The sequence below is a fragment of the Atractosteus spatula genome, chromosome 10 (assembly GCF_055471065.1).
Source record: "Atractosteus spatula isolate fAtrSpa1 chromosome 10, fAtrSpa1.hap1, whole genome shotgun sequence".
NCBI lineage: Eukaryota > Metazoa > Chordata > Actinopteri > Semionotiformes > Lepisosteidae > Atractosteus > Atractosteus spatula.
This window is the reverse complement of record NC_142715.1, coordinates 4,850,565-4,922,653: the sequence shown is the minus strand read 5'-3', so window position 1 is coordinate 4,922,653 and position 72,089 is coordinate 4,850,565.

Sequence of the window (72,089 nt, the reverse complement as noted above, 5' to 3'; positions counted from 1 at the left end):
TTCTGCCGAAAAACACGTTTTGACAATTTCAGCACACTGGGGTTAAGGGCTGACTCGGGGGGCTCTTCTGAGCCAGGCAGTTACACTGCGATTCTAAGGGCTGAGAAAACGCGCTTATTTCGGGCTGAAAAACACGTTTTGAAAACTGTGCTCTTCCTGCCCTATAACTTACATGGGGGTGACCAAAGTTGCCTAAACGTCTTTATTTCTGCTGAAAAACACGTTTTGACAATTTCAGCACACTGGGGTTAAGGGTTGACTCAGGGCGCTCTTCTTAGCCAGGCAGTTACACTGCGATTCTAAGGGCTGAGAAAACGCGTTTATTTCGGGCTGAAACACACGTTTTGAAAACTGTGCTGTTCCTGCCCTATAACTTACATGGGGGTGACCAAAGTTGCCTAAACGTCTTTATTTCTGCCGAAAAACACGTTTTGACAATTTCAGCACACTGGGGTTAAGGGCTGACTCGGGGCGCTCTTCTTAGCCAGGCAGTTACACTGCGATTCTAAGGGCTGAGAAAACGCGTTTTTTTCGGGCTGAAAAACACGTTTTGAAAACTGTGCTGTTCCTGCCCTATAACTTACATGGGGGTGACCAAAGTTGCCTAAACGTCTTTATTTCTGCCGAAAAACACGTTTTGACAATTTCAGCACACTGGGGTTAAGGGCTGACTCGGGGGGCTCTTCTGAGCCAGGCAGTTACACTGCGATTCTAAGGGCTGAGAAAACGCGTTTATTTCGGGCTGAAAAACACGTTTTGAAAACTGTGCTGTTCCTGCCCTATAACTTACATGGGGGTGACCAAAGTTGCCTAAACGTCTTTATTTCTGCCGAAAAACACGTTTTGACAATTTCAGCACACTGGGGTTAAGGGCTGACTCGGGGGGCTCTTCTGAGCCAGGCAGTTACACTGCGATTCTAAGGGCTGAGAAAACGCGTTTATTTCGGGCTGATAAACACGTTTTGAAAACTGTGCTTTTCCTGCCCTATAACTTACATGGGGGTGACCAAAGTTGCCTAAACGTCTTTATTTCTGCCGAAAAACACGTTTTGACAATTTCAGCACACTGGGGTTAAGGGCTGACTCAGGGGGCTCTTCTGAGCCAGGCAGTTACACTGCGATTCCAAGGGCTGAGAAAACGCGTTTATTTCGGGCTGAAAAACACGTTTTGAAAACTGTGCTGTTCCTGCCCTATAACTTACATGGGGGTGACCAAAGTTGCCTAAACGTCTTTATTTCTGCCGAAAAACACGTTTTGACAATTTCAGCACACTGGGGTTAAGGGCTGACTCGGGGGGCTCTTCTGAGCCAGGCAGTTACACTGCGATTCTAAGGGCTGAGAAAACGCGCTTATTTCGGGCTGAAAAACACGTTTTGAAAACTGTGCTGTTCCTGCCCTATAACTTACATGGGGGTGACCAAAGTTGCCTAAACGTCTTTATTTCTGCTGAAAAACACGTTTTGACAATTTCAGCACACTGGGGTTAAGGGTTGACTCAGGGCGCTCTTCTTAGCCAGGCAGTTACACTGCGATTCTAAGGGCTGAGAAAACGCGTTTATTTCGGGCTGAAAAACACGTTTTGAAAACTGTGCTGTTCCTGCCCTATAACTTACATGGGGGTGACCAAAGTTGCCTAAACGTCTTTATTTCTGCCGAAAAACACGTTTTGACAATTTCAGCACACTGGGGTTAAGGGCTGACTCGGGGGGCTCTTCTGAGCCAGGCAGTTACACTGCGATTCTAAGGGCTGAGAAAACGCGTTTATTTCGGGCTGAAAAACACGTTTTGAAAACTGTGCTGTTCCTGCCCTATAACTTACATGGGGGTGACCAAAGTTGCCTAAACGTCTTTATTTCTGCCGAAAAACACGTTTTGACAATTTCAGCACACTGGGGTTAAGGGCTGACTCAGGGGGCTCTTCTGAGCCAGGCAGTTACACTGCGATTCTAAGGGCTGAGAAAACGCGCTTATTTCGGGCTGAAAAACACGTTTTGAAAACTGTCTTGTTCCTGCCCTATAACTTACATGGGGGTGACCAAAGTTGCCTAAACGTGTTTATTTCTGCTGATAAACACGTTTTGACAATTTCAGCACACTGGGGTTAAGGGCCGACTCAGTGGGCACTTTTCAACCAAGCAGGTACACTGCGATTCTAAGGGCTGAGAAAACGCGTTTATTTCGGGCTGAAAAACACGTTTTGAAAACTGTGCTGTTCCTGCCCTATAACTTACATGGGGGTGACCAAAGTTGCCAAAACGTGTTTATTTCTGCTGATAAACACGTTTTGACAATTTCAGCACACTGGGGTTAAGGACCGACTCAGTGGGCACTTTTCAATCAAGCAGGTACACTGCGATTCTAAGGGCTGAGAAAACGCGTTTATTTCGGGCTGAAAAACACGTTTGAAAACTGTGCTGTTCCTGCCCTATAACTTACATGGGGGTGACCAAAGTTGCCAAAACGTGTTTATTTCTGCTGATAAACACGTTTTGACAATTTCAGCACACTGGGGTTAAGGGCCGACTCAGTGGGCACTTTTCAACCAAGCAGGTACACTGCGATTCTAAGGGCTGAGAAAACGCGTTTATTTCGGGCTGAAAAACACGTTTTGAAAACTGTGCTGTTCCTGCCCTATAACTTACATGGGGGTGACCAAAGTTGCCAAAACGTGTTTATTTCTGCTGATAAACACGTTTTGACAATTTCAGCACACTGGGGTTAAGGGCCGACTCAGTGGGCACTTTTCAACCAAGCAGGTACACTGCGATTCTAAGGGCTGAGAAAACGCGTTTATTTCGGGCTGAAAAACACGTTTTGAAAACTGTGCTGTTCCTGCCCTATAACTTACATGGGGGTGACCAAAGTTGCCAAAACGTGTTTATTTCTGCTGATAAACACGTTTTGACAATTTCAGCACACTGGGGTTAAGGGCCGACTCAGTGGGCACTTTTCAACCAAGCAGGTACACTGCGATTCTAAGGGCTGAGAAAACGCGTTTATTTCAGGCTGAAAAACACGTTTTGAAAACTGTGCTGTTCCTGCCCTATAACTTACATGGGGGTGACCAAAGTTGCCAAAACGTGTTTATTTCTGCTGATAAACACGTTTTGACAATTTCAGCACACTGGGGTTAAGGGCCGACTCAGTGGGCACTTTTCAACCAAGCAGGTACACTGCGATTCTAAGGGCTGAGAAAACGCGTTTATTTCGGGCTGAAAAACACGTTTTGAAAACTGAGCTGTTCCTGCCCTATAACTTACATGGGGGTGACCAAAGTTGCCTAAACGTCTTTATTTCTGCTGATAAACACGTTTTGACAATTTCAGCACACTGGGGTTAAGGGCTGACTCAGGGGGCTCTTCTGAGCCAGGCAGTTACACTGCGATTCTAAGGGCTGAGAAAACGCGCTTATTTCGGGCTGAAAAACACGTTTTGAAAACTGTCTTGTTCCTGCCCTATAACTTACATGGGGGTGACCAAAGTTGCCTAAACGTGTTTATTTCTGCTGATAAACACGTTTTGACAATTTCAGCACACTGGGGTTAAGGGCCGACTCAGTGGGCACTTTTCAACCAAGCAGGTACACTGCGATTCTAAGGGCTGAGAAAACGCGTTTATTTCGGGCTGAAAAACACGTTTTGAAAACTGTGCTGTTCCTGCCCTATAACTTACATGGGGGTGACCAAAGTTGCCAAAACGTGTTTATTTCTGCTGATAAACACGTTTTGACAATTTCAGCACACTGGGGTTAAGGGCTGACTCAGGGGGCTCTTCTGAGCCAGGCAGTTACACTACGATTCTAAGGGCTGAGAAAACGCGTTTATTTCGGACTGAAAAACACGTTTTGAAAACTGTCTTGTTCCTGCCCTATAACTTACATGGGGGTGACCAAAGTTGCCTAAACGTGTTTATTTCTGCTGATAAACACGTTTTGACAATTTCAGCACACTGGGGTTAAGGGCCGACTCAGTGGGCACTTTTCAACCAAGCAGGTACACTGCGATTCTAAGGGCTGAGAAAACGCGTTTATTTCGGGCTGAAAAACACGTTTTGAAAACTGTGCTGTTCCTGCCCTATAACTTACATGGGGGTGACCAAAGTTGCCTAAACGTCTTTATTTCTGCTGATAAACACGTTTTGACAATTTCAGCACACTGGGGTTAAGGGCTGACTCAGGGGGCTCTTCTGAGCCAGGCAGTTACACTGCGATTCTAAGGGCTGAGAAAACGCGCTTATTTCGGGCTGAAAAACACGTTTTGAAAACTGTCTTGTTCCTGCCCTATAACTTACATGGGGGTGACCAGTTGCCTAAACGTGTTTATTTCTGCTGATAAACACGTTTTGACAATTTCAGCACACTGGGGTTAAGGGCCGACTCAGTGGGCACTTTTCAACCAAGCAGGTACACTGCGATTCTAAGGGCTGAGAAAACGCGTTTATTTCGGGCTGAAAAACACGTTTTGAAAACTGTGCTGTTCCTGCCCTATAACTTACATGGGGGTGACCAAAGTTGCCAAAACGTGTTTATTTCTGCTGATAAACACGTTTTGACAATTTCAGCTCACTGGGGTTAAGGGCCGACTCAGTGGGCACTTTTCAATCAAGCAGGTACACTGCGATTCTAAGGGCTGAGAAAACGCGTTTATTTCGGGCTGAAAAACACGTTTTGAAAACTGTGCTGTTCCTGCCCTATAACTTACATGGGGGTGACCAAAGTTGCCTAAACGTCTTTATTTCTGCTGAAAAACACGTTTTGACAATTTCAGCACACTGGGGTTAAGGGCCGACTCAGTGGGCACTTTTCAACCAAGCAGGTACACTGCGATTCTAAGGGCTGAGAAAACGCGTTTATTTCGGGCTGAAAAACACGTTTTGAAAACTGTGCTGTTCCTGCCCTATAACTTACATGGGGGTGACCAAAGTTGCCAAAACGTGTTTATTTCTGCTGATAAACACGTTTTGACAATTTCAGCACACTGGGGTTAAGGGCCGACTCAGTGGGCACTTTTCAACCAAGCAGGTACACTGCGATTCTAAGGGCTGAGAAAACGCGTTTATTTCAGGCTGAAAAACACGTTTTGAAAACTGTGCTGTTCCTGCCCTATAACTTACATGGGGGTGACCAAAGTTGCCAAAACGTGTTTATTTCTGCTGATAAACACGTTTTGACAATTTCAGCACACTGGGGTTAAGGGCCGACTCAGTGGGCACTTTTCAACCAAGCAGGTACACTGCGATTCTAAGGGCTGAGAAAACGCGTTTATTTCGGGCTGAAAAATACGTTTTGAAAACTGAGCTGTTCCTGCCCTATAACTTACATGGGGGTGACCAAAGTTGCCTAAACGTCTTTATTTCTGCTGATAAACACGTTTTGACAATTTCAGCACACTGGGGTTAAGGGCTGACTCAGGGGGCTCTTCTGAGCCAGGCAGTTACACTGCGATTCTAAGGGCTGAGAAAACGCGCTTATTTCGGGCTGAAAAACACGTTTTGAAAACTGTCTTGTTCCTGCCCTATAACTTACATGGGGGTGACCAAAGTTGCCTAAACGTGTTTATTTCTGCTGATAAACACGTTTTGACAATTTCAGCACACTGGGGTTAAGGGCCGACTCAGTGGGCACTTTTCAACCAAGCAGGTACACTGCGATTCTAAGGGCTGAGAAAACGCGTTTATTTCGGGCTGAAAAACACGTTTTGAAAACTGTGCTGTTCCTGCCCTATAACTTACATGGGGGTGACCAAAGTTGCCAAAACGTGTTTATTTCTGCTGATAAACACGTTTTGACAATTTCAGCACACTGGGGTTAAGGGCTGACTCAGGGGGCTCTTCTGAGCCAGGCAGTTACACTACGATTCTAAGGGCTGAGAAAACGCGTTTATTTCGGGCTGAAAAACACGTTTTGAAAACTGTCTTGTTCCTGCCCTATAACTTACATGGGGGTGACCAAAGTTGCCTAAACGTGTTTATTTCTGCTGATAAACACGTTTTGACAATTTCAGCACACTGGGGTTAAGGGCCGACTCAGTGGGCACTTTTCAACCAAGCAGGTACACTGCGATTCTAAGGGCTGAGAAAACGCGTTTATTTCGGGCTGAAAAACACGTTTTGAAAACTGTGCTGTTCCTGCCCTATAACTTACATGGGGGTGACCAAAGTTGCCTAAACGTCTTTATTTCTGCTGATAAACACGTTTTGACAATTTCAGCACACTGGGGTTAAGGGCTGACTCAGGGGGCTCTTCTGAGCCAGGCAGTTACACTGCGATTCTAAGGGCTGAGAAAACGCGCTTATTTCGGGCTGAAAAACACGTTTTGAAAACTGTCTTGTTCCTGCCCTATAACTTACATGGGGGTGACCAAAGTTGCCTAAACGTGTTTATTTCTGCTGATAAACACGTTTTGACAATTTCAGCACACTGGGGTTAAGGGCCGACTCAGTGGGCACTTTTCAACCAAGCAGGTACACTGCGATTCTAAGGGCTGAGAAAACGCGTTTATTTCGGGCTGAAAAACACGTTTTGAAAACTGTGCTGTTCCTGCCCTATAACTTACATGGGGGTGACCAAAGTTGCCAAAACGTGTTTATTTCTGCTGATAAACACGTTTTGACAATTTCAGCTCACTGGGGTTAAGGGCCGACTCAGTGGGCACTTTTCAATCAAGCAGGTACACTGCGATTCTAAGGGCTGAGAAAACGCGTTTATTTCGGGCTGAAAAACACGTTTTGAAAACTGTGCTGTTCCTGCCCTGTAACTTACATGGGGGTGACCAAAGTTGCCTAAACGTCTTTATTTCTGCTGAAAAACACGTTTTGACAATTTCAGCACACTGGGGTTAAGGGCCGACTCAGTGGGCACTTTTCAACCAAGCAGGTACACTGCGATTCTAAGGGCTGAGAAAACGCGTTTATTTCGGGCTGAAAAACACGTTTTGAAAACTGTGCTGTTCCTGCCCTATAACTTACATGGGGGTGACCAAAGTTGCCAAAACGTGTTTATTTCTGCTGATAAACACGTTTTGACAATTTCAGCACACTGGGGTTAAGGGCCGACTCAGTGGGCACTTTTCAACCAAGCAGGTACACTGCGATTCTAAGGGCTGAGAAAACGCGTTTATTTCGGGCTGAAAAACACGTTTTGAAAACTGTGCTGTTCCTGCCCTATAACTTACATGGGGGTGACCAAAGTTGCCTAAACGTCTTTATTTCTGCTGAAAAACACGTTTTGACAATTTCAGCACACTGGGGTTAAGGGCTGACTCAGGGCGCTCTTCTGAGCCAGGCAGTTACACTGCGATTCTAAGGGCTGAGAAAACGCGTTTATTTCGGGCTGAAAAACACGTTTTGAAAACTGTGCTGTTCCTGCCCTATAACTTACATGGGGGTGACCAAAGTTGCCTAAACGTCTTTATTTCTGCTGAAAAACACGTTTTGACAATTTCAGCACACTGGGGTTAAGGGCTGACTCAGGGGGCTCTTCTGAGCCAGGCAGTTACACTGCGATTCTAAGGGCTGAGAAAACGCGCTTATTTCGGGCTGAAAAACAAGTTTTGAAAACTGTCTTGTTCCTGCCCTATAACTTACATGGGGGTGACCAAAGTTGCCTAAACGTGTTTATTTCTGCTGATAAACACGTTTTGACAATTTCAGCACACTGGGGTTAAGGGTCGACTCAGTGGGCACTTTTCAACCAAGCAGGTACACTGCGATTCTAAGGGCTGAGAAAACGCGTTTATTTCGGGCTAAAAAACACGTTTTGAAAACTGTGCTGTTCCTGCCCTATAACTTACATGGGGGTGACCAAAGTTGCCAAAACGTGTTTATTTCTGCTGATAAACACGTTTTGACAATTTCAGCACACTGGGGTTAAGGGCCGACTCAGTGGGCACTTTTCAACCAAGCAGGTACACTGCGATTCTAAGGGCTGAGAAAACGCGTTTATTTCGGGCTAAAAAACACCTTTTGAAAACTGTGCTGTTCCTGCCCTATAACTTACATGGGGGTGACCAAAGTTGCCAAAACGTGTTTATTTCTGCTGATAAACACGTTTTGACAATTTCAGCACACTGGGGTTAAGGGCCGACTCAGTGGGCACTTTTCAACCAAGCAGGTACACTGCGATTCTAAGGGCTGAGAAAACGCGTTTATTTCGGGCTGAAAAACACCTTTTGAAAACTGTGCTGTTCCTGCCCTATAACTTACATGGGGGTGACCAAAGTTGCCAAAACGTGTTTATTTCTGCTGATAAACACGTTTTGACAATTTCAGCACACTGGGGTTAAGGGCTGACTCAGGGGGCTCTTCTGAGCCAAGCAGTTACACTGCGATTCTAAGGGCTGAGAAAACGCGCTTATTTCGGGCTGAAAAACACGTTTTGAAAACTGTCTTGTTCCTGCCCTATAACTTACATGGGGGTGACCAAAGTTGCCTAAACGTGTTTATTTCTGCTGATAAACACGTTTTGACAATTTCAGCACACTGGGGTTAAGGGCCGACTCAGTGGGCACTTTTCAACCAAGCAGGTACACTGCGATTCTAAGGGCTGAGAAAACGCGTTTATTTCGGGCTGAAAAACACGTTTTGAAAACTGTGCTGTTCCTGCCCTATAACTTACATGGGGGTGACCAAAGTTGCCTAAACGTCTTTATTTCTGCTGATAAACACGTTTTGACAATTTCAGCACACTGGGGTTAAGGGCTGACTCAGGGGGCTCTTCTGAGCCAGGCAGTTACACTGCGATTCTAAGGGCTGAGAAAACGCGTTTATTTCGGGCTGAAAAACACGTTTTGAAAACTGTCTTGTTCCTGCCCTATAACTTACATGGGGGTGACCAAAGTTGCCTAAACGTCTTTATTTCTGCTGATAAACACGTTTTGACAATTTCAGCACACTGGGGTTAAGGGCCGACTCAGTGGGCACTTTTCAACCAAGCAGGTACACTGCGATTCTAAGGGCTGAGAAAACGCGTTTATTTCGGGCTGAAAAACACGTTTTGAAAACTGTGCTGTTCCTGCCCTATAACTTACATGGGGGTGACCAAAGTTGCCAAAACGTGTTTATTTCTGCTGATAAACACGTTTTGACAATTTCAGCTCACTGGGGTTAAGGGCCGACTCAGTGGGCACTTTTCAATCAAGCAGGTACACTGCGATTCTAAGGGCTGAGAAAACGCGTTTATTTCGGGCTGAAAAACACGTTTTGAAAACTGTGCTGTTCCTGCCCTATAACTTACATGGGGGTGACCAAAGTTGCCTAAACGTCTTTATTTCTGCTGAAAAACACGTTTTGACAATTTCAGCACACTGGGGTTAAGGGCCGACTCAGTGGGCACTTTTCAACCAAGCAGGTACACTGCGATTCTAAGGGCTGAGAAAACGCGTTTATTTCGGGCTGAAAAACACGTTTTGAAAACTGTGCTGTTCCTGCCCTATAACTTACATGGGGGTGACCAAAGTTGCCAAAACGTGTTTATTTCTGCTGATAAACACGTTTTGACAATTTCAGCACACTGGGGTTAAGGGCCGACTCAGTGGGCACTTTTCAACCAAGCAGGTACACTGCGATTCTAAGGGCTGAGAAAACGCGTTTATTTCGGGCTGAAAAACACTTTTTGAAAACTGTGCTGTTCCTGCCCTATAACTTACATGGGGGTGACCAAAGTTGCCTAAACGTCTTTATTTCTGCTGAAAAACACGTTTTGACAATTTCAGCACACTGGGGTTAAGGGCTGACTCAGGGGGCTCTTCTGAGCCAGGCAGTTACACTGCGATTCTAAGGGCTGAGAAAACGCGCATATTTTGGGCTGAAAAACACGTTTTGAAAACTGTGCTGTTCCTGCCCTATAACTTACATGGGGGTGACCAAAGTTGCCAAAACGTGTTTATTTCTGCTGATAAACACGTTTTGACAATTTCAGCACACTGGAGTTAAGGGCCGACTCAGTGGGCACTTTTCAACCAAGCAGGTACACTGCGATTCTAAGGGCTGAGAAAACGCGTTTATTTCGGGCTGAAAAACACGTTTTGAAAACTGTGCTGTTCCTGCCCTATAACTTACATGGGGGTGACCAAAGTTGCCAAAACGTGTTTATTTCTGCTGATAAACACGTTTTGACAATTTCAGCACACTGGGGTTAAGGGCCGACTCAGTGGGCACTTTTCAACCAAGCAGGTACACTGCGATTCTAAGGGCTGAGAAAACGCGTTTATTTCGGGCTGAAAAACACGTTTTGAAAACTGTGCTGTTCCTGCCCTATAACTTACATGGGGGTGACCAAAGTTGCCTAAACGTCTTTATTTCTGCTGAAAAACACGTTTTGACAATTTCAGCACACTGGGGTTAAGGGCTGACTCAGGGCGCTCTTCTGAGCCAGGCAGTTACACTGCGATTCTAAGGGCTGAGAAAACGCGTTTATTTCGGGCTGAAAAACACGTTTTGAAAACTGTGCTGTTCCTGCCCTATAACTTACATGGGGGTGACCAAAGTTGCCTAAACGTCTTTATTTCTGCTGAAAAACACGTTTTGACAATTTCAGCACACTGGGGTTAAGGGCTGACTCAGGGGGCTCTTCTGAGCCAGGCAGTTACACTGCGATTCTAAGGGCTGAGAAAACGCGCTTATTTCGGGCTGAAAAACAAGTTTTGAAAACTGTCTTGTTCCTGCCCTATAACTTACATGGGGGTGACCAAAGTTGCCTAAACGTGTTTATTTCTGCTGATAAACACGTTTTGACAATTTCAGCACACTGGGGTTAAGGGTCGACTCAGTGGGCACTTTTCAACCAAGCAGGTACACTGCGATTCTAAGGGCTGAGAAAACGCGTTTATTTCGGGCTGAAAAACACGTTTTGAAAACTGTGCTGTTCCTGCCCTATAACTTACATGGGGGTGACCAAAGTTGCCAAAACGTGTTTATTTCTGCTGATAAACACGTTTTGACAATTTCAGCACACTGGGGTTAAGGGCCGACTCAGTGGGCACTTTTCAACCAAGCAGGTACACTGCGATTCTAAGGGCTGAGAAAACGCGTTTATTTCGGGCTAAAAAACACCTTTTGAAAACTGTGCTGTTCCTGCCCTATAACTTACATGGGGGTGACCAAAGTTGCCAAAACGTGTTTATTTCTGCTGATAAACACGTTTTGACAATTTCAGCACACTGGGGTTAAGGGCTGACTCAGGGGGCTCTTCTGAGCCAGGCAGTTACACTGCGATTCTAAGGGCTGAGAAAACACGTTTATTTCGGGCTGAAAAACACGTTTTGAAAACTGTCTTGTTCCTGCCCTATAACTTACATGGGGGTGACCAAAGTTGCCTAAACGTGTTTATTTCTGCTGATAAACACGTTTTGACAATTTCAGCACACTGGGGTTAAGGGCCGACTCAGTGGGCACTTTTCAACCAAGCAGGTACACTGCGATTCTAAGGGCTGAGAAAACGCGTTTATTTCGGGCTGAAAAACACGTTTTGAAAACTGTGCTGTTCCTGCCCTATAACTTACATGGGGGTGACCAAAGTTGCCAAAACGTGTTTATTTCTGCTGATAAACACGTTTTGACAATTTCAGCACACTGGGGTTAAGGGCCGACTCAGTGGGCACTTTTCAACCAAGCAGGTACACTGCGATTCTAAGGGCTGAGAAAACGCGTTTATTTCGGGCTGAAAAACACGTTTTGAAAACTGTGCTGTTCCTGCCCTATAACTTACATGGGGGTGACCAAAGTTGCCTAAACGTCTTTATTTCTGCTGAAAAACACGTTTTGACAATTTCAGCACACTGGGGTTAAGGGCTGACTCAGGGCGCTCTTCTGAGCCAGGCAGTTACACTGCGATTCTAAGGGCTGAGAAAACGCGTTTATTTCGGGCTGAAAAACACGTTTTGAAAACTGTGCTGTTCCTGCCCTATAACTTACATGGGGGTGACCAAAGTTGCCTAAACGTCTTTATTTCTGCTGAAAAACACGTTTTGACAATTTCAGCACACTGGGGTTAAGGGCTGACTCAGGGGGCTCTTCTGAGCCAGGCAGTTACACTGCGATTCTAAGGGCTGAGAAAACGCGCTTATTTCGGGCTGAAAAACAAGTTTTGAAAACTGTCTTGTTCCTGCCCTATAACTTACATGGGGGTGACCAAAGTTGCCTAAACGTGTTTATTTCTGCTGATAAACACGTTTTGACAATTTCAGCACACTCGGGTTAAGGGTCGACTCAGTGGGCACTTTTCAACCAAGCAGGTACACTGCGATTCTAAGGGCTGAGAAAACGCGTTTATTTCGGGCTGAAAAACACGTTTTGAAAACTGTGCTGTTCCTGCCCTATAACTTACATGGGGGTGACCAAAGTTGCCAAAACGTGTTTATTTCTGCTGATAAACACGTTTTGACAATTTCAGCACACTGGGGTTAAGGGCCGACTCAGTGGGCACTTTTCAACCAAGCAGGTACACTGCGATTCTAAGGGCTGAGAAAACGCGTTTATTTCGGGCTAAAAAACACCTTTTGAAAACTGTGCTGTTCCTGCCCTATAACTTACATGGGGGTGACCAAAGTTGCCAAAACGTGTTTATTTCTGCTGATAAACACGTTTTGACAATTTCAGCACACTGGGGTTAAGGGCCGACTCAGTGGGCACTTTTCAACCAAGCAGGTACACTGCGATTCTAAGGGCTGAGAAAACGCGTTTATTTCGGGCTGAAAAACACCTTTTGAAAACTGTGCTGTTCCTGCCCTATAACTTACAGATGCAGCCATTCAAAATGCGTGAGGTATTTCGCGGCATACCCCGGTGGGCGTGTCACAGTATCACGCGGTATGACGCAGTTAACGTGGTGTCACGTGGTTAACTATCCGGCGTCGCCTTGTAAAACCGCCAGGGGGAGCTTAACCTCTCATGTACAGCATTTGAGCCTTTAATTTTGAACTGTGTATTACAGCATGTTAATCATCAGTCATTAAAATGTTGGTATATTTTATGAAAGCAAGATTGCTCAGTTGGACAAAAGTACACAGCCTACCTTTATCATAAATATTTATGCATCAAAGCCTTTACTGAAGATATTACTAATAGTATTAATAATGGATGACTTTAGACAAGCTGTATACTCAAAGTATAATTTCTTTAGCACATTTGTACAAGCACTTGGAATCTGTCCAAGCCATACTTTGTCAGGCATTTTGTTTTACTTCAACGGGCATAAAAACTTCCTTGCTTTTAACAGGGCGTTTCATAATTTCTAACTACGAAAATGATTTAAAATGCGACACTTATCATTCAACTAGAGCTTAAAATATCACAAGGATCCTCAAGAGCACAGCAAAGAGTGTATTAAAAGACACTTGTATTTATCAACGCTTTCTTTTCCGTATACGAGATTTTATGGAACCACTTCAGAGGGGTGTCAGCCAGTCAGATTCCAGGATTCGGCACTTTAAAGGAAAAATACACACCGGTATTCCATTTCTCCCTAACGATTTTAAGCATCGAAGTATTTAACTAGCATGTGAAATAGCGTGTGAAAAAGTGGTAGTTTTAAGCTTTTCTGCTAATATAATATGGAATCGATATTGATTTAAATCGTGTTCTGATTTAAATCGCAAACGCGTGTTTAATTATATGTGTTTTTTAATCATAATCAGGCTAATGCAACATAAATTGATACAGTATCTTTGTCTTCTAAGCATCTTAATAAACTTTCAGCATAGCTTTCTACCCGTCAAGATTTATATTTCTTGGGATTTTGGGATCAAACGTGGAAGGATTAGATTATAATCGTTTTTATTTGTCAAATACGTGATTGTATTTCTGAATGTTATGTGACACCTACAGTAGTTCACTGCTTTAAATACATCGAATTAAGAAAGTTATGTGTAGCACTTTAGATCTTTTTTCTGAACCAGGGAAAATCTGATCATGTTTCTCTATAACAATAATAAAAAAAACTTTATTTTACATATCGCCTTTAAAAGTGGCATCTCAAAGCAATACAGTAGATCGAAAAACAGTTAAAAGGGACCAGATTAAATACCAGACAATCGCAAACGCATTTTCAATAAAATTATTTTATTCATTCAGCAGTTTGTGAGAGGAACATCCAGCAGGGAGAGACACACACACCGGTTTTCATTGACAAAATTGTTTTTTTTCAATTCCTTTTGTCTAACAGGAATGTTTTGTTTGTGGACAAACTGTTAGACAAGAGGAAAAGACCGCCTCCTCCTACGAAGCATTAATCGCGTATCTAAGGAAAATTGCAGTATACCTTTGTTCATGCACATCATTATACAGTACAGTATCTCAATTTGTATTTCGATAAAAAAAATCGTTTGCCCAGCCACTACTGTTGTTATTGTTTTTATCCTGTAAAGCGTTTTCTTTTTCTGCGTTTTCCATTTCCTTTTTCTGATCACTCGCTTTCTGGATACACATCTCACCTGTCCTGTTCTTTGTTTTCCTGGTTTGCTGATTATGCCTGCTGCGGTCCACTCCTACCCTCACACCTAAAGAATACTATTTTAAATTTCTTGGCGCAGTTCATTAACCCTTGTATGTGCTGTCCGCGCCCAAAATGCAATTAAAAAAAAGTAAAAAACCGCGCTCAAAATGCAATTTAGAGCTTAATAAGATACACTCCACAGGCAAAATTAAAGACAAAATTAAAGACGATTAAAATCTGTAATCTTTCCACTTGTACTGTGAGTCATCGGACAGTTTCTGCTTTGTGTAAGGATGGTGAGAAAGCTGTGTTCAATGTATTTAAGGGACTCAGAAGTAAAAGAAGATGCTTCATATTGCGTGACTAATTTTAAAAACCAAGTTATAAATGCAGACGCTCCCTCGGTGCCGCGCCGGGTGTAAATATCAAAGTATACATTCCCAACAAGAATTGTACCCATCTGTCAAACAAATAAAACACCTTGAATTGAATTGAGGGAGAGATGGGGGTAGTGGGACAGAGATACTGTAGACAGACTCAAGGCAAATAAGATACTTATGGGTACGCAGGCATTCACGACAGCAACATACGAAACGTTTGCACGTACTGTATAGTTAAGTTATTACTTGGTTTTCAAAGTGCAACGAAATACAATATTGTTGTTGCTGCTGTTCTGGTTGTTTTTATCCCGTAAAGCGTTTTGAGAAGCCACCTTTAAAGGCGATATATACTGTAAAACCACTGATTCTTATGGAATGTGCTCCGCAGGAGATTCAAATTTTTATTTATTTATTTTTTAATCGCGTATCTTAGGAAATCTCAGTATAACTTTGTTCATGAACAGTGGCATGTTACATTATCATTCGTTTTTTTAACAAGGCTCGCCAGCTAATGTGAATCGAAACCTGTCTTGCTAGCTTTTAAAGTCGTGCATGTGTAAACTGTACTAGAGGGCATGCAAGTTACTCTGCCCCTTTCAGCGGCAGGGAGTCCCTCTGCTGCAACACACAGCAGACAGAACGGGAGACTATTGCCTTTCATATCTGACACCAGTGAAGTAAAAGGGGTGTCTAAAGGGGTGATTTTAGACCACATTTTAGTTACTTTATTTTGTTTACTTTTAACATTTCTGTAATTTACAGTAGATGTCACAATAGAAGCCCGAAGCCTATTATACTCAGTCTAGCCTTGGATCCTCTGAGTCCCTTGACTCAGTTATTGCATATTAATTTCTTGAGATACGCGATTCCATATTATATTCCCTTTTAATCAAATTCTAAAAGTATGCTTGTTGACTCCGGTATCGCGTTACTTAAAGACTTCGATGCTTAAAATGTTTAGGGAGAAATGGAATACTGGTGTGTATGTTTTCTTTAAAGTACCGAGACCAGCCATATACTGAACGTTTAAGTTCCAAAATTAATATCGTTTATGGACTTCACACGCGTTGCAGTATGCTCCTATTCTTTTTATGCTCAGGCACTAAAATCTCCCTTCTGCTTTGTGTAAGGATGGTATCAAGAGCAATCTTAAGTGGTGAGAAAGCTGTGTTCAATGTATTTAAGGGACTCAAAAGTAAAAGAAGATGCTTCATATTGCTTGACTAATTTTAAAAACCAAGTTATAAATGCAGACGCTCCCTCGGTGCGCTGCTCTGGTGCGACGGCTGTTACACAGTGCCTGTCTGCCGTAAGCGTTACAATATACATACCCAACACTGCTTGTACCCATCTGTCATGCAAATAAAACACCTTGAATTGAATTGAATTGAGGGGAGAGGGGGGGAATACTAAAGCCAATACTGGCTCAATACCCTCAATGGGCTTTGACGTGCTAATGCGTTGGTTTAACAGTCCGGGTGTGGCAGGCTTCCAATGTCAACTCGACTCGATTGGAAGACAATGAACGTATTTTAGCCCTAAATGAATTAATAGCAAACATGGTTTACATAAAATACATTTTTCCAAGAAAGTTTATAATAATACGATCTATAGTTGAAATCTGAGCCTACTTTAAAAATAAAGGAAAAGCATTTTCAGAGAGTAATCATGCTGTGTTTATGTAGAAAAAGCGATTAGGTTTACGAGCAATCTAATTACCTATTCGCTTAAAACGCTATTAAAAATTTACTCTGTTACACACACACACACAATAGAAGCAGGCACCGCTGTCAGAAGGGAAGATATGTTCAAAATATCGCAAATATCGATCATGTTGCGATATTTTGAAATATAAAAGTCAATTGATTGTCCATAATATCGCTATTCTATTTTTTCGAAGAAATGTTTGTTAAAAGAAAAGACCAGCACCAGCTGGATTCGAAAACACAACCTGTCAGCTGGTAGTCACGTCTACAAGACAGCTCACATGAACAGGCAGGCAAAACAGCCCTACACAGCCCTGTCGCAGCACACGAATACCATTATTAAATTCTTTAGATACGCGATTCCATATTATATTCCCTTTTAATCAAATTCTAAAAGTATGCTTGTTGACTCCGGTATCGCGTTAGTTAAAGACTTCGAAGCTTAAAATGTTTAGGGAGAAATGGAATACTGGTGTGTATTTTTTTCTTTAAAGTACCAAGACCAGCTATACACTGTATGTTTATGTTCCAAAATTAATATCGTTTATGACCTTCACAAGCGTTACAGTATGCTCCTATTCTTTTTATGCTCAGCTACTAAGATTTCCCTTCAGTGGTAAAATTCAATACCTACAACGGGCACAGCAAAGACGTTTACTGTCTTTCTACGACAGACCAACGGACCACGAGTGCCCCTGTCGGTCAACCAATCACGTACTGCGGTGCCCCGCGTCATCTTGCGTCATACTGAGCGACGTCACCTGCGGTACGTGTCTGTAACGCGCACTTTGAATGGCTGCATCTGTACATGGGGGTGACCAAAGTTGCCAAAACGTGTTTATTTCTGCTGATAAACACGTTTTGACAATTTCAGCACACTGGGGTTAAGGGCTGACTCAGGGGGCTCTTCTGAGCCAGGCAGTTACACTGCGATTCTAAGGGCTGAGAAAACGCGCTTATTTCGGGCTGAAAAACACGTTTTGAAAACTGTCTTGTTCCTGCCCTATAACTTACATGGGGGTGACCAAAGTTGCCTAAACGTGTTTATTTCTGCTGATAAACACGTTTTGACAATTTCAGCACACTGGGGTTAAGGGCCGACTCAGTGGGCACTTTTCAACCAAGCAGGTACACTGCGATTCTAAGGGCTGAGAAAACGCGTTTATTTCGGGCTGAAAAACACGTTTTGAAAACTGTGCTGTTCCTGCCCTATAACTTACATGGGGGTGACCAAAGTTGCCTAAACGTCTTTATTTCTGCTGATAAACACGTTTTGACAATTTCAGCACACTGGGGTTAAGGGCTGACTCAGGGGGCTCTTCTGAGCCAGGCAGGTACACTGCGATTCTAAGGGCTGAGAAAACGCGTTTATTTCGGGCTGAAAAACACGTTTTGAAAACTGTCTTGTTCCTGCCCTATAACTTACATGGGGGTGACCAAAGTTGCCTAAACGTCTTTATTTCTGCAGATAAACACGTTTTGACAATTTCAGCACACTGGGGTTAAGGGCCGACTCAGTGGGCACTTTTCAACCAAGCAGGTACACTGCGATTCTAAGGGCTGAGAAAACGCGTTTATTTCGGGCTGAAAAACACGTTTTGAAAACTGTGCTGTTCCTGCCCTATAACTTACATGGGGGTGACCAAAGTTGCCTAAACGTGTTTATTTCTGCTGATAAACACGTTTTGACAATTTCAGCACACTGGGGTTAAGGGCCGACTCAGTGGGCACTTTTCAATCAAGCAGGTACACTGCGATTCTAAGGGCTGAGAAAACGCGTTTATTTCGGGCTGAAAAACACGTTTTGAAAACTGTGCTGTTCCTGCCCTATAACTTACATGGGGGTGACCAAAGTTGCCTAAACGTCTTTATTTCTGCTGAAAAACACGTTTTGACAATTTCAGCACACTGGGGTTAAGGGCCGACTCAGTGGGCACTTTTCAACCAAGCAGGTACACTGCGATTCTAAGGGCTGAGAAAACGCGTTTATTTCGGGCTGAAAAACACGTTTTGAAAACTGTGCTGTTCCTGCCCTATAACTTACATGGGGGTGACCAAAGTTGCCAAAACGTGTTTATTTCTGCTGATAAACACGTTTTGACAATTTCAGCACACTGGGGTTAAGGGCCGACTCAGTGGGCACTTTTCAACCAAGCAGGTACACTGCGATTCTAAGGGCTGAGAAAACGCGTTTATTTCGGGCTGAAAATCACGTTTTGAAAACTGTGCTGTTCCTGCCCTATAACTTACATGGGGGTGACCAAAGTTGCCTAAACGTCTTTATTTCTGCTGAAAAACACGTTTTGACAATTTCAGCACACTGGGGTTAAGGGCTGACTCAGGGCGCTCTTCTGAGCCAGGCAGTTACACTGCGATTCTAAGGGCTGAGAAAACGCGTTTATTTCGGGCTGAAAAACACGTTTTGAAAACTGTGCTGTTCCTGCCCTATAACTTACATGGGGGTGACCAAAGTTGCCTAAACGTCTTTATTTCTGCTGAAAAACACGTTTTGACAATTTCAGCACACTGGGGTTAAGGGCTGACTCAGGGGGCTCTTCTGAGCCAGGCAGTTACACTGCGATTCTAAGGGCTGAGAAAACGCGCTTATTTCGGGCTGAAAAACACGTTTTGAAAACTGTCTTGTTCCTGCCCTATAACTTACATGGGGGTGACCAAAGTTGCCTAAACGTGTTTATTTCTGCTGATAAACACGTTTTGACAATTTCAGCACACTGGGGTTAAGGGCCGACTCAGTGGGCACTTTTCAACCAAGCAGGTACACTGCGATTCTAAGGGCTGAGAAAACGCGTTTATTTCGGGCTGAAAAACACGTTTTGAAAACTGTGCTGTTCCTGCCCTATAACTTACATGGGGGTGACCAAAGTTGCCAAAACGTGTTTATTTCTGCTGATAAACACGTTTTGACAATTTCAGCACACTGGGGTTAAGGGTCGACTCAGTGGGCACTTTTCAACCAAGCAGGTACACTGCGATTCTAAGGGCTGAGAAAACGCGTTTATTTCGGGCTGAAAAACACGTTTTGAAAACTGTGCTGTTCCTGCCTTATAACTTACATGGGGGTGACCAAAGTTGCCAAAACGTGTTTATTTCTGCTGATAAACACGTTTTGACAATTTCAGCACACTGGGGTTAAGGGCCGACTCAGTGGGCACTTTTCAACCAAGCAGGTACACTGCGATTCTAAGGGCTGAGAAAACGCGTTTATTTCGGGCTGAAAAACACCTTTTGAAAACTGTGCTGTTCCTGCCCTATAACTTACATGGGGGTGACCAAAGTTGCCAAAACGTGTTTATTTCTGCTGATAAACACGTTTTGACAATTTCAGCACACTGGGGTTAAGGGCTGACTCAGGGGGCTCTTCTGAGCCAGGCAGTTACACTGCGATTCTAAGGGCTGAGAAAACGCGTTTATTTCGGGCTGAAAAACACGTTTTGAAAACTGTCTTGTTCCTGCCCTATAACTTACATGGGGGTGACCAAAGTTGCCAAAACGTGTTTATTTCTGCTGATAAACACGTTTTGACAATTTCAGCACACTGGGGTTAAGGGCCGACTCAGTGGGCACTTTTCAACCAAGCAGGTACACTGCGATTCTAAGGGCTGAGAAAACGCGTTTATTTCGGGCTGAAAAACACGTTTTGAAAACTGTGCTGTTCCTGCCCTATAACTTACATGGGGGTGACCAAAGTTGCCAAAACGTGTTTATTTCTGCTGATAAACACGTTTTGACAATTTCAGCACACTGGGGTTAAGGGCTGACTCAGGGGGCTCTTTTCAACCAAGCAGGTACACTGCGATTCTAAGGGCTGAGAAAACGCGCTTATTTCGGGCTGAAAAACACGTTTTGAAAACTGTCTTGTTCCTGCCCTATAACTTACATGGGGGTGACCAAAGTTGCCTAAACGTGTTTATTTCTGCTGATAAACACGTTTTGACAATTTCAGCACACTGGGGTTAAGGGCCGACTCAGTGGGCACTTTTCAATCAAGCAGGTACACTGCGATTCTAAGGGCTGAGAAAACGCGTTTATTTCGGGCTGAAAAACAAGTTTTGAAAACTGTGCTGTTCCTGCACTATAACTTACATGGGGGTGACCAAAGTTGCCTAAACGTCTTTATTTCTGCTGAAAAACACGTTTTGACAATTTCAGCACACTGGGGTTAAGGGCCGACTCAGTGGGCACTTTTCAACCAAGCAGGTACACTGCGATTCTAAGGGCTGAGAAAACGCGTTTATTTCGGGCTGAAAAACACGTTTTGAAAACTGTGCTGTTCCTGCCCTATAACTTACATGGGGGTGACCAAAGTTGCCAAAACGTGTTTATTTCTGCTGATAAACACGTTTTGACAATTTCAGCACACTGGGGTTAAGGGCTGACTCAGGGGGCTCTTCTGAGCCAGGCAGTTACACTGCGATTCTAAGGGCTGAGAAAACGCGCTTATTTCGGGCTGAAAAACACGTTTTGAAAACTGTCTTGTTCCTGCCCTATAACTTACATGGGGGTGACCAAAGTTGCCTAAACGTGTTTATTTCTGCTGATAAACACGTTTTGACAATTTCAGCACACTGGGGTTAAGGGCTGACTCAGTGGGCACTTTTCAACCAAGCAGGTACACTGCGATTCTAAGGGCTGAGAAAACGCGTTTATTTCGGGCTGAAAAACACGTTTTGAAAACTGTGCTGTTCCTGCCCTATAACTTACATGGGGGTGACCAAAGTTGCCAAAACGTGTTTATTTCTGCTGATAAACACGTTTTGACAATTTCAGCACACTGGGGTTAAGGGCTGACTCAGGGGGCTCTTCTGAGCCAGGCAGTTACACTGCGATTCTAAGGGCTGAGAAAACGCGCTTATTTCGGGCTGAAAAACACGTTTTGAAAACTGTCTTGTTCCTGCCCTATAACTTACATGGGGGTGACCAAAGTTGCCTAAACGTCTTTATTTCTGCTGAAAAACACGTTTTGACAATTTCAGCACACTGGGGTTAAGGGCTGACTCAGGGGGCTCTTCTGAGCCAGGCAGTTACACTGCGATTCTAAGGGCTGAGAAAACGCGCTTATTTCGGGCTGAAAAACACGTTTTGAAAACTGTGCTGTTCCTGCCCTATAACTTACATGGGGGTGACCAAAGTTGCCTAAACGTCTTTATTTCTGCTGAAAAACACGTTTTGACAATTTCAGCACACTGGGGTTAAGGGCTGACTCAGGGGGCTCTTCTGAGCCAGGCAGTTACACTGCGATTCTAAGGGCTGAGAAAACGCGCATATTTCGGGCTGAAAAACACGTTTTGAAAACTGTGCTGTTCCTGCCCTATAACTTACATGGGGGTGACCAAAGTTGCCTAAACGTCTTTATTTCTGCTGAAAAACACGTTTTGACAATTTCAGCACACTGGGGTTAAGGGCCGACTCAGTGGGCACTTTTCAACCAAGCAGGTACACTGCGATTCTAAGGGCTGAGAAAACGCGTTTATTTCGGGCTGAAAAACACGTTTTGAAAACTGTGCTGTTCCTGCCCTATAACTTACATGGGGGTTACCAAAGTTGCCTAAACGTCTTTATTTCTGCTGAAAAACACGTTTTGACAATTTCAGCACACTGGGGTTAAGGGCCGACTCAGTGGGCACTTTTCAACCAAGCAGGTACACTGCGATTCTAAGGGCTGAGAAAACGCGTTTATTTCGGGCTAAAAAACACCTTTTGAAAACTGTGCTGTTCCTGCCCTATAACTTACATGGGGGTGACCAAAGTTGCCAAAACGTGTTTATTTCTGCTGATAAACACGTTTTGACAATTTCAGCACACTGGGGTTAAGGGCCGACTCAGTGGGCACTTTTCAACCAAGCAGGTACACTGCGATTCTAAGGGCTGAGAAAACGCGTTTATTTCGGGCTGAAAAACACGTTTTGAAAACTGTGCTGTTCCTGCCCTATAACTTACATGGGGGTGACCAAAGTTGCCAAAACGTGTTTATTTCTGCTGATAAACACGTTTTGACAATTTCAGCACACTGGGGTTAAGGGCTGACTCAGGGGGCTCTTCTGAGCCAGGCAGTTACACTGCGATTCTAAGGGCTGAGAAAACGCGCTTATTTCGGGCTGAAAAACACGTTTTGAAAACTGTCTTGTTCCTGCCCTATAACTTACATGGGGGTGACCAAAGTTGCCTAAACGTGTTTATTTCTGCTGATAAACACGTTTTGACAATTTCAGCACACTGGGGTTAAGGGCCGACTCAGTGGGCACTTTTCAACCAAGCAGGTACACTGCGATTCTAAGGGCTGAGAAAACGCGTTTATTTCGGGCTGAAAAACACGTTTTGAAAACTGTGCTGTTCCTGCCCTATAACTTACATGGGGGTGACCAAAGTTGCCAAAACGTGTTTATTTCTGCTGATAAACACGTTTTGACAATTTCAGCACACTGGGGTTAAGGGCTGACTCAGGGGGCTCTTCTGAGCCAGGCAGTTACACTGCGATTCTAAGGGCTGAGAAAACGCGCTTATTTCGGGCTGAAAAACACGTTTTGAAAACTGTCTTGTTCCTGCCCTATAACTTACATGGGGGTGACCAAAGTTGCCTAAACGTGTTTATTTCTGCTGATAAACACGTTTTGACAATTTCAGCACACTGGGGTTAAGGGCCGACTCAGTGGGCACTTTTCAACCAAGCAGGTACACTGCGATTCTAAGGGCTGAGAAAACGCGTTTATTTCGGGCTGAAAATCACGTTTTGAAAACTGTGCTGTTCCTGCCCTATAACTTACATGGGGGTGACCAAAGTTGCCTAAACGTCTTTATTTCTGCTGAAAAACACGTTTTGACAATTTCAGCACACTGGGGTTAAGGGCTGACTCAGGGCGCTCTTCTGAGCCAGGCAGTTACACTGCGATTCTAAGGGCTGAGAAAACGCGTTTATTTCGGGCTGAAAAACACGTTTTGAAAACTGTGCTGTTCCTGCCCTATAACTTACATGGGGGTGACCAAAGTTGCCTAAACGTCTTTATTTCTGCTGAAAAACACGTTTTGACAATTTCAGCACACTGGGGTTAAGGGCTGACTCAGGGGGCTCTTCTGAGCCAGGCAGTTACACTGCGATTCTAAGGGCTGAGAAAACGCGCTTATTTCGGGCTGAAAAACACGTTTTGAAAACTGTCTTGTTCCTGCCCTATAACTTACATGGGGGTGACCAAAGTTGCCTAAACGTGTTTATTTCTGCTGATAAACACGTTTTGACAATTTCAGCACACTGGGGTTAAGGGCCGACTCAGTGGGCACTTTTCAACCAAGCAGGTACACTGCGATTCTAAGGGCTGAGAAAACGCGTTTATTTCGGGCTGAAAAACACGTTTTGAAAACTGTGCTGTTCCTGCCCTATAACTTACATGGGGGTGACCAAAGTTGCCAAAACGTGTTTATTTCTGCTGATAAACACGTTTTGACAATTTCAGCACACTGGGGTTAAGGGCCGACTCAGTGGGCACTTTTCAACCAAGCAGGTACACTGCGATTCTAAGGGCTGAGAAAACGCGTTTATTTCGGGCTAAAAAACACCTTTTGAAAACTGTGCTGTTCCTGCCCTATAACTTACATGGGGGTGACCAAAGTTGCCAAAACGTGTTTATTTCTGCTGATAAACACGTTTTGACAATTTCAGCACACTGGGGTTAAGGGTCGACTCAGTGGGCACTTTTCAACCAAGCAGGTACACTGCGATTCTAAGGGCTGAGAAAACGCGTTTATTTCGGGCTGAAAAACACGTTTTGAAAACTGTGCTGTTCCTGCCCTATAACTTACATGGGGGTGACCAAAGTTGCCAAAACGTGTTTATTTCTGCTGATAAACACGTTTTGACAATTTCAGCACACTGGGGTTAAGGGCCGACTCAGTGGGCACTTTTCAACCAAGCAGGTACACTGCGATTCTAAGGGCTGAGAAAACGCGTTTATTTCGGGCTGAAAAACACCTTTTGAAAACTGTGCTGTTCCTGCCCTATAACTTACATGGGGGTGACCAAAGTTGCCAAAACGTGTTTATTTCTGCTGATAAACACGTTTTGACAATTTCAGCACACTGGGGTTAAGGGCTGACTCAGGGGGCTCTTCTGAGCCAGGCAGTTACACTGCGATTCTAAGGGCTGAGAAAACGCGTTTATTTCGGGCTGAAAAACACGTTTTGAAAACTGTCTTGTTCCTGCCCTATAACTTACATGGGGGTGACCAAAGTTGCCAAAACGTGTTTATTTCTGCTGATAAACACGTTTTGACAATTTCAGCACACTGGGGTTAAGGGCCGACTCAGTGGGCACTTTTCAACCAAGCAGGTACACTGCGATTCTAAGGGCTGAGAAAACGCGTTTATTTCGGGCTGAAAAACACGTTTTGAAAACTGTGCTGTTCCTGCCCTATAACTTACATGGGGGTGACCAAAGTTGCCAAAACGTGTTTATTTCTGCTGATAAACACGTTTTGACAATTTCAGCACACTGGGGTTAAGGGCCGACTCAGTGGGCACTTTTCAATCAAGCAGGTACACTGCGATTCTAAGGGCTGAGAAAACGCGTTTATTTCGGGCTGAAAAACAAGTTTTGAAAACTGTGCTGTTCCTGCACTATAACTTACATGGGGGTGACCAAAGTTGCCTAAACGTCTTTATTTCTGCTGAAAAACACGTTTTGACAATTTCAGCACACTGGGGTTAAGGGCCGACTCAGTGGGCACTTTTCAACCAAGCAGGTACACTGCGATTCTAAGGGCTGAGAAAACGCGTTTATTTCGGGCTGAAAAACACGTTTTGAAAACTGTGCTGTTCCTGCCCTATAACTTACATGGGGGTGACCAAAGTTGCCAAAACGTGTTTATTTCTGCTGATAAACACGTTTTGACAATTTCAGCACACTGGGGTTAAGGGCCGACTCAGTGGGCACTTTTCAACCAAGCAGGTACACTGCGATTCTAAGGGCTGAGAAAACGCGCATATTTCGGGCTGAAAAACACGTTTTGAAAACTGTGCTGTTCCTGCCCTATAACTTACATGGGGGTGACCAAAGTTGCCTAAACGTCTTTATTTCTGCTGAAAAACACGTTTTGACAATTTCAGCACACTGGGGTTAAGGGCTGACTCAGGGCGCTCTTCTGAGCCAGGCAGTTACACTGCGATTCTAAGGGCTGAGAAAACGCGTTTATTTCGGGCTGAAAAACACGTTTTGAAAACTGTGCTGTTCCTGCCCTATAACTTACATGGGGGTGACCAAAGTTGCCTAAACGTCTTTATTTCTGCTGAAAAACACGTTTTGACAATTTCAGCACACTGGGGTTAAGGGCTGACTCAGGGGGCTCTTCTGAGCCAGGCAGTTACACTGCGATTCTAAGGGCTGAGAAAACGCGCTTATTTCGGGCTGAAAAACACGTTTTGAAAACTGTCTTGTTCCTGCCCTATAACTTACATGGGGGTGACCAAAGTTGCCTAAACGTGTTTATTTCTGCTGATAAACACGTTTTGACAATTTCAGCACACTGGGGTTAAGGGCCGACTCAGTGGGCACTTTTCAACCAAGCAGGTACACTGCGATTCTAAGGGCTGAGAAAACGCGTTTATTTCGGGCTGAAAAACACGTTTTGAAAACTGTGCTGTTCCTGCCGTATAACTTACATGGGGGTGACCAAAGTTGCCAAAACGTGTTTATTTCTGCTGATAAACACGTTTTGACAATTTCAGCACACTGGGGTTAAGGGCCGACTCAGTGGGCACTTTTCAACCAAGCAGGTACACTGCGATTCTAAGGGCTGAGAAAACGCGTTTATTTCGGGCTAAAAAACACCTTTTGAAAACTGTGCTGTTCCTGCCCTATAACTTACATGGGGGTGACCAAAGTTGCCAAAACGTGTTTATTTCTGCTGATAAACACGTTTTGACAATTTCAGCACACTGGGGTTAAGGGCCGACTCAGTGGGCACTTTTCAACCAAGCAGGTACACTGCGATTCTAAGGGCTGAGAAAACGCGTTTATTTCGGGCTGAAAAACACCTTTTGAAAACTGTGCTGTTCCTGCCCTATAACTTACATGGGGGTGACCAAAGTTGCCAAAACGTGTTTATTTCTGCTGATAAACACGTTTTGACAATTTCAGCACACTGGGGTTAAGGGCTGACTCAGGGGGCTCTTCTGAGCCAGGCAGTTACACTGCGATTCTAAGGGCTGAGAAAACGCGCTTATTTCGGGCTGAAAAACACGTTTTGAAAACTGTCTTGTTCCTGCCCTATAACTTACATGGGGGTGACCAAAGTTGCCAAAACGTGTTTATTTCTGCTGATAAACACGTTTTGACAATTTCAGCACACTGGGGTTAAGGGCCGACTCAGTGGGAACTTTTCAACCAAGCAGGTACACTGCGATTCTAAGGGCTGAGAAAACGCGTTTATTTCGGGCTGAAAAACACGTTTTGAAAACTGTGCTGTTCCTGCCCTATAACTTACATGGGGGTGACCAAAGTTGCCTAAACGTCTTTATTTCTGCTGATAAACACGTTTTGACAATTTCAGCACACTGGGGTTAAGGGCTGACTCAGGGGGCTCTTCTGAGCCAGGCAGTTACACTGCGATTCTAAGGGCTGAGAAAACGCGCTTATTTCGGGCTGAAAAACACATTTTGAAAACTGTCTTGTTCCTGCCCTATAACTTACATGGGGGTGACCAAAGTTGCCTAAACGTGTTTATTTCTGCTGATAAACACGTTTTGACAATTTCAGCACACTGGGGTTAAGGGCCGACTCAGTGGGCACTTTTCAACCAAGCAGGTACACTGCGATTCTAAGGGCTGAGAAAACGCGTTTATTTCGGGCTGAAAAACACGTTTTGAAAACTGTGCTGTTCCTGCCCTATAACTTACATGGGGGTGACCAAAGTTGCCAAAACGTGTTTATTTCTGCTGATAAACACGTTTTGACAATTTCAGCACACTGGGGTTAAGGGCTGACTCAGGGGGCTCTTCTGAGCCAGGCAGTTACACTGCGATTCTAAGGGCTGAGAAAACGCGCTTATTTCGGGCTGAAAAACACGTTTTGAAAACTGTCTTGTTCCTGCCCTATAACTTACATGGGGGTGACCAAAGTTGCCTAAACGTCTTTATTTCTGCTGAAAAACACGTTTTGACAATTTCAGCACACTGGGGTTAAGGGCTGACTCAGGGGGCTCTTCTGAGCCAGGCAGTTACACTGCGATTCTAAGGGCTGAGAAAACGCGCTTATTTCGGGCTGAAAAACACGTTTTGAAAACTGTGCTGTTCCTGCCCTATAACTTACATGGGGGTGACCAAAGTTGCCTAAACGTCTTTATTTCTGCTGAAAAACACGTTTTGACAATTTCAGCACACTGGGGTTAAGGGCTGACTCAGGGGGCTCTTCTGAGCCAGGCAGTTACACTGCGATTCTAAGGGCTGAGAAAACGCGCATATTTCGGGCTGAAAAACACGTTTTGAAAACTGTGCTGTTCCTGCCCTATAACTTACATGGGGGTGACCAAAGTTGCCTAAACGTCTTTATTTCTGCTGAAAAACACGTTTTGACAATTTCAGCACACTGGGGTTAAGGGCCGACTCAGTGGGCACTTTTCAACCAAGCAGGTACACTGCGATTCTAAGGGCTGAGAAAACGCGTTTATTTCGGGCTGAAAAACACGTTTTGAAAACTGTGCTGTTCCTGCCCTATAACTTACATGGGGGTGACCAAAGTTGCCTAAACGTCTTTATTTCTGCTGAAAAACACGTTTTGACAATTTCAGCACACTGGGGTTAAGGGCCGACTCAGTGGGCACTTTTCAACCAAGCAGGTACACTGCGATTCTAAGGGCTGAGAAAACGCGTTTATTTCGGGCTGAAAAACACGTTTTGAAAACTGTGCTGTTCCTGCCCTATAACTTACATGGGGGTGACCAAAGTTGCCAAAACGTGTTTATTTCTGCTGATAAACACGTTTTGACAATTTCAGCACACTGGGGTTAAGGGCCGACTCAGTGCGCACTTTTCAACCAAGCAGGTACACTGCGATTCTAAGGGCTGAGAAAACGCGTTTATTTCGGGCTAAAAAACACCTTTTGAAAACTGTGCTGTTCCTGCCCTATAACTTACATGGGGGTGACCAAAGTTGCCAAAACGTGTTTATTTCTGCTGATAAACACGTTTTGACAATTTCAGCACACTGGGGTTAAGGGCCGACTCAGTGGGCACTTTTCAACCAAGCAGGTACACTGCGATTCTAAGGGCTGAGAAAACGCGTTTATTTCGGGCTGAAAAACACGTTTTGAAAACTGTGCTGTTCCTGCCCTATAACTTACATGGGGGTGACCAAAGTTGCCAAAACGTGTTTATTTCTGCTGATAAACACGTTTTGACAATTTCAGCACACTGGGGTTAAGGGCTGACTCAGGGGGCTCTTCTGAGCCAGGCAGTTACACTGCGATTCTAAGGGCTGAGAAAACGCGCTTATTTCGGGCTGAAAAACACGTTTTGAAAACTGTCTTGTTCCTGCCCTATAACTTACATGGGGGTGACCAAAGTTGCCTAAACGTGTTTATTTCTGCTGATAAACACGTTTTGACAATTTCAGCACACTGGGGTTAAGGGCCGACTCAGTGGGCACTTTTCAACCAAGCAGGTACACTGCGATTCTAAGGGCTGAGAAAACGCGTTTATTTCGGGCTGAAAAACACGTTTTGAAAACTGTGCTGTTCCTGCCCTATAACTTACATGGGGGTGACCAAAGTTGCCAAAACGTGTTTATTTCTGCTTATAAACACGTTTTGACAATTTCAGCACACTGGGGTTAAGGGCCGACTCAGTGGGCACTTTTCAACCAAGCAGGTACACTGCGATTCTAAGGGCTGAGAAAACGCGTTTATTTCGGGCTGAAAAACACGTTTTGAAAACTGTGCTGTTCCTGCCCTATAACTTACATGGGGGTGACCAAAGTTGCCAAAACGTGTTTATTTCTGCTGATAAACACGTTTTGACAATTTCAGCACACTGGGGTTAAGGGCCGACTCAGTGGGCACTTTTCAACCAAGCAGGTACACTGCGATTCTAAGGGCTGAGAAAACGCGTTTATTTCGGGCTGAAAAACACGTTTTGAAAACTGTGCTGTTCCTGCCCTATAACTTACATGGGGGTGACCAAAGTTGCCAAAACGTGTTTATTTCTGCTGATAAACACGTTTTGACAATTTCAGCACACTGGGGTTAAGGGCTGACTCAGGGGGCTCTTCTGAGCCAGGCAGTTACACTGCGATTCTAAGGGCTGAGAAAACGCGCTTATTTCGGGCTGAAAAACACGTTTTGAAAACTGTCTTGTTCCTGCCCTATAACTTACATGGGGGTGACCAAAGTTGCCTAAACGTGTTTATTTCTGCTGATAAACACGTTTTGACAATTTCAGCACACTGGGGTTAAGGGCCGACTCAGTGGGCACTTTTCAACCAAGCAGGTACACTGCGATTCTAAGGGCTGAGAAAACGCGTTTATTTCGGGCTGAAAATCACGTTTTGAAAACTGTGCTGTTCCTGCCCTATAACTTACATGGGGGTGACCAAAGTTGCCTAAACGTCTTTATTTCTGCTGAAAAACACGTTTTGACAATTTCAGCACACTGGGGTTAAGGGCTGACTCAGGGCGCTCTTCTGAGCCAGGCAGTTACACTGCGATTCTAAGGGCTGAGAAAACGCGTTTATTTCGGGCTGAAAAACACGTTTTGAAAACTGTGCTGTTCCTGCCCTATAACTTACATGGGGGTGACCAAAGTTGCCTAAACGTCTTTATTTCTGCTGAAAAACACGTTTTGACAATTTCAGCACACTGGGGTTAAGGGCTGACTCAGGGGGCTCTTCTGAGCCAGGCAGTTACACTGCGATTCTAAGGGCTGAGAAAACGCGCTTATTTCGGGCTGAAAAACACGTTTTGAAAACTGTCTTGTTCCTGCCCTATAACTTACATGGGGGTGACCAAAGTTGCCTAAACGTGTTTATTTCTGCTGATAAACACGTTTTGACAATTTCAGCACACTGGGGTTAAGGGCCGACTCAGTGGGCACTTTTCAACCAAGCAGGTACACTGCGATTCTAAGGGCTGAGAAAACGCGTTTATTTCGGGCTGAAAAACACGTTTTGAAAACTGTGCTGTTCCTGCCCTATAACTTACATGGGGGTGACCAAAGTTGCCAAAACGTGTTTATTTCTGCTGATAAACACGTTTTGACAATTTCAGCACACTGGGGTTAAGGGCCGACTCAGTGGGCACTTTTCAACCAAGCAGGTACACTGCGATTCTAAGGGCTGAGAAAACGCGTTTATTTCGGGCTAAAAAACACCTTTTGAAAACTGTGCTGTTCCTGCCCTATAACTTACATGGGGGTGACCAAAGTTGCCAAAACGTGTTTATTTCTGCTGATAAACACGTTTTGACAATTTCAGCACACTGGGGTTAAGGGTCGACTCAGTGGGCACTTTTCAACCAAGCAGGTACACTGCGATTCTAAGGGCTGAGAAAACGCGTTTATTTCGGGCTGAAAAACACGTTTTGAAAACTGTGCTGTTCCTGCCCTATAACTTACATGGGGGTGACCAAAGTTGCCAAAACGTGTTTATTTCTGCTGATAAACACGTTTTGACAATTTCAGCACACTGGGGTTAAGGGCCGACTCAGTGGGCACTTTTCAACCAAGCAGGTACACTGCGATTCTAAGGGCTGAGAAAACGCGTTTATTTCGGGCTGAAAAACACCTTTTGAAAACTGTGCTGTTCCTGCCCTATAACTTACATGGGGGTGACCAAAGTTGCCAAAACGTGTTTATTTCTGCTGATAAACACGTTTTGACAATTTCAGCACACTGGGGTTAAGGGCTGACTCAGGGGGCTCTTCTGAGCCAGGCAGTTACACTGCGATTCTAAGGGCTGAGAAAACGCGTTTATTTCGGGCTGAAAAACACGTTTTGAAAACTGTCTTGTTCCTGCCCTATAACTTACATGGGGGTGACCAAAGTTGCCAAAACGTGTTTATTTCTGCTGATAAACACGTTTTGACAATTTCAGCACACTGGGGTTAAGGGCCGACTCAGTGGGCACTTTTCAACCAAGCAGGTACACTGCGATTCTAAGGGCTGAGAAAACGCGTTTATTTCGGGCTGAAAAACACGTTTTGAAAACTGTGCTGTTCCTGCCCTATAACTTACATGGGGGTGACCAAAGTTGCCAAAACGTGTTTATTTCTGCTGATAAACACGTTTTGACAATTTCAGCACACTGGGGTTAAGGGCCGACTCAGTGGGCACTTTTCAATCAAGCAGGTACACTGCGATTCTAAGGGCTGAGAAAACGCGTTTATTTCGGGCTGAAAAACAAGTTTTGAAAACTGTGCTGTTCCTGCACTATAACTTACATGGGGGTGACCAAAGTTGCCTAAACGTCTTTATTTCTGCTGAAAAACACGTTTTGACAATTTCAGCACACTGGGGTTAAGGGCCGACTCAGTGGGCACTTTTCAACCAAGCAGGTACACTGCGATTCTAAGGGCTGAGAAAACGCGTTTATTTCGGGCTGAAAAACACGTTTTGAAAACTGTGCTGTTCCTGCCCTATAACTTACATGGGGGTGACCAAAGTTGCCAAAACGTGTTTATTTCTGCTGATAAACACGTTTTGACAATTTCAGCACACTGGGGTTAAGGGCCGACTCAGTGGGCACTTTTCAACCAAGCAGGTACACTGCGATTCTAAGGGCTGAGAAAACGCGCATATTTCGGGCTGAAAAACACGTTTTGAAAACTGTGCTGTTCCTGCCCTATAACTTACATGGGGGTGACCAAAGTTGCCTAAACGTCTTTATTTCTGCTGAAAAACACGTTTTGACAATTTCAGCACACTGGGGTTAAGGGCTGACTCAGGGCGCTCTTCTGAGCCAGGCAGTTACACTGCGATTCTAAGGGCTGAGAAAACGCGTTTATTTCGGGCTGAAAAACACGTTTTGAAAACTGTGCTGTTCCTGCCCTATAACTTACATGGGGGTGACCAAAGTTGCCTAAACGTCTTTATTTCTGCTGAAAAACACGTTTTGACAATTTCAGCACACTGGGGTTAAGGGCTGACTCAGGGGGCTCTTCTGAGCCAGGCAGTTACACTGCGATTCTAAGGGCTGAGAAAACGCGCTTATTTCGGGCTGAAAAACACGTTTTGAAAACTGTCTTGTTCCTGCCCTATAACTTACATGGGGGTGACCAAAGTTGCCTAAACGTGTTTATTTCTGCTGATAAACACGTTTTGACAATTTCAGCACACTGGGGTTAAGGGCCGACTCAGTGGGCACTTTTCAACCAAGCAGGTACACTGCGATTCTAAGGGCTGAGAAAACGCGTTTATTTCGGGCTGAAAAACACGTTTTGAAAACTGTGCTGTTCCTGCCGTATAACTTACATGGGGGTGACCAAAGTTGCCAAAACGTGTTTATTTCTGCTGATAAACACGTTTTGACAATTTCAGCACACTGGGGTTAAGGGCCGACTCAGTGGGCACTTTTCAACCAAGCAGGTACACTGCGATTCTAAGGGCTGAGAAAACGCGTTTATTTCGGGCTAAAAAACACCTTTTGAAAACTGTGCTGTTCCTGCCCTATAACTTACATGGGGGTGACCAAAGTTGCCAAAACGTGTTTATTTCTGCTGATAAACACGTTTTGACAATTTCAGCACACTGGGGTTAAGGGCCGACTCAGTGGGCACTTTTCAACCAAGCAGGTACACTGCGATTCTAAGGGCTGAGAAAACGCGTTTATTTCGGGCTGAAAAACACCTTTTGAAAACTGTGCTGTTCCTGCCCTATAACTTACATGGGGGTGACCAAAGTTGCCAAAACGTGTTTATTTCTGCTGATAAACACGTTTTGACAATTTCAGCACACTGGGGTTAAGGGCTGACTCAGGGGGCTCTTCTGAGCCAGGCAGTTACACTGCGATTCTAAGGGCTGAGAAAACGCGCTTATTTCGGGCTGAAAAACACGTTTTGAAAACTGTCTTGTTCCTGCCCTATAACTTACATGGGGGTGACCAAAGTTGCCAAAACGTGTTTATTTCTGCTGATAAACACGTTTTGACAATTTCAGCACACTGGGGTTAAGGGCCGACTCAGTGGGAACTTTTCAACCAAGCAGGTACACTGCGATTCTAAGGGCTGAGAAAACGCGTTTATTTCGGGCTGAAAAACACGTTTTGAAAACTGTGCTGTTCCTGCCCTATAACTTACATGGGGGTGACCAAAGTTGCCTAAACGTCTTTATTTCTGCTGATAAACACGTTTTGACAATTTCAGCACACTGGGGTTAAGGGCTGACTCAGGGGGCTCTTCTGAGCCAGGCAGTTACACTGCGATTCTAAGGGCTGAGAAAACGCGCTTATTTCGGGCTGAAAAACACATTTTGAAAACTGTCTTGTTCCTGCCCTATAACTTACATGGGGGTGACCAAAGTTGCCTAAACGTGTTTATTTCTGCTGATAAACACGTTTTGACAATTTCAGCACACTGGGGTTAAGGGCCGACTCAGTGGGCACTTTTCAACCAAGCAGGTACACTGCGATTCTAAGGGCTGAGAAAACGCGTTTATTTCGGGCTGAAAAACACGTTTTGAAAACTGTGCTGTTCCTGCCCTATAACTTACATGGGGGTGACCAAAGTTGCCAAAACGTGTTTATTTCTGCTGATAAACACGTTTTGACAATTTCAGCACACTGGGGTTAAGGGCTGACTCAGGGGGCTCTTCTGAGCCAGGCAGTTACACTGCGATTCTAAGGGCTGAGAAAACGCGCTTATTTCGGGCTGAAAAACACGTTTTGAAAACTGTCTTGTTCCTGCCCTATAACTTACATGGGGGTGACCAAAGTTGCCTAAACGTCTTTATTTCTGCTGAAAAACACGTTTTGACAATTTCAGCACACTGGGGTTAAGGGCTGACTCAGGGGGCTCTTCTGAGCCAGGCAGTTACACTGCGATTCTAAGGGCTGAGAAAACGCGCTTATTTCGGGCTGAAAAACACGTTTTGAAAACTGTGCTGTTCCTGCCCTATAACTTACATGGGGGTGACCAAAGTTGCCTAAACGTCTTTATTTCTGCTGAAAAACACGTTTTGACAATTTCAGCACACTGGGGTTAAGGGCCGACTCAGTGGGCACTTTTCAACCAAGCAGGTACACTGCGATTCTAAGGGCTGAGAAAACGCGTTTATTTCGGGCTGAAAAACACGTTTTGAAAACTGTGCTGTTCCTGCCCTATAACTTACATGGGGGTGACCAAAGTTGCCAAAACGTGTTTATTTCTGCTGATAAACACGTTTTGACAATTTCAGCACACTGGGGTTAAGGGCCGACTCAGTGCGCACTTTTCAACCAAGCAGGTACACTGCGATTCTAAGGGCTGAGAAAACGCGTTTATTTCGGGCTAAAAAACACCTTTTGAAAACTGTGCTGTTCCTGCCCTATAACTTACATGGGGGTGACCAAAGTTGCCAAAACGTGTTTATTTCTGCTGATAAACACGTTTTGACAATTTCAGCACACTGGGGTTAAGGGCCGACTCAGTGGGCACTTTTCAACCAAGCAGGTACACTGCGATTCTAAGGGCTGAGAAAACGCGTTTATTTCGGGCTGAAAAACACGTTTTGAAAACTGTGCTGTTCCTGCCCTATAACTTACATGGGGGTGACCAAAGTTGCCAAAACGTGTTTATTTCTGCTGATAAACACGTTTTGACAATTTCAGCACACTGGGGTTAAGGGCTGACTCAGGGGGCTCTTCTGAGCCAGGCAGTTACACTGCGATTCTAAGGGCTGAGAAAACGCGCTTATTTCGGGCTGAAAAACACGTTTTGAAAACTGTCTTGTTCCTGCCCTATAACTTACATGGGGGTGACCAAAGTTGCCTAAACGTGTTTATTTCTGCTGATAAACACGTTTTGACAATTTCAGCACACTGGGGTTAAGGGCCGACTCAGTGGGCACTTTTCAACCAAGCAGGTACACTGCGATTCTAAGGGCTGAGAAAACGCGTTTATTTCGGGCTGAAAAACACGTTTTGAAAACTGTGCTGTTCCTGCCCTATAACTTACATGGGGGTGACCAAAGTTGCCAAAACGTGTTTATTTCTGCTTATAAACACGTTTTGACAATTTCAGCACACTGGGGTTAAGGGCCGACTCAGTGGGCACTTTTCAACCAAGCAGGTACACTGCGATTCTAAGGGCTGAGAAAACGCGTTTATTTCGGGCTGAAAAACACGTTTTGAAAACTGTGCTGTTCCTGCCCTATAACTTACATGGGGGTGACCAAAGTTGCCAAAACGTGTTTATTTCTGCTGATAAACACGTTTTGACAATTTCAGCACACTGGGGTTAAGGGCCGACTCAGTGGGCACTTTTCAACCAAGCAGGTACACTGCGATTCTAAGGGCTGAGAAAACGCGTTTATTTCGGGCTGAAAAACACGTTTTGAAAACTGTGCTGTTCCTGCCCTATAACTTACATGGGGGTGACCAAAGTTGCCAAAACGTGTTTATTTCTGCTGATAAACACGTTTTGACAATTTCAGCACACTGGGGTTAAGGGCTGACTCAGGGGGCTCTTCTGAGCCAGGCAGTTACACTGCGATTCTAAGGGCTGAGAAAACGCGCTTATTTCGGGCTGAAAAACACGTTTTGAAAACTGTGCTGTTCCTGCCCTATAACTTACATGGGGGTGACCAAAGTTGCCAAAACGTGTTTATTTCTGCTGATAAACACGTTTTGACAATTTCAGCACACTGGGGTTAAGGGCCGACTCAGGGGGCTCTTCTGAGCCAGGCAGTTACACTGCGATTCTAAGGGCTGAGAAAACGCGCTTATTTCGGGCTGAAAAACACGTTTTGAAAACTGTCTTGTTCCTGCCCTATAACTTACATGGGGGTGACCAAAGTTGCCTAAACGTGTTTATTTCTGCTGATAAACACGTTTTGACAATTTCAGCACACTGGGGTTAAGGGCCGACTCAGTGGGCACTTTTCAACCAAGCAGGTACACTGCGATTCTAAGGGCTGAGAAAACGCGTTTATTTCGGGCTGAAAAACACGTTTTGAAAACTGTGCTGTTCCTGCCCTATAACTTACATGGGGGTGACCAAAGTTGCCAAAACGTGTTTATTTCTGCTGATAAACACGTTTTGACAATTTCAGCACACTGGGGTTAAGGGCCGACTCAGTGGGCACTTTTCAACCAAGCAGGTACACTGCGATTCTAAGGGCTGAGAAAACGCGTTTATTTCGGGCTGAAAAACACGTTTTGAAAACTGTGCTGTTCCTGCCCTATAACTTACATGGGGGTGACCAAAGTTGCCAAAACGTGTTTATTTCTGCTGATAAACACGTTTTGACAATTTCAGCACACTGGGGTTAAGGGCTGACTCAGGGGGCTCTTCTGAGCCAGGCAGTTACACTGCGATTCTAAGGGCTGAGAAAACGCGCTTATTTCGGGCTGAAAAACACGTTTTGAAAACTGTCTTGTTCCTGCCCTATAACTTACATGGGGGTGACCAAAGTTGCCTAAACGTGTTTATTTCTGCTGATAAACACGTTTTGACAATTTCAGCACACTGGGGTTAAGGGCCGACTCAGTGGGCACTTTTCAACCAAGCAGGTACACTGCGATTCTAAGGGCTGAGAAAACGCGTTTATTTCGGGCTGAAAAACACGTTTTGAAAACTGTGCTGTTCCTGCCCTATAACTTACATGGGGGTGACCAAAGTTGCCAAAACGTGTTTATTTCTGCTGATAAACACGTTTTGACAATTTCAGCACACTGGGGTTAAGGGCCGACTCAGGGGGCTCTTCTGAGCCAGGCAGTTACACTGCGATTCTAAGGGCTGAGAAAACGCGCTTATTTCGGGCTGAAAAACACGTTTTGAAAACTGTCTTGTTCCTGCCCTATAACTTACATGGGGGTGACCAAAGTTGCCTAAACGTGTTTATTTCTGCTGATAAACACGTTTTGACAATTTCAGCACACTGGGGTTAAGGGCCGACTCAGTGGGCACTTTTCAACCAAGCAGGTACACTGCGATTCTAAGGGCTGAGAAAACGCGTTTATTTCGGGCTGAAAAACACGTTTTGAAAACTGTGCTGTTCCTGCCCTATAACTTACATGGGGGTGACCAAAGTTGCCAAAACGTGTTTATTTCTGCTGATAAACACGTTTTGACAATTTCAGCACACTGGGGTTAAGGGCCGACTCAGTGGGCACTTTTCAACCAAGCAGGTACACTGCGATTCTAAGGGCTGAGAAAACGCGTTTATTTCGGGCTGAAAAACACGTTTTGAAAACTGTGCTGTTCCTGCCCTATAACTTACATGGGGGTGACCAAAGTTGCCAAAACGTGTTTATTTCTGCTGATAAACACGTTTTGACAATTTCAGCACACTGGGGTTAAGGGCCGACTCAGTGGGAACTTTTCAACCAAGCAGGTACACTGCGATTCTAAGGGCTGAGAAAACGCGTTTATTTCGGGCTGAAAAACACGTTTTGAAAACTGTGCTGTTCCTGCCCTATAACTTACATGGGGGTGACCAAAGTTGCCAAAACGTGTTTATTTCTGCTGATAAACACGTTTTGACAATTTCAGCACACTGGGGTTAAGGGCTGACTCAGGGGGCTCTTCTGAGCCAGGCAGTTACACTGCGATTCTAAGGGCTGAGAAAACGCGCTTATTTCGGGCTGAAAAACACGTTTTGAAAACTGTGCTGTTCCTGCCCTATAACTTACATGGGGGTGACCAAAGTTGCCTAAACGTCTTTATTTCTGCTGAAAAACACGTTTTGACAATTTCAGCACACTGGGGTTAAGGGCCGACTCAGTGGGCACTTTTCAACCAAGCAGGTACACTGCGATTCTAAGGGCTGAGAAAACGCGTTTATTTCGGGCTGAAAAACACGTTTTGAAAACTGTGCTGTTCCTGCCCTATAACTTACATGGGGGTGACCAAAGTTGCCAAAACGTGTTTATTTCTGCTGATAAACACGTTTTGACAATTTCAGCACACTGGGGTTAAGGGCCGACTCAGTGGGCACTTTTCAACCAAGCAGGTACACTGCGATTCTAAGGGCTGAGAAAACGCGTTTATTTCGGGCTGAAAAACACTTTTTGAAAACTGTGCTGTTCCTGCCCTATAACTTACATGGGGGTGACCAAAGTTGCCAAAACGTGTTTATTTCTGCTGATAAACACGTTTTGACAATTTCAGCACACTGGGGTTAAGGGCCGACTCAGTGGGCACTTTTCAACCAAGCAGGTACACTGCGATTCTAAGGGCTGAGAAAACGCGTTTATTTCGGGCTGAAAAACACGTTTTGAAAACTGTGCTGTTCCTGCCCTATAACTTACATGGGGGTGACCAAAGTTGCCTAAACGTCTTTATTTCTGCTGAAAAACACGTTTTGACAATTTCAGCACACTGGGGTTAAGGGCTGACTCAGGGGGCTCTTCTGAGCCAGGCAGTTACACTGCGATTCTAAGGGCTGAGAAAACGCGCTTATTTCGGGCTGAAAAACACGTTTTGAAAACTGTCTTGTTCCTGCCCTATAACTTACATGGGGGTGACCAAAGTTGCCTAAACGTGTTTATTTCTGCTGATAAACACGTTTTGACAATTTCAGCACACTGGGGTTAAGGGCCGACTCAGTGGGCACTTTTCAACCAAGCAGGTACACTGCGATTCTAAGGGCTGAGAAAACGCGTTTATTTCGGGCTGAAAAACACGTTTTGAAAACTGTGCTGTTCCTGCCCTATAACTTACATGGGGGTGACCAAAGTTGCCAAAACGTGTTTATTTCTGCTGATAAACACGTTTTGACAATTTCAGCACACTGGGGTTAAGGGCCGACTCAGTGGGCACTTTTCAACCAAGCAGGTACACTGCGATTCTAAGGGCTGAGAAAACGCGTTTATTTCGGGCTAAAAAACACCTTTTGAAAACTGTGCTGTTCCTGCCCTATAACTTACATGGGGGTGACCAAAGTTGCCAAAACGTGTTTATTTCTGCTGATAAACACGTTTTGACAATTTCAGCACACTGGGGTTAAGGGTCGACTCAGTGGGCACTTTTCAACCAAGCAGGTACACTGCGATTCTAAGGGCTGAGAAAACGCGTTTATTTCGGGCTGAAAAACACGTTTTGAAAACTGTGCTGTTCCTGCCCTATAACTTACATGGGGGTGACCAAAGTTGCCAAAACGTGTTTATTTCTGCTGATAAACACGTTTTGACAATTTCAGCACACTGGGGTTAAGGGCCGACTCAGTGGGCACTTTTCAACCAAGCAGGTACACTGCGATTCTAAGGGCTGAGAAAACGCGTTTATTTCGGGCTGAAAAACACCTTTTGAAAACTGTGCTGTTCCTGCCCTATAACTTACATGGGGGTGACCAAAGTTGCCAAAACGTGTTTATTTCTGCTGATAAACACGTTTTGACAATTTCAGCACACTGGGGTTAAGGGCTGACTCAGGGGGCTCTTCTGAGCCAGGCAGTTACACTGCGATTCTAAGGGCTGAGAAAACGCGTTTATTTCGGGCTGAAAAACACGTTTTGAAAACTGTCTTGTTCCTGCCCTATAACTTACATGGGGGTGACCAAAGTTGCCAAAACGTGTTTATTTCTGCTGATAAACACGTTTTGACAATTTCAGCACACTGGGGTTAAGGGCCGACTCAGTGGGCACTTTTCAACCAAGCAGGTACACTGCGATTCTAAGGGCTGAGAAAACGCGTTTATTTCGGGCTGAAAAACACGTTTTGAAAACTGTGCTGTTCCTGCCCTATAACTTACATGGGGGTGACCAAAGTTGCCAAAACGTGTTTATTTCTGCTGATAAACACGTTTTGACAATTTCAGCACACTGGGGTTAAGGGCCGACTCAGTGGGCACTTTTCAATCAAGCAGGTACACTGCGATTCTAAGGGCTGAGAAAACGCGTTTATTTCGGGCTGAAAAACAAGTTTTGAAAACTGTGCTGTTCCTGCACTATAACTTACATGGGGGTGACCAAAGTTGCCTAAACGTCTTTATTTCTGCTGAAAAACACGTTTTGACAATTTCAGCACACTGGGGTTAAGGGCCGACTCAGTGGGCACTTTTCAACCAAGCAGGTACACTGCGATTCTAAGGGCTGAGAAAACGCGTTTATTTCGGGCTGAAAAACACGTTTTGAAAACTGTGCTGTTCCTGCCCTATAACTTACATGGGGGTGACCAAAGTTGCCAAAACGTGTTTATTTCTGCTGATAAACACGTTTTGACAATTTCAGCACACTGGGGTTAAGGGCCGACTCAGTGGGCACTTTTCAACCAAGCAGGTACACTGCGATTCTAAGGGCTGAGAAAACGCGCATATTTCGGGCTGAAAAACACGTTTTGAAAACTGTGCTGTTCCTGCCCTATAACTTACATGGGGGTGACCAAAGTTGCCTAAACGTCTTTATTTCTGCTGAAAAACACGTTTTGACAATTTCAGCACACTGGGGTTAAGGGCTGACTCAGGGCGCTCTTCTGAGCCAGGCAGTTACACTGCGATTCTAAGGGCTGAGAAAACGCGTTTATTTCGGGCTGAAAAACACGTTTTGAAAACTGTGCTGTTCCTGCCCTATAACTTACATGGGGGTGACCAAAGTTGCCTAAACGTCTTTATTTCTGCTGAAAAACACGTTTTGACAATTTCAGCACACTGGGGTTAAGGGCTGACTCAGGGGGCTCTTCTGAGCCAGGCAGTTACACTGCGATTCTAAGGGCTGAGAAAACGCGCTTATTTCGGGCTGAAAAACACGTTTTGAAAACTGTCTTGTTCCTGCCCTATAACTTACATGGGGGTGACCAAAGTTGCCTAAACGTGTTTATTTCTGCTGATAAACACGTTTTGACAATTTCAGCACACTGGGGTTAAGGGCCGACTCAGTGGGCACTTTTCAACCAAGCAGGTACACTGCGATTCTAAGGGCTGAGAAAACGCGTTTATTTCGGGCTGAAAAACACGTTTTGAAAACTGTGCTGTTCCTGCCGTATAACTTACATGGGGGTGACCAAAGTTGCCAAAACGTGTTTATTTCTGCTGATAAACACGTTTTGACAATTTCAGCACACTGGGGTTAAGGGCCGACTCAGTGGGCACTTTTCAACCAAGCAGGTACACTGCGATTCTAAGGGCTGAGAAAACGCGTTTATTTCGGGCTAAAAAACACCTTTTGAAAACTGTGCTGTTCCTGCCCTATAACTTACATGGGGGTGACCAAAGTTGCCAAAACGTGTTTATTTCTGCTGATAAACACGTTTTGACAATTTCAGCACACTGGGGTTAAGGGCCGACTCAGTGGGCACTTTTCAACCAAGCAGGTACACTGCGATTCTAAGGGCTGAGAAAACGCGTTTATTTCGGGCTGAAAAACACCTTTTGAAAACTGTGCTGTTCCTGCCCTATAACTTACATGGGGGTGACCAAAGTTGCCAAAACGTGTTTATTTCTGCTGATAAACACGTTTTGACAATTTCAGCACACTGGGGTTAAGGGCTGACTCAGGGGGCTCTTCTGAGCCAGGCAGTTACACTGCGATTCTAAGGGCTGAGAAAACGCGCTTATTTCGGGCTGAAAAACACGTTTTGAAAACTGTCTTGTTCCTGCCCTATAACTTACATGGGGGTGACCAAAGTTGCCAAAACGTGTTTATTTCTGCTGATAAACACGTTTTGACAATTTCAGCACACTGGGGTTAAGGGCCGACTCAGTGGGAACTTTTCAACCAAGCAGGTACACTGCGATTCTAAGGGCTGAGAAAACGCGTTTATTTCGGGCTGAAAAACACGTTTTGAAAACTGTGCTGTTCCTGCCCTATAACTTACATGGGGGTGACCAAAGTTGCCTAAACGTCTTTATTTCTGCTGATAAACACGTTTTGACAATTTCAGCACACTGGGGTTAAGGGCTGACTCAGGGGGCTCTTCTGAGCCAGGCAGTTACACTGCGATTCTAAGGGCTGAGAAAACGCGCTTATTTCGGGCTGAAAAACACATTTTGAAAACTGTCTTGTTCCTGCCCTATAACTTACATGGGGGTGACCAAAGTTGCCTAAACGTGTTTATTTCTGCTGATAAACACGTTTTGACAATTTCAGCACACTGGGGTTAAGGGCCGACTCAGTGGGCACTTTTCAACCAAGCAGGTACACTGCGATTCTAAGGGCTGAGAAAACGCGTTTATTTCGGGCTGAAAAACACGTTTTGAAAACTGTGCTGTTCCTGCCCTATAACTTACATGGGGGTGACCAAAGTTGCCAAAACGTGTTTATTTCTGCTGATAAACACGTTTTGACAATTTCAGCACACTGGGGTTAAGGGCTGACTCAGGGGGCTCTTCTGAGCCAGGCAGTTACACTGCGATTCTAAGGGCTGAGAAAACGCGCTTATTTCGGGCTGAAAAACACGTTTTGAAAACTGTCTTGTTCCTGCCCTATAACTTACATGGGGGTGACCAAAGTTGCCTAAACGTCTTTATTTCTGCTGAAAAACACGTTTTGACAATTTCAGCACACTGGGGTTAAGGGCTGACTCAGGGGGCTCTTCTGAGCCAGGCAGTTACACTGCGATTCTAAGGGCTGAGAAAACGCGCTTATTTCGGGCTGAAAAACACGTTTTGAAAACTGTGCTGTTCCTGCCCTATAACTTACATGGGGGTGACCAAAGTTGCCTAAACGTCTTTATTTCTGCTGAAAAACACGTTTTGACAATTTCAGCACACTGGGGTTAAGGGCCGACTCAGTGGGCACTTTTCAACCAAGCAGGTACACTGCGATTCTAAGGGCTGAGAAAACGCGTTTATTTCGGGCTGAAAAACACGTTTTGAAAACTGTGCTGTTCCTGCCCTATAACTTACATGGGGGTGACCAAAGTTGCCAAAACGTGTTTATTTCTGCTGATAAACACGTTTTGACAATTTCAGCACACTGGGGTTAAGGGCCGACTCAGTGCGCACTTTTCAACCAAGCAGGTACACTGCGATTCTAAGGGCTGAGAAAACGCGTTTATTTCGGGCTAAAAAACACCTTTTGAAAACTGTGCTGTTCCTGCCCTATAACTTACATGGGGGTGACCAAAGTTGCCAAAACGTGTTTATTTCTGCTGATAAACACGTTTTGACAATTTCAGCACACTGGGGTTAAGGGCCGACTCAGTGGGCACTTTTCAACCAAGCAGGTACACTGCGATTCTAAGGGCTGAGAAAACGCGTTTATTTCGGGCTGAAAAACACGTTTTGAAAACTGTGCTGTTCCTGCCCTATAACTTACATGGGGGTGACCAAAGTTGCCAAAACGTGTTTATTTCTGCTGATAAACACGTTTTGACAATTTCAGCACACTGGGGTTAAGGGCTGACTCAGGGGGCTCTTCTGAGCCAGGCAGTTACACTGCGATTCTAAGGGCTGAGAAAACGCGCTTATTTCGGGCTGAAAAACACGTTTTGAAAACTGTCTTGTTCCTGCCCTATAACTTACATGGGGGTGACCAAAGTTGCCTAAACGTGTTTATTTCTGCTGATAAACACGTTTTGACAATTTCAGCACACTGGGGTTAAGGGCCGACTCAGTGGGCACTTTTCAACCAAGCAGGTACACTGCGATTCTAAGGGCTGAGAAAACGCGTTTATTTCGGGCTGAAAAACACGTTTTGAAAACTGTGCTGTTCCTGCCCTATAACTTACATGGGGGTGACCAAAGTTGCCAAAACGTGTTTATTTCTGCTTATAAACACGTTTTGACAATTTCAGCACACTGGGGTTAAGGGCCGACTCAGTGGGCACTTTTCAACCAAGCAGGTACACTGCGATTCTAAGGGCTGAGAAAACGCGTTTATTTCGGGCTGAAAAACACGTTTTGAAAACTGTGCTGTTCCTGCCCTATAACTTACATGGGGGTGACCAAAGTTGCCAAAACGTGTTTATTTCTGCTGATAAACACGTTTTGACAATTTCAGCACACTGGGGTTAAGGGCCGACTCAGTGGGAACTTTTCAACCAAGCAGGTACACTGCGATTCTAAGGGCTGAGAAAACGCGTTTATTTCGGGCTGAAAAACACGTTTTGAAAACTGTGCTGTTCCTGCCCTATAACTTACATGGGGGTGACCAAAGTTGCCAAAACGTGTTTATTTCTGCTGATAAACACGTTTTGACAATTTCAGCACACTGGGGTTAAGGGCTGACTCAGGGGGCTCTTCTGAGCCAGGCAGTTACACTGCGATTCTAAGGGCTGAGAAAACGCGCTTATTTCGGGCTGAAAAACACGTTTTGAAAACTGTGCTGTTCCTGCCCTATAACTTACATGGGGGTGACCAAAGTTGCCAAAACGTGTTTATTTCTGCTGATAAACACGTTTTGACAATTTCAGCACACTGGGGTTAAGGGCCGACTCAGGGGGCTCTTCTGAGCCAGGCAGTTACACTGCGATTCTAAGGGCTGAGAAAACGCGCTTATTTCGGGCTGAAAAACACGTTTTGAAAACTGTCTTGTTCCTGCCCTATAACTTACATGGGGGTGACCAAAGTTGCCTAAACGTGTTTATTTCTGCTGATAAACACGTTTTGACAATTTCAGCACACTGGGGTTAAGGGCCGACTCAGTGGGCACTTTTCAACCAAGCAGGTACACTGCGATTCTAAGGGCTGAGAAAACGCGTTTATTTCGGGCTGAAAAACACGTTTTGAAAACTGTGCTGTTCCTGCCCTATAACTTACATGGGGGTGACCAAAGTTGCCAAAACGTGTTTATTTCTGCTGATAAACACGTTTTGACAATTTCAGCACACTGGGGTTAAGGGCCGACTCAGTGGGCACTTTTCAACCAAGCAGGTACACTGCGATTCTAAGGGCTGAGAAAACGCGTTTATTTCGGGCTGAAAAACACGTTTTGAAAACTGTGCTGTTCCTGCCCTATAACTTACATGGGGGTGACCAAAGTTGCCAAAACGTGTTTATTTCTGCTGATAAACACGTTTTGACAATTTCAGCACACTGGGGTTAAGGGCTGACTCAGGGGGCTCTTCTGAGCCAGGCAGTTACACTGCGATTCTAAGGGCTGAGAAAACGCGCTTATTTCGGGCTGAAAAACACGTTTTGAAAACTGTCTTGTTCCTGCCCTATAACTTACATGGGGGTGACCAAAGTTGCCTAAACGTGTTTATTTCTGCTGATAAACACGTTTTGACAATTTCAGCACACTGGGGTTAAGGGCCGACTCAGTGGGCACTTTTCAACCAAGCAGGTACACTGCGATTCTAAGGGCTGAGAAAACGCGTTTATTTCGGGCTGAAAAACACGTTTTGAAAACTGTGCTGTTCCTGCCCTATAACTTACATGGGGGTGACCAAAGTTGCCAAAACGTGTTTATTTCTGCTGATAAACACGTTTTGACAATTTCAGCACACTGGGGTTAAGGGCCGACTCAGGGGGCTCTTCTGAGCCAGGCAGTTACACTGCGATTCTAAGGGCTGAGAAAACGCGCTTATTTCGGGCTGAAAAACACGTTTTGAAAACTGTCTTGTTCCTGCCCTATAACTTACATGGGGGTGACCAAAGTTGCCTAAACGTGTTTATTTCTGCTGATAAACACGTTTTGACAATTTCAGCACACTGGGGTTAAGGGCCGACTCAGTGGGCACTTTTCAACCAAGCAGGTACACTGCGATTCTAAGGGCTGAGAAAACGCGTTTATTTCGGGCTGAAAAACACGTTTTGAAAACTGTGCTGTTCCTGCCCTATAACTTACATGGGGGTGACCAAAGTTGCCAAAACGTGTTTATTTCTGCTGATAAACACGTTTTGACAATTTCAGCACACTGGGGTTAAGGGCCGACTCAGTGGGCACTTTTCAACCAAGCAGGTACACTGCGATTCTAAGGGCTGAGAAAACGCGTTTATTTCGGGCTGAAAAACACGTTTTGAAAACTGTGCTGTTCCTGCCCTATAACTTACATGGGGGTGACCAAAGTTGCCAAAACGTGTTTATTTCTGCTGATAAACACGTTTTGACAATTTCAGCACACTGGGGTTAAGGGCCGACTCAGTGGGAACTTTTCAACCAAGCAGGTACACTGCGATTCTAAGGGCTGAGAAAACGCGTTTATTTCGGGCTGAAAAACACGTTTTGAAAACTGTGCTGTTCCTGCCCTATAACTTACATGGGGGTGACCAAAGTTGCCAAAACGTGTTTATTTCTGCTGATAAACACGTTTTGACAATTTCAGCACACTGGGGTTAAGGGCTGACTCAGGGGGCTCTTCTGAGCCAGGCAGTTACACTGCGATTCTAAGGGCTGAGAAAACGCGCTTATTTCGGGCTGAAAAACACGTTTTGAAAACTGTGCTGTTCCTGCCCTATAACTTACATGGGGGTGACCAAAGTTGCCTAAACGTCTTTATTTCTGCTGAAAAACACGTTTTGACAATTTCAGCACACTGGGGTTAAGGGCCGACTCAGTGGGCACTTTTCAACCAAGCAGGTACACTGCGATTCTAAGGGCTGAGAAAACGCGTTTATTTCGGGCTGAAAAACACGTTTTGAAAACTGTGCTGTTCCTGCCCTATAACTTACATGGGGGTGACCAAAGTTGCCAAAACGTGTTTATTTCTGCTGATAAACACGTTTTGACAATTTCAGCACACTGGGGTTAAGGGCCGACTCAGTGGGCACTTTTCAACCAAGCAGGTACACTGCGATTCTAAGGGCTGAGAAAACGCGTTTATTTCGGGCTGAAAAACACTTTTTGAAAACTGTGCTGTTCCTGCCCTATAACTTACATGGGGGTGACCAAAGTTGCCAAAACGTGTTTATTTCTGCTGATAAACACGTTTTGACAATTTCAGCACACTGGGGTTAAGGGCCGACTCAGTGGGCACTTTTCAACCAAGCAGGTACACTGCGATTCTAAGGGCTGAGAAAACGCGTTTATTTCGGGCTGAAAAACACTTTTTGAAAACTGTGCTGTTCCTGCCCTATAACTTACATGGGGGTGACCAAAGTTGCCTAAACGTCTTTATTTCTGCTGAAAAACACGTTTTGACAATTTCAGCACACTGGGGTTAAGGGCTGACTCAGGGGGCTCTTCTGAGCCAGGCAGTTACACTGCGATTCTAAGGGCTGAGAAAACGCGCATATTTCGGGCTGAAAAACACGTTTTGAAAACTGTGCTGTTCCTGCCCTATAACTTACATGGGGGTGACCAAAGTTGCCAAAACGTGTTTATTTCTGCTGATAAACACGTTTTGACAATTTCAGCACACTGGGGTTAAGGGCCGACTCAGTGGGCACTTTTCAACCAAGCAGGTACACTGCGATTCTAAGGGCTGAGAAAACGCGTTTATTTCGGGCTGAAAAACAAGTTTTGAAAACTGTGCTGTTCCTGCCCTATAACTTACATGGGGGTGACCAAAGTTGCCAAAACGTGTTTATTTCTGCTGATAAACACGTTTTGACAATTTCAGCACACTGGGGTTAAGGGCCGACTCAGTGGGCACTTTTCAACCAAGCAGGTACACTGCGATTCTAAGGGCTGAGAAAACGCGTTTATTTCGGGCTGAAAAACACGTTTTGAAAACTGTGCTGTTCCTGCCCTATAACTTACATGGGGGTGACCAAAGTTGCCAAAACGTGTTTATTTCTGCTGATAAACACGTTTTGACAATTTCAGCACACTGGGGTTAAGGGCCGACTCAGTGGGCACTTTTCAACCAAGCAGGTACACTGCGATTCTAAGGGCTGAGAAAACGCGTTTATTTCGGGCTGAAAAACACGTTTTGAAAACTGTGCTGTTCCTGCCCTATAACTTACATGGGGGTGACCAAAGTTGCCAAAACGTGTTTATTTCTGCTGATAAACACGTTTTGACAATTTCAGCACACTGGGGTTAAGGGCTGACTCAGGGGGCTCTTCTGAGCCAGGCAGTTACACTGCGATTCTAAGGGCTGAGAAAACGCGCTTATTTCGGGCTGAAAAACACGTTTTGAAAACTGTCTTGTTCCTGCCCTATAACTTACATGGGGGTGACCAAAGTTGCCTAAACGTGTTTATTTCTGCTGATAAACACGTTTTGACAATTTCAGCACACTGGGGTTAAGGGCCGACTCAGTGGGCACTTTTCAACCAAGCAGGTACACTGCGATTCTAAGGGCTGAGAAAACGCGTTTATTTCGGGCTGAAAAACACGTTTTGAAAACTGTGCTGTTCCTGCCCTATAACTTACATGGGGGTGACCAAAGTTGCCAAAACGTGTTTATTTCTGCTGATAAACACGTTTTGACAATTTCAGCACACTGGGGTTAAGGGCTGACTCAGGGGGCTCTTCTGAGCCAGGCAGTTACACTGCGATTCTAAGGGCTGAGAAAACGCGCTTATTTCGGGCTGAAAAACACGTTTTGAAAACTGTCTTGTTCCTGCCCTATAACTTACATGGGGGTGACCAAAGTTGCCTAAACGTGTTTATTTCTGCTGATAAACACGTTTTGACAATTTCAGCACACTGGGGTTAAGGGCCGACTCAGTGGGCACTTTTCAATCAAGCAGGTACACTGCGATTCTAAGGGCTGAGAAAACGCGTTTATTTCGGGCTGAAAAACACGTTTTGAAAACTGTGCTGTTCCTGCCCTATAACTTACATGGGAGTGACCAAAGTTGCCAAAACGTGTTTATTTCTGCTGATAAACACGTTTTGACAATTTCAGCACACTGGGGTTAAGGGCTGACTCAGGGGGCTCTTCTGAGCCAGGCAGTTACACTGCGATTCTAAGGGCTGAGAAAACGCGCATATTTCGGGCTGAAAAACACGTTTTGAAAACTGTGCTGTTCCTGCCCTATAACTTACATGGGGGTGACCAAAGTTGCCAAAACGTGTTTATTTCTGCTGATAAACACGTTTTGACAATTTCAGCACACTGGGGTTAAGGGCCGACTCAGTGGGCACTTTTCAACCAAGCAGGTACACTGCGATTCTAAGGGCTGAGAAAACGCGTTTATTTCGGGCTGAAAAACACGTTTTGAAAACTGTGCTGTTCCTGCCCTATAACTTACATGGGGGTGACCAAAGTTGTCAAAACGTGTTTATTTCTGCTTATAAACACGTTTTGACAATTTCAGCACACTGGGGTTAAGGGCCGACTCAGTGGGCACTTTTCAACCAAGCAGGTACACTGCGATTCTAAGGGCTGAGAAAACGCGCTTATTTCGGGCTGAAAAACACGTTTTGAAAACTGTCTTGTTCCTGCCCTATAACTTACATGGGGGTGACCAAAGTTGCCTAAACGTCTTTATTTCTGCTGAAAAACACGTTTTGACAATTTCAGCACACTGGGGTTAAGGGCTGACTCAGGGGGCTCTTCTGAGCCAGGCAGTTACACTGCGATTCTAAGGGCTGAGAAAACGCGCTTATTTCGGGCTGAAAAACACGTTTTGAAAACTGTGCTGTTCCTGCCCTATAACTTACATGGGGGTGACCAAAGTTGCCTAAACGTCTTTATTTCTGCTGAAAAACACGTTTTGACAATTTCAGCACACTGGGGTTAAGGGCTGACTCAGGGGGCTCTTCTGAGCCAGGCAGTTACACTGCGATTCTAAGGGCTGAGAAAACGCGCATATTTCGGGCTGAAAAACACGTTTTGAAAACTGTGCTGTTCCTGCCCTATAACTTACATGGGGGTGACCAAAGTTGCCTAAACGTCTTTATTTCTGCTGAAAAACACGTTTTGACAATTTCAGCACACTGGGGTTAAGGGCCGACTCAGTGGGCACTTTTCAACCAAGCAGGTACACTGCGATTCTAAGGGCTGAGAAAACGCGTTTATTTCGGGCTGAAAAACACGTTTTGAAAACTGTGCTGTTCCTGCCCTATAACTTACATGGGGGTGACCAAAGTTGCCAAAACGTGTTTATTTCTGCTGATAAACACGTTTTGACAATTTCAGCACACTGGGGTTAAGGGCCGACTCAGTGCGCACTTTTCAACCAAGCAGGTACACTGCGATTCTAAGGGCTGAGAAAACGCGTTTATTTCGGGCTAAAAAACACCTTTTGAAAACTGTGCTGTTCCTGCCCTATAACTTACATGGGGGTGACCAAAGTTGCCAAAACGTGTTTATTTCTGCTGATAAACACGTTTTGACAATTTCAGCACACTGGGGTTAAGGGCCGACTCAGTGGGCACTTTTCAACCAAGCAGGTACACTGCGATTCTAAGGGCTGAGAAAACGCGTTTATTTCGGGCTGAAAAACACGTTTTGAAAACTGTGCTGTTCCTGCCCTATAACTTACATGGGGGTGACCAAAGTTGCCAAAACGTGTTTATTTCTGCTGATAAACACGTTTTGACAATTTCAGCACACTGGGGTTAAGGGCTGACTCAGGGGGCTCTTCTGAGCCAGGCAGTTACACTGCGATTCTAAGGGCTGAGAAAACGCGCTTATTTCGGGCTGAAAAACACGTTTTGAAAACTGTCTTGTTCCTGCCCTATAACTTACATGGGGGTGACCAAAGTTGCCTAAACGTGTTTATTTCTGCTGATAAACACGTTTTGACAATTTCAGCACACTGGGGTTAAGGGCCGACTCAGTGGGCACTTTTCAACCAAGCAGGTACACTGCGATTCTAAGGGCTGAGAAAACGCGTTGATTTCGGGCTGAAAAACACGTTTTGAAAACTGTGCTGTTCCTGCCCTATAACTTACATGGGGGTGACCAAAGTTGCCAAAACGTGTTTATTTCTGCTTATAAACACGTTTTGACAATTTCAGCACACTGGGGTTAAGGGCCGACTCAGTGGGCACTTTTCAACCAAGCAGGTACACTGCGATTCTAAGGGCTGAGAAAACGCGTTTATTTCGGGCTGAAAAACACGTTTTGAAAACTGTGCTGTTCCTGCCCTATAACTTACATGGGGGTGACCAATGTTGCCAAAACGTGTTTATTTCTGCTGATAAACACGTTTTGACAATTTCAGCACACTGGGGTTAAGGGCCGACTCAGTGGGCACTTTTCAACCAAGCAGGTACACTGCGATTCTAAGGGCTGAGAAAACGCGTTTATTTCGGGCTGAAAAACACGTTTTGAAAACTGTGCTGTTCCTGCCCTATAACTTACATGGGGGTGACCAAAGTTGCCAAAACGTGTTTATTTCTGCTGATAAACACGTTTTGACAATTTCAGCACACTGGGGTTAAGGGCTGACTCAGGGGGCTCTTCTGAGCCAGGCAGTTACACTGCGATTCTAAGGGCTGAGAAAACGCGCTTATTTCGGGCTGAAAAACACGTTTTGAAAACTGTCTTGTTCCTGCCCTATAACTTACATGGGGGTGACCAAAGTTGCCTAAACGTGTTTATTTCTGCTGATAAACACGTTTTGACAATTTCAGCACACTGGGGTTAAGGGCCGACTCAGTGGGCACTTTTCAACCAAGCAGGTACACTGCGATTCTAAGGGCTGAGAAAACGCGTTTATTTCGGGCTGAAAAACACGTTTTGAAAACTGTGCTGTTCCTGCCCTATAACTTACATGGGGGTGACCAAAGTTGCCAAAACGTGTTTATTTCTGCTGATAAACACGTTTTGACAATTTCAGCACACTGGGGTTAAGGGCTGACTCAGGGGGCTCTTCTGAGCCAGGCAGTTACACTGCGATTCTAAGGGCTGAGAAAACGCGCTTATTTCGGGCTGAAAAACACGTTTTGAAAACTGTGCTGTTCCTGCCCTATAACTTACATGGGGGTGACCAAAGTTGCCTAAACGTGTTTATTTCTGCTGATAAACACGTTTTGACAATTTCAGCACACTGGGGTTAAGGGCCGACTCAGTGGGCACTTTTCAACCAAGCAGGTACACTGCGATTCTAAGGGCTGAGAAAACGCGTTTATTTCGGGCTGAAAAACACGTTTTGAAAACTGTGCTGTTCCTGCCCTATAACTTACATGGGGGTGACCAAAGTTGCCAAAACGTGTTTATTTCTGCTGATAAACACGTTTTGACAATTTCAGCACACTGGGGTTAAGGGCCGACTCAGGGGGCTCTTCTGAGCCAGGCAGTTACACTGCGATTCTAAGGGCTGAGAAAACGCGCTTATTTCGGGCTGAAAAACACGTTTTGAAAACTGTCTTGTTCCTGCCCTATAACTTACATGGGGGTGACCAAAGTTGCCTAAACGTGTTTATTTCTGCTGATAAACACGTTTTGACAATTTCAGCACACTGGGGTTAAGGGCCGACTCAGTGGGCACTTTTCAACCAAGCAGGTACACTGCGATTCTAAGGGCTGAGAAAACGCGTTTATTTCGGGCTGAAAAACACGTTTTGAAAACTGTGCTGTTCCTGCCCTATAACTTACATGGGGGTGACCAAAGTTGCCAAAACGTGTTTATTTCTGCTGATAAACACGTTTTGACAATTTCAGCACACTGGGGTTAAGGGCCGACTCAGTGGGCACTTTTCAACCAAGCAGGTACACTGCGATTCTAAGGGCTGAGAAAACGCGTTTATTTCGGGCTGAAAAACACGTTTTGAAAACTGTGCTGTTCCTGCCCTATAACTTACATGGGGGTGACCAAAGTTGCCAAAACGTGTTTATTTCTGCTGATAAACACGTTTTGACAATTTCAGCACACTGGGGTTAAGGGCTGACTCAGGGGGCTCTTCTGAGCCAGGCAGTTACACTGCGATTCTAAGGGCTGAGAAAACGCGCTTATTTCGGGCTGAAAAACACGTTTTGAAAACTGTCTTGTTCCTGCCCTATAACTTACATGGGGGTGACCAAAGTTGCCTAAACGTGTTTATTTCTGCTGATAAGCACGTTTTGACAATTTCAGCACACTGGGGTTAAGGGCCGACTCAGTGGGCACTTTTCAACCAAGCAGGTACACTGCGATTCTAAGGGCTGAGAAAACGCGTTTATTTCGGGCTGAAAAACACGTTTTGAAAACTGTGCTGTTCCTGCCCTATAACTTACATGGGGGTGACCAAAGTTGCCAAAACGTGTTTATTTCTGCTGATAAACACGTTTTGACAATTTCAGCACACTGGGGTTAAGGGCCGACTCAGGGGGCTCTTCTGAGCCAGGCAGTTACACTGCGATTCTAAGGGCTGAGAAAACGCGCTTATTTCGGGCTGAAAAACACGTTTTGAAAACTGTCTTGTTCCTGCCCTATAACTTACATGGGGGTGACCAAAGTTGCCTAAACGTGTTTATTTCTGCTGATAAACACGTTTTGACAATTTCAGCACACTGGGGTTAAGGGCCGACTCAGTGGGCACTTTTCAACCAAGCAGGTACACTGCGATTCTAAGGGCTGAGAAAACGCGTTTATTTCGGGCTGAAAAACACGTTTTGAAAACTGTGCTGTTCCTGCCCTATAACTTACATGGGGGTGACCAAAGTTGCCAAAACGTGTTTATTTCTGCTGATAAACACGTTTTGACAATTTCAGCACACTGGGGTTAAGGGCCGACTCAGTGGGCACTTTTCAACCAAGCAGGTACACTGCGATTCTAAGGGCTGAGAAAACGCGTTTATTTCGGGCTGAAAAACACGTTTTGAAAACTGTGCTGTTCCTGCCCTATAACTTACATGGGGGTGACCAAAGTTGCCAAAACGTGTTTATTTCTGCTGATAAACACGTTTTGACAATTTCAGCACACTGGGGTTAAGGGCCGACTCAGTGGGCACTTTTCAACCAAGCAGGTACACTGCGATTCTAAGGGCTGAGAAAACGCGTTTATTTCGGGCTGAAAAACACGTTTTGAAAACTGTGCTGTTCCTGCCCTATAACTTACATGGGGGTGACCAAAGTTGCCAAAACGTGTTTATTTCTGCTGATAAACACGTTTTGACAATTTCAGCACACTGGGGTTAAGGGCTGACTCAGGGGGCTCTTCTGAGCCAGGCAGTTACACTGCGATTCTAAGGGCTGAGAAAACGCGCTTATTTCGGGCTGAAAAACACGTTTTGAAAACTGTCTTGTTCCTGCCCTATAACTTACATGGGGGTGACCAAAGTTGCCTAAACGTGTTTATTTCTGCTGATAAACACGTTTTGACAATTTCAGCACACTGGGGTTAAGGGCCGACTCAGTGGGCACTTTTCAACCAAGCAGGTACACTGCGATTCTAAGGGCTGAGAAAACGCGTTTATTTCGGGCTGAAAAACACGTTTTGAAAACTGTGCTGTTCCTGCCCTATAACTTACATGGGGGTGACCAAAGTTGCCAAAACGTGTTTATTTCTGCTGATAAACACGTTTTGACAATTTCAGCACACTGGGGTTAAGGGCCGACTCAGTGGGCACTTTTCAACCAAGCAGGTACACTGCGATTCTAAGGGCTGAGAAAACGCGTTTATTTCGGGCTGAAAAACACGTTTTGAAAACTGTGCTGTTCCTGCCCTATAACTTACATGGGGGTGACCAAAGTTGCCAAAACGTGTTTATTTCTGCTGATAAACACGTTTTGACAATTTCAGCACACTGGGGTTAAGGGCCGACTCAGTGGGAACTTTTCAACCAAGCAGGTACACTGCGATTCTAAGGGCTGAGAAAACGCGTTTATTTCGGGCTGAAAAACACGTTTTGAAAACTGTGCTGTTCCTGCCCTATAACTTACATGGGGGTGACCAAAGTTGCCAAAACGTGTTTATTTCTGCTGATAAACACGTTTTGACAATTTCAGCACACTGGGGTTAAGGGCTGACTCAGGGGGCTCTTCTGAGCCAGGCAGTTACACTGCGATTCTAAGGGCTGAGAAAACGCGCTTATTTCGGGCTGAAAAACACGTTTTGAAAACTGTGCTGTTCCTGCCCTATAACTTACATGGGGGTGACCAAAGTTGCCTAAACGTCTTTATTTCTGCTGAAAAACACGTTTTGACAATTTCAGCACACTGGGGTTAAGGGCCGACTCAGTGGGCACTTTTCAACCAAGCAGGTACACTGCGATTCTAAGGGCTGAGAAAACGCGTTTATTTCGGGCTGAAAAACACGTTTTGAAAACTGTGCTGTTCCTGCCCTATAACTTACATGGGGGTGACCAAAGTTGCCAAAACGTGTTTATTTCTGCTGATAAACACGTTTTGACAATTTCAGCACACTGGGGTTAAGGGCCGACTCAGTGGGCACTTTTCAACCAAGCAGGTACACTGCGATTCTAAGGGCTGAGAAAACGCGTTTATTTCGGGCTGAAAAACACTTTTTGAAAACTGTGCTGTTCCTGCCCTATAACTTACATGGGGGTGACCAAAGTTGCCAAAACGTGTTTATTTCTGCTGATAAACACGTTTTGACAATTTCAGCACACTGGGGTTAAGGGCCGACTCAGTGGGCACTTTTCAACCAAGCAGGTACACTGCGATTCTAAGGGCTGAGAAAACGCGCTTATTTCGGGCTGAAAAACACGTTTTGAAAACTGTGCTGTTCCTGCCCTATAACTTACATGGGGGTGACCAAAGTTGCCTAAACGTCTTTATTTCAGCTGAAAAACACGTTTTGACAATTTCAGCACACTGGGGTTAAGGGCCGACTCAGTGGGCACTTTTCAACCAAGCAGGTACACTGCGATTCTAAGGGCTGAGAAAACGCGTTTATTTCGGGCTGAAAAACACGTTTTGAAAACTGTGCTGTTCCTGCCCTATAACTTACATGGGGGTGACCAAAGTTGCCAAAACGTGTTTATTTCTGCTGATAAACACGTTTTGACAATTTCAGCACACTGGGGTTAAGGGCCGACTCAGTGGGCACTTTTCAACCAAGCAGGTACACTGCGATTCTAAGGGCTGAGAAAACGCGTTTATTTCGGGCTGAAAAACACTTTTTGAAAACTGTGCTGTTCCTGCCCTATAACTTACATGGGGGTGACCAAAGTTGCCTAAACGTCTTTATTTCTGCTGAAAAACACGTTTTGACAATTTCAGCACACTGGGGTTAAGGGCTGACTCAGGGGGCTCTTCTGAGCCAGGCAGTTACACTGCGATTCTAAGGGCTGAGAAAACGCGCATATTTCGGGCTGAAAAACACGTTTTGAAAACTGTGCTGTTCCTGCCCTATAACTTACATTGGGGTGACCAAAGTTGCCAAAACGTGTTTATTTCTGCTGATAAACACGTTTTGACAATTTCAGCACACTGGGGTTAAGGGCCGACTCAGTGGGCACTTTTCAACCAAGCAGGTACACTGCGATTCTAAGGGCTGAGAAAACGCGTTTATTTCGGGCTGAAAAACAAGTTTTGAAAACTGTGCTGTTCCTGCCCTATAACTTACATGGGGGTGACCAAAGTTGCCAAAACGTGTTTATTTCTGCTGATAAACACGTTTTGACAATTTCAGCACACTGGGGTTAAGGGCCGACTCAGTGGGCACTTTTCAACCAAGCAGGTACACTGCGATTCTAAGGGCTGAGAAAACGCGTTTATTTCGGGCTGAAAAACACGTTTTGAAAACTGTGCTGTTCCTGCCCTATAACTTACATGGGGGTGACCAAAGTTGCCAAAACGTGTTTATTTCTGCTGATAAACACGTTTTGACAATTTCAGCACACTGGGGTTAAGGGCCGACTCAGTGGGCACTTTTCAACCAAGCAGGTACACTGCGATTCTAAGGGCTGAGAAAACGCGTTTATTTCGGGCTGAAAAACACGTTTTGAAAACTGTGCTGTTCCTGCCCTATAACTTACATGGGGGTGACCAAAGTTGCCAAAACGTGTTTATTTCTGCTGATAAACACGTTTTGACAATTTCAGCACACTGGGGTTAAGGGCTGACTCAGGGGGCTCTTCTGAGCCAGGCAGTTACACTGCGATTCTAAGGGCTGAGAAAACGCGCTTATTTCGGGCTGAAAAACACGTTTTGAAAACTGTCTTGTTCCTGCCCTATAACTTACATGGGGGTGACCAAAGTTGCCTAAACGTGTTTATTTCTGCTGATAAACACGTTTTGACAATTTCAGCACACTGGGGTTAAGGGCCGACTCAGTGGGCACTTTTCAACCAAGCAGGTACACTGCGATTCTAAGGGCTGAGAAAACGCGTTTATTTCGGGCTGAAAAACACGTTTTGAAAACTGTGCTGTTCCTGCCCTATAACTTACATGGGGGTGACCAAAGTTGCCAAAACGTGTTTATTTCTGCTGATAAACACGTTTTGACAATTTCAGCACACTGGGGTTAAGGGCTGACTCAGGGGGCTCTTCTGAGCCAGGCAGTTACACTGCGATTCTAAGGGCTGAGAAAACGCGCTTATTTCGGGCTGAAAAACACGTTTTGAAAACTGTCTTGTTCCTGCCCTATAACTTACATGGGGGTGACCAAAGTTGCCTAAACGTGTTTATTTCTGCTGATAAACACGTTTTGACAATTTCAGCACACTGGGGTTAAGGGCCGACTCAGTGGGCACTTTTCAATCAAGCAGGTACACTGCGATTCTAAGGGCTGAGAAAACGCGTTTATTTCGGGCTGAAAAACACGTTTTGAAAACTGTGCTGTTCCTGCCCTATAACTTACATGGGAGTGACCAAAGTTGCCAAAACGTGTTTATTTCTGCTGATAAACACGTTTTGACAATTTCAGCACACTGGGGTTAAGGGCTGACTCAGGGGGCTCTTCTGAGCCAGGCAGTTACACTGCGATTCTAAGGGCTGAGAAAACGCGCATATTTCGGGCTGAAAAACACGTTTTGAAAACTGTGCTGTTCCTGCCCTATAACTTACATGGGGGTGACCAAAGTTGCCAAAACGTGTTTATTTCTGCTGATAAACACGTTTTGACAATTTCAGCACACTGGGGTTAAGGGCCGACTCAGTGGGCACTTTTCAACCAAGCAGGTACACTGCGATTCTAAGGGCTGAGAAAACGCGTTTATTTCGGGCTGAAAAACACGTTTTGAAAACTGTGCTGTTCCTGCCCTATAACTTACATGGGGGTGACCAAAGTTGTCAAAACGTGTTTATTTCTGCTTATAAAAACGTTTTGACAATTTCAGCACACTGGGGTTAAGGGCCGACTCAGTGGGCACTTTTCAACCAAGCAGGTACACTGCGATTCTAAGGGCTGAGAAAACGCGTTTATTTCGGGCTGAAAAACACGTTTTGAAAACTGTGCTGTTCCTGCCCTATAACTTACATGGGGGTGACCAAAGTTGCCAAAACGTGTTTATTTCTGCTGATAAACACGTTTTGACAATTTCAGCACACTGGGGTTAAGGGCCGACTCAGTGGGAACTTTTCAACCAAGCAGGTACACTGCGATTCTAAGGGCTGAGAAAACGCGTTTATTTCGGGCTGAAAAACACGTTTTGAAAACTGTGCTGTTCCTGCCCTATAACTTACATGGGGGTGACCAAAGTTGCCAAAACGTGTTTATTTCTGCTGATAAACACGTTTTGACAATTTCAGCACACTGGGGTTAAGGGCTGACTCAGGGGGCTCTTCTGAGCCAGGCAGTTACACTGCGATTCTAAGGGCTGAGAAAACGCGCTTATTTCGGGCTGAAAAACACGTTTTGAAAACTGTCTTGTTCCTGCCCTATAACTTACATGGGGGTGACCAAAGTTGCCTAAACGTGTTTATTTCTGCTGATAAACACGTTTTGACAATTTCAGCACACTGGGGTTAAGGGCCGACTCAGTGGGCACTTTTCAACCAAGCAGGTACACTGCGATTCTAAGGGCTGAGAAAACGCGTTTATTTCGGGCTGAAAAACACGTTTTGAAAACTGTGCTGTTCCTGCCCTATAACTTACATGGGGGTGACCAAAGTTGCCTAAACGTCTTTATTTCTGCTGATAAACACGTTTTGACAATTTCAGCACACTGGGGTTAAGGGCTGACTCAGGGGGCTCTTCTGAGTCAGGCAGTTACACTGCGATTCTAAGGGCTGAGAAAACGCGCTTATTTCGGGCTGAAAAACACGTTTTGAAAACTGTCTTGTTCCTGCCCTATAACTTACATGGGGGTGACCAAAGTTGCCTAAACGTGTTTATTTCTGCTGATAAACACGTTTTGACAATTTCAGCACACTGGGGTTAAGGGCCGACTCAGTGGGCACTTTTCAACCAAGCAGGTACACTGCGATTCTAAGGGCTGAGAAAACGCGTTTATTTCGGGCTGAAAAACACGTTTTGAAAACTGTGCTGTTCCTGCCCTATAACTTACATGGGGGTGACCAAAGTTGCCAAAACGTGTTTATTTCTGCTGATAAACACGTTTTGACAATTTCAGCACACTGGGGTTAAGGGCCGACTCAGTGGGCACTTTTCAATCAAGCAGGTACACTGCGATTCTAAGGGCTGAGAAAACGCGTTTATTTCGGGCTGAAAAACACGTTTTGAAAACTGTGCTGTTCCTGCCCTATAACTTACATGGGGGTGACCAAAGTTGCCTAAACGTCTTTATTTCTGCTGAAAAACACGTTTTGACAATTTCAGCACACTGGGGTTAAGGGCCGACTCAGTGGGCACTTTTCAACCAAGCAGGTACACTGCGATTCTAAGGGCTGAGAAAACGCGTTTATTTCGGGCTGAAAAACACGTTTTGAAAACTGTGCTGTTCCTGCCCTATAACTTACATGGGGGTGACCAAAGTTGCCAAAACATGTTTATTTCTGCTGATAAACACGTTTTGACAATTTCAGCACACTGGGGTTAAGGGCCGACTCAGTGGGCACTTTTCAACCAAGCAGGTACACTGCGATTCTAAGGGCTGAGAAAACGCGTTTATTTCGGGCTGAAAAACACTTTTTGAAAACTGTGCTGTTCCTGCCCTATAACTTACATGGGGGTGACCAAAGTTGCCAAAACGTGTTTATTTCTGCTGATAAACACGTTTTGACAATTTCAGCACACTGGGGTTAAGGGCCGACTCAGTGGGCACTTTTCAACCAAGCAGGTACACTGCGATTCTAAGGGCTGAGAAAACGCGTTTATTTCGGGCTGAAAAACAAGTTTTGAAAACTGTGCTGTTCCTGCCCTATAACTTACATGGGGGTGACCAAAGTTGCCAAAACGTGTTTATTTCTGCTGATAAACACGTTTTGACAATTTCAGCACACTGGGGTTAAGGGCCGACTCAGTGGGCACTTTTCAACCAAGCAGGTACACTGCGATTCTAAGGGCTGAGAAAACGCGTTTATTTCGGGCTGAAAAACACGTTTTGAAAACTGTCTTGTTCCTGCCCTATAACTTACATGGGGGTGACCAAAGTTGCCAAAACGTGTTTATTTCTGCTGATAAACACGTTTTGACAATTTCAGCACACTGGGGTTAAGGGCTGACTCAGGGGGCTCTTCTGAGCCAGGCAGTTACACTGCGATTCTAAGGGCTGAGAAAACGCGTTTATTTCGGGCTGAAAAACACGTTTTGAAAACTGTGCTGTTCCTGCCCTATAACTTACATGGGGGTGACCAAAGTTGCCAAAACGTGTTTATTTCTGCTGATAAACACGTTTTGACAATTTCAGCACACTGGGGTTAAGGGCTGACTCAGGGGGCTCTTCTGAGCCAGGCAGTTACACTGCGATTCTAAGGGCTGAGAAAACGCGCTTATTTCGGGCTGAAAAACACGTTTTGAAAACTGTCTTGTTCCTGCCCTATAACTTACATGGGGGTGACCAAAGTTGCCTAAACGTGTTTATTTCTGCTGATAAACACGTTTTGACAATTTCAGCACACTGGGGTTAAGGGCCGACTCAGTGGGCACTTTTCAACCAAGCAGGTACACTGCGATTCTAAGGGCTGAGAAAACGCGTTTATTTCGGGCTGAAACACACGTTTTGAAAACTGTGCTGTTCCTGCCCTATAACTTACATGGGGGTGACCAAAGTTGCCAAAACGTGTTTATTTCTGCTGATAAACACGTTTTGACAATTTCAGCACACTGGGGTTAAGGGCCGACTCAGTGGGCACTTTTCAATCAAGCAGGTACACTGCGATTCTAAGGGCTGAGAAAACGCGTTTATTTCGGGCTGAAAAACACGTTTTGAAAACTGTGCTGTTCCTGCCCTATAACTTACATGGGGGTGACCAAAGTTGCCAAAACATGTTTATTTCTGCTGATAAACACGTTTTGACAATTTCAGCACACTGGGGTTAAGGGCCGACTCAGTGGGCACTTTTCAATCAAGCAGGTACACTGCGATTCTAAGGGCTGAGAAAACGCGTTTATTTCGGGCTGAAAAACACGTTTTGAAAACTGTGCTGTTCCTGCCCTATAACTTACATGGGGGTGACCAAAGTTGCCAAAACGTGTTTATTTCTGCTGATAAACACGTTTTGACAATTTCAGCACACTGGGGTTAAGGGCCGACTCAGTGGGCACTTTTCAACCAAGCAGGTACACTGCGATTCTAAGGGCTGAGAAAACGCGTTTATTTCGGTCTGAAAAACACGTTTTGAAAACTGTGCTGTTCCTGCCCTATAACTTACATGGGGGTGACCAAAGTTGCCAAAACGTGTTTATTTCTGCTGATAAACACGTTTTGACAATTTCAGCACACTGGGGTTAAGGGCTGACTCAGGGGGCTCTTCTGAGCCAGGCAGTTACACTGCGATTCTAAGGGCTGAGAAAACGCGCTTATTTCGGGCTGAAAAACACGTTTTGAAAACTGTCTTGTTCCTGCCCTATAACTTACATGGGGGTGACCAAAGTTGCCTAAACGTGTTTATTTCTGCTGATAAACACGTTTTGACAATTTCAGCGCACTGGGGTTAAGGGCCGACTCAGTGGGCACTTTTCAACCAAGCAGGTACACTGCGATTCTAAGGGCTGAGAAAACGCGTTTATTTCGGGCTGAAAAACACGTTTTGAAAACTGTGCTGTTCCTGCCCTATAACTTACATGGGGGTGACCAAAGTTGCCAAAACGTGTTTATTTCTGCTGATAAACACGTTTTGACAATTTCAGCACACTGGGGTTAAGGGCTGACTCAGGGGGCTCTTCTGAGCCAGGCAGTTACACTGCGATTCTAAGGGCTGAGAAAACGCGCTTATTTCGGGCTGAAAAACACGTTTTGAAAACTGTCTTGTTCCTGCCCTATAACTTACATGGGGGTGACCAAAGTTGCCTAAACGTGTTTATTTCTGCTGATAAACACGTTTTGACAATTTCAGCACACTGGGGTTAAGGGCCGACTCAGTGGGCACTTTTCAATCAAGCAGGTACACTGCGATTCTAAGGGCTGAGAAAACGCGTTTATTTCGGGCTGAAAAACACGTTTTGAAAACTGTGCTGTTCCTGCCCTATAACTTACATGGGGGTGACCAAAGTTGCCAAAACGTGTTTATTTCTGCTGATAAACACGTTTTGACAATATCAGCACACTGGGGTTAAGGGCTGACTCAGGGGGCTCTTCTGAGCCAGGCAGTTACACTGCGATTCTAAGGGCTGAGAAAACGCGCATATTTCGGGCTGAAAAACACGTTTTGAAAACTGTGCTGTTCCTGCCCTATAACTTACATGGGGGTGACCAAAGTTGCCAAAACGTGTTTATTTCTGCTGATAAACACGTTTTGACAATTTCAGCACACTGGGGTTAAGGGCCGACTCAGTGGGCACTTTTCAACCAAGCAGGTACACTGCGATTCTAAGGGCTGAGAAAACGCGTTTATTTCGGGCTGAAAAACACGTTTTGAAAACTGTGCTGTTCCTGCCCTATAACTTACATGGGGGTGACCAAAGTTGCCAAAACGTGTTTATTTCTGCTTATAAACACGTTTTGACAATTTCAGCACACTGGGGTTAAGGGCCGACTCAGTGGGCACTTTTCAACCAAGCAGGTACACTGCGATTCTAAGGGCTGAGAAAACGCGTTTATTTCGGGCTGAAAAACACGTTTTGAAAACTGTGCTGTTCCTGCCCTATAACTTACATGGGGGTGACCAAAGTTGCCAAAACGTGTTTATTTCTGCTGATAAACACGTTTTGACAATTTCAGCACACTGGGGTTAAGGGCTGACTCAGGGGGCTCTTCTGAGCCAGGCAGTTACACTGCGATTCTAAGGGCTGAGAAAACGCGCTTATTTCGGGCTGAAAAACACGTTTTGAAAACTGTCTTGTTCCTGCCCTATAACTTACATGGGGGTGACCAAAGTTGCCTAAACGTCTTTATTTCTGCTGATAAACACGTTTTGACAATTTCAGCACACTGGGGTTAAGGGCTGACTCAGGGGGCTCTTCTGAGCCAGGCAGTTACACTGCGATTCTAAGGGCTGAGAAAACGCGCTTATTTCGGGCTGAAAAACACGTTTTGAAAACTGTCTTGTTCCTGCCCTATAACTTACATGGGGGTGACCAAAGTTGCCTAAACGTGTTTATTTCTGCTGATAAACACGTTTTGACAATTTCAGAACACTGGGGTTAAGGGCCGACTCAGTGGGCACTTTTCAACCAAGCAGGTACACTGCGATTCTAAGGGCTGAGAAAACGCGTTTATTTCGGGCTGAAAAACACGTTTTGAAAACTGTGCTGTTCCTGCCCTATAACTTACATGGGGGTGACCAAAGTTGCCAAAACGTGTTTATTTCTGCTGATAAACACGTTTTGACAATTTCAGCACACTGGGGTTAAGGGCCGACTCAGTGGGCACTTTTCAATCAAGCAGGTACACTGCGATTCTAAGGGCTGAGAAAACGCGTTTATTTCGGGCTGAAAAACACGTTTTGAAAACTGTGCTGTTCCTGCCCTATAACTTACATGGGGGTGACCAAAGTTGCCTAAACGTCTTTATTTCTGCTGAAAAACACGTTTTGACAATTTCAGCACACTGGGGTTAAGGGCCGACTCAGTGGGCACTTTTCAACCAAGCAGGTACACTGCGATTCTAAGGGCTGAGAAAACGCGTTTATTTCGGGCTGAAAAACACGTTTTGAAAACTGTGCTGTTCCTGCCCTATAACTTACATGGGGGTGACCAAAGTTGCCAAAACGTGTTTATTTCTGCTGATAAACACGTTTTGACAATTTCAGCACACTGGGGTTAAGGGCCGACTCAGTGGGCACTTTTCAACCAAGCCGGTACACTGCGATTCTAAGGGCTGAGAAAACGCGTTTATTTCGGGCTGAAAAACACTTTTTGAAAACTGTGCTGTTCCTGCCCTATAACTTACATGGGGGTGACCAAAGTTGCCTAAACGTCTTTATTTCTGCTGAAAAACACGTTTTGACAATTTCAGCACACTGGGGTTAAGGGCTGACTCAGGGGGCTCTTCTGAGCCAGGCAGTTACACTGCGATTCTAAGGGCTGAGAAAACGCGCATATTTCGGGCTGAAAAACATGTTTTGAAAACTGTGCTGTTCCTGCCCTATAACTTACATGGGGGTGACCAAAGTTGCCAAAACGTGTTTATTTCTGCTGATAAACACGTTTTGACAATTTCAGCACACTGGGGTTAAGGGCCGACTCAGTGGGCACTTTTCAACCAAGCAGGTACACTGCGATTCTAAGGGCTGAGAAAACGCGTTTATTTCGGGCTGAAAAACACGTTTTGAAAACTGTGCTGTTCCTGCCCTATAACTTACATGGGGGTGACCAAAGTTGCCAAAACGTGTTTATTTCTGCTGATAAACACGTTTTGACAATTTCAGCACACTGGGGTTAAGGGCCGACTCAGTGGGCACTTTTCAACCAAGCAGGTACACTGCGATTCTAAGGGCTGAGAAAACGCGTTTATTTCGGGCTGAAAAACACGTTTTGAAAACTGTGCTGTTCCTGCCCTATAACTTACATGGGGGTGACCAAAGTTGCCAAAACGTGTTTATTTCTGCTGATAAACACGTTTTGACAATTTCAGCACACTGGGGTTAAGGGCTGATTCAGGGGGCTCTTCTGAGCCAGGCAGTTACACTGCGATTCTAAGGGCTGAGAAAACGCGCTTATTTCGGGCTGAAAAACACGTTTTGAAAACTGTCTTGTTCCTGCCCTATAACTTACATGGGGGTGACCAAAGTTGCCTAAACGTGTTTATTTCTGCTGATAAACACGTTTTGACAATTTCAGCACACTGGGGTTAAGGGCCGACTCAGTGGGCACTTTTCAACCAAGCAGGTACACTGCGATTCTAAGGGCTGAGAAAACGCGTTTATTTCGGGCTGAAAAACACGTTTTGAAAACTGTGCTGTTCCTGCCCTATAACTTACATGGGGGTGACCAAAGTTGCCAAAACGTGTTTATTTCTGCTGATAAACACGTTTTGACAATTTCAGCACACTGGGGTTAAGGGCTGACTCAGGGGGCTCTTCTGAGCCAGGCAGTTACACAGCGATTCTAAGGGCTGAGAAAACGCGCTTATTTCGGGCTGAAAAACACGTTTTGAAAACTGTCTTGTTCCTGCCCTATAACTTACATGGGGGTGACCAAAGTTGCCTAAACGTGTTTATTTCTGCTGATAAACACGTTTTGACAATTTCAGCACACTGGGGTTAAGGGCCGACTCAGTGGGCACTTTTCAATCAAGCAGGTACACTGCGATTCTAAGGGCTGAGAAAACGCGTTTATTTCGGGCTGAAAAACACGTTTTGAAAACTGTGCTGTTCCTGCCCTATAACTTACATGGGGGTGACCAAAGTTGCCAAAACGTGTTTATTTCTGCTGATAAACACGTTTTGACAATTTCAGCACACTGGGGTTAAGGGCCGACTCAGTGGGCACTTTTCAACCAAGCAGGTACACTGCGATTCTAAGGGCTGAGAAAACGCGTTTATTTCGGGCTGAAAAACACGTTTTGAAAACTGTGCTGTTCCTGCCCTATAACTTACATGGGGGTGACCAAAGTTGCCAAAACGTGTTTATTTCTGCTGATAAACACGTTTTGACAATTTCAGCACACTGGGGTTAAGGGCCGACTCAGTGGGCACTTTTCAACCAAGCAGGTACACTGCGATTCTAAGGGCTGAGAAAACGCGTTTATTTCGGGCTGAAAAACACGTTTTGAAAACTGTGCTGTTCCTGCCCTATAACTTACATGGGGGTGACCAAAGTTGCCAAAACGTGTTTATTTCTGCTGATAAACACGTTTTGACAATTTCAGCACACTGGGGTTAAGGGCTGACTCAGGGGGCTCTTCTGAGCCAGGCAGTTACACTGCGATTCTAAGGGCTGAGAAAACGCGCTTATTTCGGGCTGAAAAACACGTTTTGAAAACTGTCTTGTTCCTGCCCTATAACTTACATGGGGGTGACCAAAGTTGCCTAAACGTGTTTATTTCTGCTGATAAACACGTTTTGACAATTTCAGCACACTGGGGTTAAGGGCCGACTCAGTGGGCACTTTTCAACCAAGCAGGTACACTGCGATTCTAAGGGCTGAGAAAACGCGCTTATTTCGGGCTGAAAAACACGTTTTGAAAACTGTCTTGTTCCTGCCCTATAACTTACATGGGGGTGACCAAAGTTGCCTAAACGTGTTTATTTCTGCTGATAAACACGTTTTGACAATTTCAGCACACTGGGGTTAAGGGCCGACTCAGTGGGCACTTTTCAACCAAGCAGGTACACTGCGATTCTAAGGGCTGAGAAAACGCGTTTATTTCGGGCTGAAAAACACGTTTTGAAAACTGTGCTGTTCCTGCCCTATAACTTACATGGGGGTGACCAAAGTTGCCAAAACGTGTTTATTTCTGCTGATAAACACGTTTTGACAATTTCAGCACACTGGGGTTAAGGGCCGACTCAGTGGGCACTTTTCAACCAAGCAGGTACACTGCGATTCTAAGGGCTGAGAAAACGCGTTTATTTCGGGCTGAAAAACACGTTTTGAAAACTGTGCTGTTCCTGCCCTATAACTTACATGGGGGTGACCAAAGTTGCCAAAACGTGTTTATTTCTGCTGATAAACACGTTTTGACAATTTCAGCACACTGGGGTTAAGGGCCGACTCAGTGGGCACTTTTCAATCAAGCAGGTACACTGCGATTCTAAGGGCTGAGAAAACGCGTTTATTTCGGGCTGAAAAACACGTTTTGAAAACTGTGCTGTTCCTGCCCTATAACTTACATGGGGGTGACCAAAGTTGCCTAAACGTCTTTATTTCTGCTGAAAAACACGTTTTGACAATTTCAGCACACTGGGGTTAAGGGCCGACTCAGTGGGCACTTTTCAACCAAGCAGGTACACTGCGATTCTAAGGGCTGAGAAAACGCGTTTATTTCGGGCTGAAAAACACGTTTTGAAAACTGTGCTGTTCCTGCCCTATAACTTACATGGGGGTGACCAAAGTTGCCAAAACGTGTTTATTTCTGCTGATAAACACGTTTTGACAATTTCAGCACACTGGGGTTAAGGGCCGACTCAGTGGGCACTTTTCAACCAAGCAGGTACACTGCGATTCTAAGGGCTGAGAAAACGCGTTTATTTCGGGCTGAAAAACACTTTTTGAAAACTGTGCTGTTCCTGCCCTATAACTTACATGGGGGTGACCAAAGTTGCCTAAACGTCTTTATTTCTGCTGAAAAACACGTTTTGACAATTTCAGCACACTGGGGTTAAGGGCTGACTCAGGGGGCTCTTCTGAGCCAGGCAGTTACACTGCGATTCTAAGGGCTGAGAAAACGCGCATATTTCGGGCTGAAAAACACGTTTTGAAAACTGTGCTGTTCCTGCCCTATAACTTACATGGGGGTGACCAAAGTTGCCAAAACGTGTTTATTTCTGCTGATAAACACGTTTTGACAATTTCAGCACACTGGGGTTAAGGGCCGACTCAGTGGGCACTTTTCAACCAAGCAGGTACACTGCGATTCTAAGGGCTGAGAAACCGCGTTTATTTCGGGCTGAAAAACACGTTTTGAAAACTGTGCTGTTCCTGCCCTATAACTTTCATGGGGGTGACCAAAGTTGCCAAAACGTGTTTATTTCTGCTGATAAACACGTTTTGACAATTTCAGCACACTGGGGTTAAGGGCTGACTCAGGGGGCTCTTCTGAGCCAGGCAGTTACACTGCGATTCTAAGGGCTGAGAAAACGCGTTTATTTCGGGCTGAAAAACACGTTTTGAAAACTGTGCTGTTCCTGCCCTATAACTTACATGGGGGTGACCAAAGTTGCCAAAACGTGTTTATTTCTGCTGATAAACACGTTTTGACAATTTCAGCACACTGGGGTTAAGGGCCGACTCAGTGGGCACTTTTCAACCAAGCAGGTACACTGCGATTCTAAGGGCTGAGAAAACGCGTTTATTTCGGGCTGAAAAACACGTTTTGAAAACTGAGCTGTTCCTGCCCTATAACTTACATGGGGGTGACCAAAGTTGCCTAAACGTCTTTATTTCTGCTGATAAACACGTTTTGACAATTTCAGCACACTGGGGTTAAGGGCTGACTCAGGGGGCTCTTCTGAGCCAGGCAGTTACACTGCGATTCTAAGGGCTGAGAAAACGCGCTTATTTCGGGCTGAAAAACACGTTTTGAAAACTGTCTTGTTCCTGCCCTATAACTTACATGGGGGTGACCAAAGTTGCCTAAACGTGTTTATTTCTGCTGATAAACACGTTTTGACAATTTCAGCACACTGGGGTTAAGGGCCGACTCAGTGGGCACTTTTCAACCAAGCAGGTACACTGCGATTCTAAGGGCTGAGAAAACGCGTTTATTTCGGGCTGAAAAACACGTTTTGAAAACTGTGCTGTTCCTGCCCTATAACTTACATGGGGGTGACCAAAGTTGCCAAAACGTGTTTATTTCTGCTGATAAACACGTTTTGACAATTTCAGCACACTGGGGTTAAGGGCCGACTCAGTGGGCACTTTTCAACCAAGCAGGTACACTGCGATTCTAAGGGCTGAGAAAACGCGTTTATTTCGGGCTGAAAAACACTTTTTGAAAACTGTGCTGTTCCTGCCCTATAACTTACATGGGGGTGACCAAAGTTGCCTAAACGTCTTTATTTCTGCTGATAAACACGTTTTGACAATTTCAGCACACTGGGGTTAAGGGCCGACTCAGTGGGCACTTTTCAACAAAGCAGGTACACTGCGATTCTAAGGGCTGAGAAAACGCGTTTATTTCGGGCTGAAAAACACGTTTTGAAAACTGTGCTGTTCCTGCCCTATAACTTACATGGGGGTGACCAAAGTTGCCAAAACGTGTTTATTTCTGCTGATAAACACGTTTTGACAATTTCAGCACACTGGGGTTAAGGGCCGACTCAGTGGGCACTTTTCAATCAAGCAGGTACACTGCGATTCTAAGGGCTGACAAAAACGCGTTTATTTCGGGCTGAAAAACACGTTTTGAAAACTGTGCTGTTCCTGCCCTATAACTTACATGGGGGTGACCAAAGTTGCCTAAACGTCTTTATTTCTGCTGAAAAACACGTTTTGACAATTTCAGCACACTGGGGTTAAGGGCCGACTCAGTGGGCTCTTCTGAGCCAGGCAGTTACACTGCGATTCTAAGGGCTGAGAAAACGCGCATATTTCGGGCTGAAAAACACGTTTTGAAAACTGTGCTGTTCCTGCCCTATAACTTACATGGGGGTGACCAAAGTTGCCAAAACGTGTTTATTTCTGCTGATAAACACGTTTTGACAATTTCAGCACACTGGGGTTAAGGGCTGACTCAGGGGGCTCTTCTGAGCCAGGCAGTTACACTGCGATTCTAAGGGCTGAGAAAACGCGCATATTTCGGGCTGAAAAACACGTTTTGAAAACTGTGCTGTTCCTGCCCTATAACTTACATGGGGGTGACCAAAGTTGCCAAAACGTGTTTATTTCTGCTGATAAACACGTTTTGACAATTTCAGCACACTGGGGTTAAGGGCTGACTCAGGGGGCTCTTCTGAGCCAGGCAGTTACACTGCGATTCTAAGGGCTGAGAAAACGCGCTTATTTCGGGCTGAAAAACACGTTTTGAAAACTGTCTTGTTCCTGCCCTATAACTTACATGGGGGTGACCAAAGTTGCCTAAACGTGTTTATTTCTGCTGATAAACACGTTTTGACAATTTCAGCACACTGGGGTTAAGGGCCGACTCAGTGGACACTTTTCAACCAAGCAGGTACACTGCGATTCTAAGGGCTGAGAAAACGCGTTTATTTCGGGCTGAAACACACGTTTTGAAAACTGTGCTGTTCCTGCCCTATATCTTACATGGGGGTGACCAAAGTTGCCAAAACGTGTTTATTTCTGCTGATAAACACGTTTTGACAATTTCAGCACACTGGGGTTAAGGGCCGACTCAGTGGGCACTTTTCAATCAAGCAGGTACACTGCGATTCTAAGGGCTGAGAAAACGCGTTCATTTCGGGCTGAAAAACACGTTTTGAAAACTGTGCTGTTCCTGCCCTATAACTTACATGGGGGTGACCAAAGTTGCCAAAACGTGTTTATTTCTGCTGATAAACACGTTTTGACAATTTCAGCACACTGGGGTTAAGGGCTGACTCAGGGGGCTCTTCTGAGCCAGGCAGTTACACTGCGATTCTAAGGGCTGAGAAAACGCGTTTATTTCGGGCTGAAAAACACGTTTTGAAAACTGTCTTGTTCCTGCCCTATAACTTACATGGGGGTGACCAAAGTTGCCTAAACGTGTTTATTTCTGCTGATAAACACGTTTTGACAATTTCAGCACACTGGGGTTAAGGGCCGACTCAGTGGGCACTTTTCAACCAAGCAGGTACACTGCGATTCTAAGGGCTGAGAAAACGCGTTTATTTCGGGCTGAAAAACACGTTTTGAAAACTGTGCTGTTCCTGCCCTATAACTTACATGGGGGTGACCAAAGTTGCCAAAACGTGTTTATTTCTGCTGATAAACACGTTTTGACAATTTCAGCACACTGGGGTTAAGGGCCGAATCAGTGGGCACTTTTCAATCAAGCAGGTACACTGCGATTCTAAGGGCTGAGAAAACGCGTTTATTTCGGGCTGAAAAACACGTTTTGAAAACTGTGCTGTTCCTGCCCTATAACTTACATGGGGGTGACCAAAGTTGCCTAAACGTCTTTATTTCTGCTGAAAAACACGTTTTGACAATTTCAGCACACTGGGGTTAAGGGCCGACTCAGTGGGCACTTTTCAACCAAGCAGGTACACTGCGATTCTAAGGGCTGAGAAAACGCGTTTATTTCGGGCTGAAAAACACGTTTTGAAAACTGTGCTGTTCCTGCCCTATAACTTACATGGGGGTGACCAAAGTTGCCAAAACGTGTTTATTTCTGCTGATAAACACGTTTTGACAATTTCAGCACACTGGGGTTAAGGGCCGACTCAGTGGGCACTTTTCAACCAAGCAGGTACACTGCGATTCTAAGGGCTGAGAAAACGCGTTTATTTCGGGCTGAAAAACACTTTTTGAAAACTGTGCTGTTCCTGCCCTATAACTTACATGGGGGTGACCAAAGTTGCCTAAACGTCTTTATTTCTGCTGAAAAACACGTTTTGACAATTTCAGCACACTGGGGTTAAGGGCTGACTCAGGGGGCTCTTCTGAGCCAGGCAGTTACACTGCGATTCTAAGGGCTGAGAAAACGCGCATATTTCGGGCTGAAAAACACGTTTTG